General features: G+C 32.1%; 2 protein-coding genes across 2 annotated transcripts; both read left to right on the top strand.

Annotated features, from left to right (window-relative positions):
* The first annotated feature begins 23,966 nt into the window (after positions 1 to 23,966).
* Positions 23,967 to 26,428, top strand: LOC139888204 (uncharacterized). Its single transcript, XM_071871230.1, has 6 exons — positions 23,967 to 24,260; positions 24,436 to 24,648; positions 24,849 to 24,972; positions 25,084 to 25,157; positions 25,335 to 25,678; positions 25,714 to 26,428. Exons 1-6 carry the CDS (start codon positions 23,967 to 23,969, stop codon positions 26,426 to 26,428), a joined length of 1,764 nt encoding a protein of 587 aa, XP_071727331.1.
* A 1,143-nt stretch (positions 26,429 to 27,571) lies between these two features.
* LOC139888195 (secreted RxLR effector protein 161-like) lies at positions 27,572 to 33,589 on the top strand. The gene is made up of 2 exons (XM_071871222.1): positions 27,572 to 28,061; positions 33,495 to 33,589. Exons 1-2 carry the CDS (start codon positions 27,572 to 27,574, stop codon positions 33,587 to 33,589), a joined length of 585 nt encoding a protein of 194 aa, XP_071727323.1.
* Positions 33,590 to 72,089: the final 38,500 nt, after the last annotated feature.

The raw sequence follows: 72,089 nt of genomic DNA, 5'->3' as shown, positions 1-72,089 counted from the left end.
TATAACAATCTTATTTCGAGTGGAAATCTTACTTGAAATTGTTTTCGTTTCATGATTCTGTTTCAAGAACTTTCAAGCCATCCAAAGATCCTTTGAAGCTAGATCTATTTTTCTCATTTCCAGTAGGTTTATCCAAGGAACTTGAGGTAGTAATGATGTTCATAACATCATTCGATTCATACATATAAAGCTATCTTATTCGAAGGTTTAAACTTGTAATCACTAGAACATAGTTTAGTTAATTCTAAACTTGTTCGCAAATAAAAGTTAATCCTTCTAACTTGACTTTTAAAATCAACTAAACACATGTTCTATATCTATATGATATGCTAACTTAATGATTTAAAACCTGGAAACACGAAAAACACCGTAAAACCGGATTTACGCCGTCGTAGTAACACCGCGGGCTGTTTTGGGTTAGTTAATTAAAAACTATTATAAACTTTGATTTAAAAGTTGTTATTCTGGGAAAATGATTTTTATTATGAACATGAAACTATATCCAAAAATTATGGTTAAACTCAAAGTGGAAATATGTTTTCTAAAATAGTCATCTAGACGTCGTTCTTTCGACTGAAATGACTACCTTTACAAAAACGACTTGTAACTTATTTTTCTGACTATAAACCTATACTTTTTCTGTTTAGATTCATAAAATAGAGTTCAATATGAAACCATAGCAATTTGATTCACTCAAAACGGATTTAAAATGAAGAAGTTATTGGTAAAACAAGATTGGATAATTTTTCTCATTTTAGCTACGTGAAAATTGGTAACAAATCTATTCCAACCATAACTTAATCAACTTATATTGTATATTATGTAATCTTGAGATACCATAGACACGTATACAATGTTTCGACCTATCATGTCGACACATCTATATATATTTCGGAACAACCATAGACACTCTATATGTGAATGTTGGAGTTAGCTATACAGGGTTGAGGTTGATTCCAAAATATATATAGTTTGAGTTGTGATCAATACTAAGATACGTATACACTGGGTCGTGGATTGATTCAAGATAATATTTATCGATTTATTTCTGTACATCTAACTGTGGACAACTAGTTGTAGGTTACTAACGAGGACAGCTGACTTAATAAACTTAAAACATCAAAATATATTAAAAGTGTTGTAAATATATTTTGAACATACTTTGATATATATGTATATATTGTTATAGGTTCGTGAATCAACCAGTGGCCAAGTCTTACTTCCCGACGAAGTAAAAATCTGTGAAAGTGAGTTATAGTCCCACTTTTAAAATCTAATATTTTTGGGATGAGAATACATGCAGGTTTTATAAATGATTTACAAAATAGACACAAGTACGTGAAACTACATTCTATGGTTGAATTATCGAAATCGAATATGCCCCTTTTTATTAAGTCTGGTAATCTAAGAATTAGGGAACATACACCCTAATTGATGCGAATCCTAAAGATAGATCTATTGGGCCTAACAAACTCCATCCAAAGTACCGGATGCTTTAGTACTTCGAAATTTATATCATATCCGAAGGGTGTCCCGGAATGATGGGGATATTCTTATATATGCATCTTGTTAATGTCGGTTACCAGGTATTCACCATATGAATGATTTTTATCTCTATGTATGGGATGTGTATTGAAATATGAAATCTTGTGGTCTATTGTTACGATTTGATATATATAGGTTAAACCTATAACTCACCAACATTTTTGTTGACGTTTAAAGCATGTTTATTCTCAGGAGAATACTAAGAGCTTCCGCTGTTGCATACTAAAATAAGGACAAGATTTGGAGTCCATGATTGTATGATATTGTGTAAAAACTACATTCAAGAAACTTATTTCGTTGTAACATATTTGTATTGTAAACCATTATGTAATGGTCGCGTGTAAACAGGATATTTTAGATTATCATTATCTGATAATCTACGTAAAGCTTTTTAAACCTTTATTGATGAAATAAAGGTTATGGTTTGTTTTAAAATAAATGTAGTCTTTGAAAAACGTCTCATATAGAGGTTAAAACCTCGCAACGAAATCAATTAATATGGAACGTTTTTAATCAATAAGAACGGGACATTTCATGACCGACTTTAGACAAGATTTCATCAATCATGTCCCCGGATAGGTCTTCTAAAATTTTTGGTTGTCTATCCTTAACATCCATTTTTTTTGTTTTTATACTGTAAAAATTGACGAGAGTTAGATTCGTAAAAGATAATTATCAAATAATACAAGCAATTTTCACATACAACAAGAAAAATACAAGCACACTTATTTTACATATTTTACACCTCATGATTACAACTCTTTATTCCGACTCACTAGTTTCTTCTTCTTCGGACCTGTTTCGTTTTGCTAATTTTCTAGGGATATATGATGTTCCTCTAATACGAGCCGTTGTCTTCACAAATGGTTTAGAAAAACCTGGTGGCTTAGAGGTTCCCGGGTTATTGTTACAACTTAAGAAATACGGGTGTTGACGATACATATAAAGTTCATCGGGGTTGGAATCAGGTTTCTCTATTTTGATGCCCTTTCCCTTATTATTTTCTTTTGCTTTTTCAAATTGGGTCGAGGTAATTTCTATAACATCATCGGAATCCTCATCGGGATCCGATTCATCGGAAAATTGGTAATCTTCCCAATATTTTTCTTCCTCGGCAAAAACACCATTGACCATTATTAACTTTGGTCCATTGGTTGAGGATTTTCTTTTATTTATCTGTTTTTCTGTGGTTCCTAATATTTCCTCCTCTGGAACCTCTTCTTCTGGTTCCTCTTCTTCCGGTTCCTCCTCTTCCGGTTCCTCTTCTTCCGGTTCCTCTTCGGGAATTTGTGAATCTTCCCAAAATATATTCGACTCTTCATTATTATTAGGTGAGTCGATGGGATTTGTACTAGAGGTAGACATCTATCACACAATATCAAACACGTTAAGAGATTAATATATCACATAATATTTACATGTTAATAATATATAGTTTCCAACAAAAAGTGTTAAGCAATCATTTTTAAAGAAAACACGGTCGAAGTCCAGACTCACTAATGCATCCTAACAAACTAGGTTAGACACACACTAATGCAATTTCTGGTTCTCTAAGACCAACGCTCGGATACCAACTGAAATGTCCCGTTCATATAGATTATAAACGTTCCATATTAATTGATTTCGTCGCGAGGTTTTGACCTCTATATGAGACGTTTTTCAAAGACTGCATTCATTTTTAAAACAACCATAACTTCTATTTTATCGATAAAGGTTTAAAAAAACATTTCGTAGATTATCAAATAATGATAATCTAAAATATACCGTTTACACACGACCATTACATAATGGTTTACAATAAAAATATATTACATCGAAATAAGTTTCTTGAATGCAATTTTTACACAATATCATATAAGCATGGACTCCAAATCCTGTCCTTATTTTAGTATGCAACAGCGGAAGCTCTTAATAATCAACGGAGAATAAACATGCTAAAACGTCAACAAAAATGTTGGTGAGTTATAGTTTTAACCTACATATTATCAAATCATAATAATAGACCACAAGATTTCATTTTTATAACACATCTCATATCAGGCATTTTGCAAACTGCATAGAGATAAAAATCATTCATATGGTGAACATCTGGTAACCGACATTAACAAGATGTATATAGAATATCCCCATCATTCCGGGACACCCATCAGACATGATAAACTCGAAGTACTAAAGCATTCCAAATTCCAGAATGGGGGTTGTTAGTTCCCGTAGATCTACCTTTAGGATTTGCGTCAATTAGGGGCCAGTTCCCTAATTATTAGGCTACCAAGCTAAAAGGGGCATATTCTGTTTAATAATTCAACCATAGAATTTAGTTTCGATTACTTGTGTCTATTTCGTAGAATATTTATAAAACTGCATGTATTCTCATCCCAAAAATATCAGTTTTTAAAAGTGGGACTATAACTCACTTTCACAGATTTTTACTTCATCGTGAAGTAAGACTTGGCCACTGGTCGATTCACGAACCTATAACAAATATGTACATGTATATCAAAGTATGTTCAATATATATTTACAACATTTTTATTACGTTTTAATGATTTGAGTTTGTTAAGTCAGCAGTCCTCGTTAGTAACCTACAACTAGTTGTCCACAGTTAGATGTACAGAAATAAAGCAATATATATTATCTCAAATCAATCCACGACCCAGTGTTTACAAGTCTCAGACTCAATCACAACTCAAAGTATATATATTATTTTGGAATCAACCTCAACCCTGTATAGCTAACTCAAACATTACTGCATATAGAGTGTCTATGGTTGTTCCGAAATATATATATATATATATATATATATATATATATATATATGGGTCGATATGATTTGTAAAAACATTGTATACGTGTCTATGGTAAGGCAAGATTTCATAATATGTATAATACAATATAAATTAGTTAGGATATGTTTAGTCTAGATTTGTTACAAAATGTTCGTAGCTAAAACTAGCAAATTTATCCAATTTTGTTTTACCCGTCATTTCTTCATTTCAAATCCGTTTTGAGTGATTCAAGTTGCTATGGTTTCATATTGAACTTAAGTTTATGAATCTAAATAGAAAAAGTATAAGTTTATAGTCGGAAATACAGGTTACAAGTCATTTTTTAAAGAGGTAGTCATTTCCGTCGAAAGAACGACATCTTGAAGACCATTTTGAAAAACATACATCCACTTTGAGTTTAACCATGATTTTTGGATATAGTTTCATGTTCATAATAAAAATGATTTTCTCAGAAGAGCAACTTTTAAATCAAAGTTTATCATAGTTTTTAATTATCAAACCCAAAACAGCCCGCGGTGTTACTACAACGGCGTATGTTCGGTTTTACGGTATTTTTCATGTTTCCTGGTTTTAAATCATTAAGTTAGCATATCATATAGACATATAACATGTGATTAGTTGACTTTAAAAGTCAAGTTAGAAGGATTAACTTTATTTGCGAACAAGTTTAGAATTAACTAGACTATGTTCTAGTGATTACAAGTTTAAATCTTCGAATAAGATAGTTATATATATATATATATATATATATATATATATATATATATATATATATATATATATATATATATCGAATGATGTTATGAACATCATTACTACCTCAAGTTTAGTAGGTAAACCTACTGGAAGTAACAAAAATTGATCTAGCTTCAAAGGATTCTTGGATGGCTTGAAAGTTCTTGAAGTAGAATCATGACACGAAAACAAGTTCAAGTAAGATTTCCACTCGAAATAAGATAGTTATAGTTATAGAAATTGAATCAAAGTTTGAATATGAGTATTACCTTGTATTAGAAAGATATCTTACTATAAATAAGAAAGATTTCTTTAGCTTAGATAATTACTTGGATTGGATTAGAAAGCTTGGAAGTAATCTTACAAACTTGATAGTATTCTTGATTTTATGAAACTAGAACGTATAGAATTTATGAAGAACACTTAGAACTTGAAGATAGAACTTGAGAGAGATCAATCAGATGAAGAAAATTGAAGAATGAAAGTGTTTGTAGGTGTTTTTGGTCGTTGGTATATGGATTAGATATAAAGGATGTGTAAGTTTGTTTTCATGTAAATAATTCATGAATGATTTATAATATTTTTTGTAATTTTGTGAGATATTTCATGCTAGTTGCCAAATGATGGTTCCCACATGTTTAATGACTCACATGGGCTATTAAGGAGCTGATTATTGAGTGTATATACCAATAGTATATACATCTTAGAAGCTGTGTATTGTACGAGTACGAATACGGGTGCATACGAGTAGAATTGTTGATGAAAATGAACGAGGATGTAATTGTAAGCATTTTTGTTAAGTAGAAGTACTTTGATATATGTCATGAAGTCTTCCAAAAGTGTATTAATACATCTTAATACACTATATGTATATACATTTAACTGAGTCGTTAAGTCATCGTTAGTCGTTATATGTAAGTGTTGTTTCGGAACCTTTAAGTTAACGATCTTGTTAAATGTAATTGATCCATTGTTATTACACTTAAATGAGATGTTAAATTGTTATGTTAACATGTTAACATGGTGTATTAATATATCTTAATATCATATATATGTGTGTAAAATACAATTACAACGATAATCGTTACATATATGTATTGTTTCGAAATCCTTAAGTTAGTAGTCTCATCTTACTCGTGTAGTTCATTGTTAAAATGCTTAATGATATATGTAATTATCATTTCATGATGTTAAACATAGTGTATTAATATCTTAATACGATACATATGTATTTAGTAAGACGTTGTTATAACGATAATCATTATATTTATCGTTTCGAGTTTTCTTAATTCAATAGTCTCAGTTTATGTATATAACTCATTGTTAATATACCTAGTGAGATACTTTCTTATCATAATATCATGTTAACTATATATATATATATATATATATATATATATATATATATATATATATATATATATATATATATATATATATATATATATATATATATATATATCATATAATTTTTACAAGTTTTAACGTTCGTGAATCGCCGGTCAACTTGGGTGGTCAATTGTCTACATGAAACTCATTTCAAATAATCAAGTCTTAACAAGTTTGATTGCTTAACATGTTGGAAACATTTAATCATGCAAATATAGTTTTCATTTAATATATAATCATGGAAAAGTTCGGGTCACTACAATTTGGCTTCACTTTCTTGTCTGTCTGAAGATTGATTGTATGAAACCCTAATTTTTTTCAAAATTAGGGCTACAGTTCTTCCGCTGCATTTCTTCTCTATTGGTCTCCTTTTCTGTGCTTGATAGGGGAGTTCTCTTTCTCTCTCACTTATATTCTATTGTGTTTGTCTAATTTGTGATCTATTTGTTTTCTGGTCTTCTATCTGATTATCTTTATGTTCTGTTTGATTTATTATCTATTATCTTTTGTTTATTAATCTGCTATTGTAGAAGAGAGGATCTCAAGGAAGACCTGGGTTGAATTTCTTGAAAATACAACTATCTGGATCCCTACTTGAGTTTTTCCTTTAGGATTGATAATGCTAAAAACGAACACATATTTCATAGCATTATTCCTAAAGAAAGACAAGCTTTTAGTTGCAATTGTTCTATTTACAAGTGATATTCGTTTAAATAATAAAAGGTGAAGACAAAAGATAGATTCGACGAATTGAAGACGCAAACGACCAAAAAGCTCAAAAGTACAAAAGACAATCAAAGAGGTTCCAATTATTGATAAGAAACGTCTCGAAATTACAAGAGTATAAGATTCAAAACACAAAGTACAAGATATTAAATTGTACGCAAAGACGTTCGAAAATCCGGAACCGGGACCAGAGTCAACTCTCAACGCTCGACGCAACGGACTAAAATTACTAGTCAACTATGCACATAAATATAATATAATATTTAAATAATTCTTATAATTATTTATATATTATATAAATATTTAAAACCGTCGGTAAACAAAGAGCCAAACTCGTGTGAGCTGTAAAAGCAAACTCCGCGACTCGCGGAGTTTGAAGGTAAATGTTGCCGCGAGTCGCGGAGCCCCAATTTCTGAAACTCCCTATAAAAGCAAACGAATTCTGATCGCAAAAAAATCAATCATATATCCATCCATCTATCTAAACGTATATATTTATATTTATATTATAATTTTAATTTTAATTTTAATTCTAATTCTAATAATAAGGGTATGTTAGCGAATGTTGTAAGGGTGTAAGTCGAAATTCTGTCCGTGTAACGCTACGCTATTTTTAATCATTGTAAGTTATGTTCAACCTTTTTAATTTAATGTCTCGTAGCTAAGTTATTATTATGCTTATTTAATCCGAAGTAATCATGATGTTGGGCTAATTACTAAAATTGGGTAATTGGGCTTTGTACCATAATTGGGGTTTGGATAAAAGAACGACACTTGTGAAAATTAGACTATGGGCTATTAATGGGTTTTATATTAACTAAACAATACCTTGTTAATTTAATATACAAACTTATAATTCAACGTATTTATATATAACCACATACGCTTGACTGGGTACGGTGGGCGGGATATCTATAAATACCAATAATTATTCATTTTACCGGACACGGAACTGGATTAATAGTTAATAGACTTGTTGAAACAGGGGTGAATTACATTCAAGGGTAATTGGTGTAATTGTTAACAAAGTAGTAAAACCTTGGTTTACACGCATTCGATAACCTGGTGTATTCATTAAACAAAGTATTAAAACCTTGTTACAATTCGAATACCCAATTAGTTGGAATATTTGACTTCGGGAATAAGAATAATTTGACGAAGGCTTTCGCTCTTTATATTTATGACTGATGGACTATTATGGACAAATCCGTATGGACATATTAAATAATCCAGGACAAAGGACAATTAACCCATGGGCATAAAACTAAAATCAACACGTCAAACATCATGATTACGGAAGTTTAAATAAGCATAATTCTTTTATTTCATATTTAATTTCCTTTATTTTATATTTAATTGCACTTCTAATTATCGCATTTTTATTGTTATTGTATTTAATTGTACTTTTAATTATCGTACTTTTTAATTATCGCAAGTTTATTTTATCGCACTTTTATTATTCGCAATTTCATTATTGTTATTTACTTTACGCTTTAATTTAAGTCTTGTATTTATATTTATTATTTTACATTTGGTTTTAACTGCGACTAAAGTTTTAAAATCGACAAACCGGTCATTAAACGGTAAAAACCCCCCTTTATAATAATAATATTACTTATATATATATTTGTATTTTTATAAAAGTAAACTAATATAGCGTTAAGCTTTGTTTAAAAAGATTCCCTGTGGAACGAACCGGACTTACTAAAAACTACACTACTGTACGATTAGGTACACTGCCTATAAGTGTTGTAACAAGGTTTAAGTATATCCATTCTCTAAATAAATAAATATCTTGTGTAAAAATGTATCGTATTTAATAGTTTTTCCTGCAAAAATATAAGCTATTTTATATACTACTCTGCTAAAACATCAAGTATTTTTGGCGCAGCTGCCGGGGAACTCTTAAAAGGCGGAAGCGCAATGCTAATAAAATAAAAATAAAAATTTAGTTTACTTTTATTAAAATTCGTTTTTATAAAAATACGTTTTAAATATTCGAAAATATAAAAACAAAAACAAAAATTTATATATTTTTAAGAGTTTGATAAATATTTAAGTTTTATTTAGTTTCTTTAGTTTGTAAAAATATAAGTTTTATTTAATTTATTTTATAAATATATTTTATAAATATAAAAAAAACCGAAAAAAAAAGAAAAAAAAACGTCGAATTAAAACTGTACCAGAGTTGAAAACTGGAACCCCGCGACTCGCGGGGTTTGCTGCTTTAAATACCGCAACTCGCGGAGGGGACCTGACACCGACAGAAACCCTAACTGCAATTAATTACGGAGTAATTATTAATTATTATTATTATAAACCCTAATTACTTATTATTATTATAATTAATTTTATTTTAAAGTTTTACTTTTTATTTAATTTATATATTTTAGTTAAATTAGTTTAATTAAATTGTAAAAGTAATAGTTTTAATAAATAAATAATATAAAAATAATATTTTTATAAAAATTGTACTTTTTACAACTTTTTGTATATTTTTATATTTTGTCCCTTTTTAATCGTTTTAGCGTAATATTTAGCTCATATTTAGTTTTAAACTTAGTTTTTGCCATAGTTATTTTTACTTCTAGATTTTTAGGCTTTGCCGTAGAATTCCTTAAGTGCTTTTTCTTTAGACTAAGATTTAGGTGCTTTAGAATTTTGCGACGCCTTTTTAAGTTTTAGTTTCTTTTTAAGTTATTTCGGGATATAGTTTTTCCTGTAAGCTTTAATATTTTTAGACACCTTTTACCTATGTATCAATTATCATTCCAATTAGTAATCTCAATTTGCGATTATAATTTTAAGTTAGTTGTAGTAATAAGGTTAGGTTAGTCAAGTATTTTTAAGTTTTATAAGTTTCTTTTATTTTTCCGTCACCTTTTATTTTTCAACCATTTTTCTTTTTCGACCTTTTTCCGACGAACTCTTTTTCTTTCTTATTTTTCGCTATTCTAGTTTTAGGACATAGATTTTTATTCTACTTCTTATCTAAATTTCTTAAAATTACGAAAATTTATTTTAAGTGGTTAAATTGATAGACATCAAAATTTTCTGGTTCGTAGTAATAGTTGGATTTGTACGTGGACCGGGTTATTGGAGCCAAACAGTCCTCAATTATATTGAGACCAAACGAATCCTGCCCCTCTGCTGCATCTTTTGGCTATTCGAAACGTGGACAAAATCAGAAAAGTCTATTGATTGGATAACTTATTATAATTTTTCTTTCCTTTTAAAAACTAATAGGATATTCAGTGAATGCACCGAGCAAGATGTTCACCACCTTTTGTACGTTCACCACCTGTAACTAGATCAAGACATTTAGCAAATATTACTGCCGTTGATTTCTCTTTAGAATCGTCATCCAGTCGACCAAGTACTTCAGTTCAAATTTCCGATAATCCATTTTTTGAACCCGACCTCACAATTGAGAATCCGGAGAATATTCAGGAACGATTCGTAGATCCTGAACCACTAAACTTTCCTCCGGAACCACCAATCATTCAAACAGAGATTGTTGAGGAACGAACCATTAAATCAGAATCCTCTAGTGATTCCGATTCAACAAGTTCAATTATGGAGAATCTGGAACCTTTAAGTATGGAAGACCGAATGAGAGCTAAACGCACTGGCCAAGGTCACGCAATTACTCATCCAGACATTAATGCGCCAGATTATGAAATCAAAGGACAAATTCTACACATGGTGACTAATCAATGCCAATTTAGTGGTGCGCCGAAGGAAGATCCAAATGAACATCTACGTACCTTTAATAGGATCTGCACACTATTTAAAATTCGAGAAGTGGAGGATGAACAGATATATCTCATGTTATTTCCCTGGACTTTAAAGGGAGAAGCCAAAGATTGGTTGGAATCGTTACCTGAAGGGGCGATCGATACATGGGACGTTTTAGTTGAAAAGTTTCTTAAACAATTCTTTCCTGCATCTAAAGCCGTAAGACTTCAAGCAGAAATTGTTACGTTTACACAGAAGCCAAATGAAACTCTATATGAGGCGTGGACAAGATTTGGAAAGTTATTAAGAGGATGTTCGCAACATGGTTTAGACACCTGTCAAATAGTACAAATATTCTACCAAGGATGCGACATCACTACACGAAAAGACATAGATATAGCAGCTGGTGGTTCTATTATGAAGAAAACCGAAACCGATGCTTACAAAATTATTGATAACACTGCTTCCCACTCACATGAGTGGCACCAAGAAAAAGATATCGTTAGATCATCTAAAGCAGCTAGAGCCGATTCTAGCCATGACTTAGATTCCATTTCTGCAAAGATAGATGATGTCGAGAGACGAATGGAAAAGATGACTAAGGATATTCACTCAATACGAATTAGTTGTGAGCAGTGTGGAGGACCACATTTGACAAAAGATTGTCTCAGTATTGAATTAACAATGGAACAAAGAGAGAATATTTCATACATAAACCAAAGGCCTGGAAATAATTATCAGAATAATTATCAACCGCCAAGACCAATTTACAATCAAAACCAGAATTATAACCGAAATATTCCATACAACAACCAACAAGGTCCTAGCAATCAACAAGTATCCAATAATACTTACAATCAGCAAAGACCTAATTTTCAAAACAAACCACCACAACAAACCAATGATAAAAACCCGAATTTAGAAGATATGATGACGAAGCTAGTTGAAACTAAAACGCAGTTTTTCACATCTCAGAAACAAACTAATGAACAAAATGCTCAAGCATTTAGAAATTAACAAGCTTCTATTCAAAATTTGGAACAAGAAGTAAGTAACCTAGCAAGGTTAATAGGTGAAAGAAAACCGGGAAGTCTACCTAGTGATACAAATGCTAATCCCCGAAATGAAACAGCTAAAGCCATTACCACAAGAAGTGGTACAACGCTTAAACCACCTGAAATACCTGTAACTTCTGATGAAGCTATTCCTACTCCACAAGAACCACAACCTGATCAAGATAAGGAAAAAGAACCGGTAGTTGAAAAGGTTAATGAAGATAACACAGTTAAGGCTAAACCTTATGTTAAACCATACCAACCACCACTTCCTTACCCGAGTAAAATGAAGAAAGAGAAACTTGAAGCCGAGCAATCCAAATTCTTGGATATGTTTAAACAGATAAATGTAAATCTTCCTTTCATTGATGTGATTTCAGGAATGCCTAGATATGCTAAATTCTTGAAAGATCTAATCTCAAATAGAAAGAAAATGGAAGAACTCTCGGCTGTTACCATGAATGCTAATTGTTCAGCAGTGCTGTTGAATAAGATACCAGAAAAATTATCTGATCCAGGAAGTTTCACAATTCCATGTTTTCTGGGTAGTCTTAGTTCAATAGAAGCATTGGCAGACTTAGGTGCTAGTATAAATCTAATGCCGTATTCACTATACGCTAAACTAGACCTTGGAGAATTGAAACCAACCAGAATAAGCATACAACTAGCCGATAGATCAATAAAATATCCTAGAGGGATAATGGAGAACATGCTAGTTAAAGTTAGTACTTTAGTATTTCCAGTAGATTTTGTTGTTTTGGACATGGAAGAAGATTCTCAAGTTCCTCTCATATTAGGAAGACCATTCTTAAACACGGCTAAAGCAATGATAGACGTGTTCGGTAAGAAATTGACCCTAAGTATAGAGGATGAGAGTGTTACCTTTTCAGTTGATAAAGCAATGCAACAACCACAATCTGCAGATGATACATGTTATTATATTCAAACTATAGATGCACATGCAGAATTATTAGAAGAATTTCCAGAATTACAAGGAACAGGAGAATGTTCTTTAGGAGAAGGTAATGAACCAATTGATGAAGCTGAAATGTTAGCTACACTTATAGCTAATGGATATGAACTAACAACAGAAGAAATTCAAATGTTAAAAGAAGAAGACAGATATCGATATAAATCATCGATAGAAGAACCTCCGAAATTAGAGTTAAAGCCACTTCCAAACCATTTGGAATACGCTTATTTACATGGTGAATCTGAATTACCTGTAATAATATCGTCTTCTCTTACTGAAAATGAGAAATCACAACTCATTTCTGTGTTAAAAGCTCATAAACCAGCCATTGCATGGAAGATTCATGATATTAAAGGAATAAGTCCTTCGTATTGCACACATAAAATCCTTATGGAAGAAGGTCATAAAACATATGTGCAACGCCAACGAAGACTAAATCCTAATATGCAAGATATAGTTAAGAAAAAGATTATTAAACTGCTAGATGCAGGTTTAATTTATCCAATCGCTGATAGTCCATGGGTAAGCCCAGTTCAATGCGTGCCTAAGAAGGGTGGCATGACTGTCATTACAAATGAGAAAAATGAGCTTATTCCTACTAGGACTGTAACAGGATGGCGTGTGTGTATTGATTATAGAAAATTAAATGACGCCACCAGAAAAGATCACTTTCCCTTACCTTTCATAGATCAAATGTTGGAAAGATTAGCCGGAAATAGTTACTATTGTTTTCTAGATGGATTTTCCGGATATTTTCAAATTCCAATAGCACCCGAAGATCAAGAGAAAACCACATTCACGTGCCCTTATGGTACTTTTACTTACAAACGCATGCCATTTGGAATTTGCAACGCCCCTGCAACCTTTCAAAGGTGTATGATAGCGATTTTTCACGACATGATAGAAGAATGCATGAAAGTTTTCATGGATGACTTTTCAGTCTTCGGTGATACATTTGAATCATGTCTAGTTAATCTGGAACGTATGCTAATTAGATGCGAAAAATCAAATCTAGTACTTAATTGGGAGAAATGCCATTTCATGGTTAAAGAAGGCATCGTTCTTGGACATAAAATTTCAAAAGAAGGAATTGAAGTGGATAGAGCTAAAGTAGATGTAATTGCTAAACTTCCACATCCCACCAATGTTAGAGGAGTTAGGAGTTTTCTAGGGCATGCCGGTTTTTACCGACGTTTCATAAAAGATTTTTCTAAAATTGCCACTCCTATGAATAAACTCCTAGAAAAGGATGCTCCATTCATCTTTTCAGATGAGTGTATCAAATCTTTTAATATTCTTAAAGAGAAACTCACTAATGTGCCGAACATGATAACACCAAATTGGAATCTACCATTTGAACTAATGTGCGATGCAAGTGATTTTGCAATGGGAGCCGTTTTAGGACAAAGGATTGAAAAACGATTTCAACCTATATATTATGCTAGTAAGACGTTACAAGGAGCACAAACGAACTATACAACTACTGAAAAAGAACTCCTTGCTATTGTCTTTGCTTTTGACAAATTTCGATCATATCTCGTTCTAGCAAAAACGGTGGTCTATACCGACCATTCTGCTCTTAGATACCTATTTTCAAAACAAGATGCTAAAACAAGATTAATCCGTTGGATCTTACTCTTACAAGAGTTTGATATTGAAATCCGAGATAAAAGAGGAGCAGAAAATCTCGCCGCTGATCATCTTTCTCGTCTTGAAAATCCCAAATTAAAAGTTCTAAATGAATCGGCCATACAAGACAACTTTCCTGATGAATATCTATTGAAGATAGATTATAAAGAAATTCCATGGTTTGCAGACTATGCAAACTACTTAGTTTGTGGATTCCTTGAAAAAGGATTATCGTACCAAAAACGAAAGAAATTATTCAGTGATATAAAACACTATTTTGGGGAAGATCCACATTTGTTTAAAAGTTGTCCCGATGGAATAATACGCCGATGTGTATTTGGAGTTGAAGCTAGTAAAATATTAAACCATTGTCACACAGGACCAACAGGAGGGCATTATGGGCCTCAACTAACAGCAAGAAATGTTTATGATGTTGGATTCTATTGGCCTACAATTTACAAAGACGCACACCTTCTTTGCAAATCCTGTGATGCTTGTCAAAGGGCATGAAAAATAAGTCAACGTGATGAAATGCCACAAAATGTCATCCAAGTATGTGAAGTATTTGACATTTGGGGTATTGACTTTATGGGTCCATTTCCAAAATCTCATAATTATCTATATATACTCGTAGCCATTGATTATGTATCTAAATGGGCGGAAGCACAAGCTCTCCCAACTAATGATGCACGAGTTGTAGTCAACTTTTTAAAACGTCTTTTTGCAAGGTTTGGAACACCGAAAGCTTTAATAAGTGATCGGGGTACTCATTTCTGTAATAATCAACTTGAGAAAGTTCTTAAAAGATATGGAGTAACTCATAAAATCTCCACCGCATATCATCCACAAACAAGTGGACAAGTTGAAAATACCAACCGAGCTTTAAAACGTATTCTAGAGAAAACCGTAGGATCAAATCCGAAGGAATGGTCCATTAAATTGGAGGATGCACTCTGGGCTTTTAGAACAGCCTACAAAACTCCAATTGGAACCACACCTTTTAGACTTGTTTATGGAAAAGTATGTCATCTTCCAGTAGAAATTGAACACAAAGCATTTTGGACTTTGAAGACATGTAATCTTGATTTACATGAAGCCGGACGTCTACGATTAAGTCAACTAAACGAATTAGAAGAATTAAGACATGAAGCATACGATAATTCGTTAATCTATAAAGAAAGAACAAAGAAATGGCATGATAAAAGAATCAGAAGTTCAAAAGAATTTAAGGAAGGAGACAGAGTTCTTCTTTTCAATTCACGATTCAAGCTATTTCCTGGAAAATTGAAATCAAGATGGTCTGGACCATTCATAGTCAAAAGAGTTTTCCCATACGGAACGATAGAATTAATAAATTCAAATGGAATTGAATTTAAAGTTAATGGTCACAGAGTTAAACACTACATAGATAGTCCGATGGAAGTCGACAACGAAGTTAATCACAATTTCGACACCACAGCTAACTAAGTGTGGGGAGAATCAAGTCTTTAAAGGATAATATGTATTTCTGTTAGAATTAGATTGTCTGTTTTCGTGTAGTTCTCGAAAATGGAACCCGAATGGTCTTTCCCTAGCAGACCCTAAAGAACTAGTCTTCTCCCCCCATTCTGAATTTTTATTTTTTTAGGTTTTTACAAAATGAAGACTGCCTGTGAACTAAACCATGGTCTAATGCTACACGCTTTGATCACTAAACGTAATAATGACACACTACCGAGTGAAATAGTATCAGTAATCAGAGAAAGAATGGACGGAGTTAGAAAAGAATCCATATGCGAAGATAATAAGTTACAATTTGGTAAAAGAAAATCAAAATCCGCAGCGAAAAGAAGAGCACGACACCTAGAAAGATGTCACAAATGCGGAAAATGGTCACATGGAGGTAAATGTTCAAATAATCAAACCTATTCAAACACCGAATTTGTTACTTTATGCAGAGACGGACCGTTCATATGTTTAGAAGAAAAGACACTGAATGCTCGAGGTTACGCCTATGTAGCCATGGAAAACCAATTAAACCGACTATCTTATGAATGGGATAGATCATATAACTAAGAAATCTATTTCGCAGGTAAGTCTGTACAGTTTTTATTTTATTTATTTTATTTTTAACCTTTTGATAATAAACGCTAATTTGTTCGCTATAAAGTATTAAATTGGTATTGAATAAAATTAGGTTTGGCGACCGAAATTATTGATATCATTCAAAAATTTATTACATCACTGCGAAATTTAACGTTTATTCTTAAGGTATAAATATCTTTAATCAATCAACCCAAAATATTTCAAAAATTCGTCATGAGTTAAAATAGGTCTTGGAACCGAAATTACTTTACCGAAAAGAGGGGCGCATATTTTTGATAATATTTGATTGATTAAAGTGGGATAAAAAGCCAAAAAGATTTTTAATTTTATTTTTACCATGTTTTTAAAATTAATATATAAATCTTAAATTAATATTGTAAACTTTGTAAAAACAATATATTTAAAATTGTAAATATTTGAAAAATTAATATAAGTTTGGTGTGAATTTATAATATGAATTTTTAAATTAAGTTTGGTGTGAATTTTTAATTATTAAAATATGAATTTTTAATTTTATGCATTTTAAATTTTAAGTTTGGTGTGAATTTTTAATATTAATTTTGAATTTTATATTTAAATTGTGTGAATTTAAAAACAAAAATTTACTTTATCTCATTAAGTTAAAAATATGATTTTTAAAATTCGTCGTAAGTTGAAGACTAGGTCTTTGAACCGAAATTGCTTTACCCGAGGGAGGGACGAGAAACTTTATTATCATTATTTTTAATCTTATTGAATTAAAGTATGCCAAAAACATTAAAAAACCCAAAAAATCTTAGCTTTTAAAACAATCGCTACAAAAAGACAAATTTTAAAATTTTGTCGAAGGACGGACTAGGACATCGATCCGAAACGACCTCGTCCTAAATAACAAGGGAAACAAAATTTTAAAATTAATTACTTAATTGTTTTAATTAATATAAGATGTTAAAAAAAAAAAAAAGCAAACTCCGCGACTCGCGGAGTTTGAAGCTTTAAACACCGCGAGTCGCGGGAGAAAAAAAATCAGAAAAAAATAAAACGCATAACTGATCAGTTGCACACCACAAAACTCAAAAACACAGCGAAAATACTGCGAAAAAAGTCGAAAATACACCCCCAAAATCACAATTTTTAACCGTTAATCATCAAATCTTTTACTAAAATCATGTTGAGAAGGATGCTATCAAATAATTACTCAAGAAAAACGGTAAATTTCTACACCTAAACACCATTTAATCCGAAAATTAGTGTTCTTGAGCAATTTTTTCCCCAATTTGATTTTGATGCTTCTTAGTGTAATTATGCTTAAATTGTTTATGTATTATTCTTGTATAACCTAGATTGATGCTATTTAACATGATTAGAAGCCTTAAACTTCAAATTTTGAGTAATCTAGGGTTTGTGTTCTTGAGCAAATTTGGGGCTTTTTGATATAAACAGGTTATGGCCGATTTTTGTCATGAATTGTTGCTAAATTAAGTAGTGTAACATGTTTAGGTAGTTAAATGATCCAAACTTTGAGCCTAAACATGATTTTGAGAATTAAAATGGACTTTTTCAAGTCTAAAAATTCATGAACTTGATTTTTAAGAGATAATGCCATTTGAAACTTGTTTAATTGCTAGTAATGATTATTTTGGCATGTTATTTGAGTTGAATGCTTATGAACTTGGCGAACATTTTCGTATATGCTTATTTGAAAAAGTATAGATTTGATGAAAATATGAAAATGAGCTTAAGTTTGATATAAATTGATCATGTCATAGTAATTATTTTGATTGATGATTTTGCTGACACTAATGCATATTTGGATGCACAAAAATTGTGTTTGATGTGTTTTGCAGACTGAAAGGGGTGAATCTTCATTCCAAGCTCGCAATGCTCCTGCTGAGAATGCGGAACAACAAGAGGTGGATAGCTTCTACAAACAAGATATACCTCATCCAGTCATGACCTTTTCTGATATGCACTTGGAAGATTTGCACCCGAACCTGAGATTTGACAGACTTTGGATAGATTATCCAAAATACCAAAGGGATTTGCATACTCTTCATTCTAAGGTTGTTGAGGTACCTAGGGTCATAGAATGGGGACCATTAGAAGCTGTAGAATTGGCCGGGCCAATTAGGGAATTACTTGTACAGAGGTATGGTAATTCTACTTTTAATGACTGGGTACGTTTATTCACCATGCGTAGACCTGTATATAAAGTATGGTGTGAAGAATTGTTGTGTAGTATAGAATTAAATGATCGGGTAGCTAGTTTAACCGATCGATCTTTTATTAGATTTTTGTTAGGAGGTTCGATGCGCCACATGTCTTTACTAGACATGGCTCAGGCTTTACGTATATATACGCCTGAGGAGTTAGCATCTGCCGATTGTAGAGGATTGATACTAAATGGTAGAAAGATAGATGAAAATTTTGATACACACGGTGTATGGAGTCAAATGACAAGCCATCACCGATTCAAAGGGGGAAATTACTCTTATTTGGATATAGATAGAGCTGAATTAAGAGTGATTCATAGGTTTTTAGCTAATTCGATTACACAAAGAGGTAAGAATAAGGAAAAGGTAAATGAACAGGATTTGTTTTACCATATGTGTATTCGAGACCCACAAAGCGCTGTAAGTATACCTTATTGTGTGGGTTATTATTTATCAGCTATGGTTAGGGGGATGAGACCGCATAGCATAATAGGAGGTGGTATTTTTATTACTTTGATTGCTGAATATCTCGGTGTGGATATAAGTCGGGGGGGATTATTAGTCGAAGAACCAGAACCCCGCGATACTATAGGTTTAAATGTATACCATGGTGCGAAAGTTTTAAAGAGGCGAAATAACGCCGCAGTACAATACCATGGTAGACATCCACAGGTTGAGAGAAACCAACAGCAAGGTAATGTAGGAGGGGGGAATGAAATGCAAGAAATGCAAAGGTTTATAGCTTCACATGAGTATGAAAATGCTAGACAGGGAGCATTTGAAGATTGGAAAGTTCATCAAAACCAAATCATAGCTCATTGCCAACATATAGGTAGAAACTATATTCCTACACCAAAACCCATATTCCCTCCCTGGTCTATAGAGATGCAACCACCGTATCCTACGTATGACCCTGCCGAAGCATTTTATAGCACCTATGGTTATGCTTGGAACCCCTATTGGTATCAATATCATCCCTAGTCTACTTAGTTTTATTTATTTTGTAATTTGTAATATTGATACGTTTAATACTTATGTTAATATTGTAATAGTTTTTATAATTTTCTAACTTTTATTCTTAGATTTTAATAATTTTTGAATGTGGGGTAATATACCAAACTTCAAAAATATGTATATATGTTTGCAGTTTATCTTATGTACACAACAGGGTAAAACAACGCATTTTCAAAGACTGGCATTAAGTTCAGCAAAAGCAACTAATTTTGATGACAAGATGCAAAATATATGTGAAATAACAACAAGACGGAATGAACAAATGATGTGCACCATTTATCATTCAGTAAACAAACGCCAATATGTTTGGAAACTTTGGTAAAATTTAATCATTTTCACACAAATCACCCTCAATAATTTAAATTGTTACTGATTTCTTGCAAATGAGAGCATTGCAAGATCTTAAGTGTGGGAAGGGGTTAAATTCTTTCGGATTTTAAAATTTTTATCTTAAACACTGGGTTACCATTAAAAATACTAGTAAAGCAGTAGTTGTATTAGAATCTAGTGCTCTCTGATAATAAAGAACAACCCTAGTCTTATATACTGACTACCCAATTCTAGTAAAAAAATTTTAAAATTTTCAATTAAATGAACTCAAAATCATGTTTATACATATTTATGAACGATAAAACTAGGTTTTAACACCGAAATGTAACCAAAATGTAACCTCGGAAAGGACATAAATTGAGAAACAAACCAAAATGTTAAAATTCATTTAAAATGGAATAGAGGACAATAAAAAGGAAAATAAAAGCCAAGTGTGGGAAAATTCTCCAAGTTATTCAAAACATATGTCACATATATCTGTAACAAATAACTGAAAATACTTTTGCTTTGGACTAAACTAAACTGTTTTACCCGATGAAAGAAAAGAAAAGATGGATCTACACGATGAATCAATTCCATCATTAAAAGGAAGTAAAGTCTTCCGAAAAAGACACGCGCTTCTTGATTTAGGTCAAGAAGTTGTCGTCCAGACCAGCTGTAGGTTGACGAAAAATCTAGAAAAGTCATCACTAAAATCAGCAGGAAATCCACGGACCTCAGCATTAAATAGGGTCGCCAAGTGGTCAGATTTATCCTAACCATGAGAAGGATTTATCTCGTAAAATGGGGGGGCACCATGCAAATTAGCTGGATAAAACTAATGAATCAGATCCCCAGAAAGGATAATCTCCTTAAAGATTAAAAATCAGCTTTTAAGACTGATATTACTCAATCCTTGAGATTGACCTTAAAGATTGAGAATTCAAACTCATGGAATTCAATGATATCTAAACTCGAGCTTGAACGAGAAAATATTTTGATCAAAATTACAAACCGATTTGTTTTCTGAAAACCCTATTTTCAATGCGTTCATTACCATTGAACGTGAAATCCTAGGAATTTACCTGGAATTCATTAGGTCACCTGAACTAAATCGGGTGTCAACCGTAAGAACGGTGGTTGCATAGCATGGTCAAAGACAGGACCTTGTGCCAGACCAAAAAATCATAAGGATGAGCTTTACTATTGCTCCTACAAAGGATAGTAATTACGTTCGACACGTTATAGACCATAATTAAAAGCATGTCATTGGACATTGCCTTAACAGTTGCTTGTTCAACGCTTTCCTTTACAACCGGACGGTAGTTTACCGAAAGGTAATATACGGGACAAGTAAACTGGACGTGTTGCTTTCCAAATACAAGGTTAGCAAGTGGGTGACACAAAACCATAAGTTTTGAGCTTAAATTTTCAAATCTGAAACCCACCAAACCCACAAAAATATTTTGCAAACACCGATAAAGGGTTATTCCGGAAAACTTATCTAGGGTAAAAACTAGATTTAATTTTCAAAAGATCAAATGTTTTCATAAAGATCCAATTTCCTTAATGGATCTAAATTTTTATAGTCATGTGGGACTGTAAACCATATCGTTATTACCATTGTTTATACCGCCGTATAGAAATCACTGATGTACAAAGTGTGAAGAATAAAGAAGTGATTCTAGTATTTCAAGACGATATTGCTTGAGGACAAGCAACGCTCAAGTGTGGGAATATTTGATAATGCTAAAAACGAACATATATTTCATAGCATTATTCCTCAAGAAAGACAAGATTTTAGTTGCAATTGTTCTATTTACAAGTGATATTCGTTTAAATAATAAAAGGTGAAGACAAAAGACAGATTCGACGAATTGAAGACGCAAACGACCAAAAAGCTCAAAAGTACAAAAGACAATCAAAGAGGTTCCAATTATTGATAAGAAACGTCTCGAAATTACAAGAGTATAAGATTCAAAACACAAAGTACAAGATATTAAATTGTACGCAAGGACGTTCGAAAATCCGGAACCGGGACCAGAGTCAACTCTCAACGCTCGACGCAACGGACTAAAAATTACAAGTCAACTATGCACATAAATATAATATAATATTTAAATAATTCTTATAATTATTTATATATTATATAAATATTTAAAACCGTCGGTAAACAAAGAGCCAAACTCGTGTGAGCTGTAAAAGCAAACTCCGCGACTCGCGGAGTTTGAAGGAAAATGTTGCCGCGAGTCGCGGAGCCCCAATTTCTGAAACTCCCTATAAAAGCAAACGAATTCTGATCGCAAAAAAATCACTCATATATCCATCCATCTATCTAAACGTATATATTTATACTTATATTATAATTTTAATTTTAATTTTAATTTTAATTCTAATAATAAGGGTATGTTAGCGAATGTTGTAAGGGTGTAAGTCGAAATTCTGTCCGTGTAACGCTACGCTATTTTTAATCATTGTAAGTTATGTTCAACCTTTTTAATTTAATGTCTCGTAGCTAAGTTATTATTATGCTTATTTAATCCGAAGTAATCATGATGTTGGGCTAATTACTAAAATTGGGTAATTGGGCTTTGTACCATAATTGGGGTTTGGATAAAAGAACGACACTTGTGGAAATTAGACTATGGGCTATTAATGGGTTTTATATTAACTAAACAATACCTTGTTAATTTAATATACAAACTTATAATTCAACGTATTTATATATAACCACATACGCTTGACTGGGTACGGTGGGCGGGATATCTATAAATACCAATAATTATTCATTTTACCGGACACGGAACTGGATTAATAGTTAATAGACTTGTTGAAACAGGGGTGAATTACATTCAAGGGTAATTGGTGTAATTGTTAACAAAGTAGTAAAACCTTGGTTTACACGCAGTCGATAACCTGGTGTATTCATTAAACAAAGTATTAAACCCTTGTTACAATTCGAATCCCCAATTAGTTGGAATATTTAACTTCGGGAATAAGAATAATTTGACGAAGGCTTTCGCTCTTTATATTTATGACTGATGGACTATTATGGACAAATCTGTATGGACATATTAAATAATCCAGGACAAAGGACAATTAACTCATGGGCATAAAACTAAAATCAACACGTCAAACATCATGATTACGGAAGTTTAAATAAGCATAATTCTTTTATTTCATATTTAATTTCCTTTATTTTATATTTAATTGCACTTCTAATTATCGCATTTTTATTGTTATTGTATTTAATTGTACTTTTAATTATCGTACTTTTTAATTATCGCAAGTTTATTTTATCGCACTTTTATTATTCGCAATTTCATTATTGTTATTTACTTTACGCTTTAATTTAAGTCTTGTATTTATATTTATTATTTTACATTTGGTTTTAACTGCGACTAAAGTTTTAAAATCGACAAACCGGTCATTAAACGGTAAAAACCCCCCTTTATAATAATAATATTACTTATATATATATTTGTATTTTTATAAAAGTAAACTAATATAGCGTTAAGCTTTGTTTAAAAAGATTCCCTGTGGAACGAACCGGACTTACTAAAAACTACACTACTGTACGATTAGGTACACTGCCTATAAGTGTTGTAGCAAGGTTTAAGTATATCCATTCTCTAAATAAATAAATATCTTGTGTAAAAATGTATCGTATTTAATAGTTTTTCCTGTAAAAATATAAGCTATTTTATATACTACTCTGCTAAAACATCAAGGATTATCTGTATATTTTATTGTCTTTTTCTGTGATTTGTTTGTTTATCTGATTGTTACTATGGTTAATCAAGATTCTGGTAGAGGTCCCAAGATTACTCAAGTGAGTGATCTTGATTTTGGTGATCCTTTGTATCTTCATTCAAGTGATACTAGTATCACTGGGCTCATCTCTTTAAAGTTAAAGGGAACTGAGAATTATAATGTCTGGAGTAGGGCTATGTTGTTGGCTTTACAAACAAAAAATAAAATTGGATTTATTGATGGTACTGTTATAAAGAGTACTACTGATGATGTTCTTGGGTTACAATGGGATAGATATAACTCTGTTGTGCTATTTTGGATTTTAAATTCTGTGAGTGAAGAATTATCTTGGATTTTAAATTCTGTTGTGCTATCTTGGATTTTAACATATGACAAGATAGATGGATCAATTACCTTTAATTTACATAAAAAAAATTAACACTATTTCTCAAAATGGTGATTCACTTTCAGATTATTATCATAAACTTAACTCTTTATGGAAGCAGTTTGATGCTCTTGTCAAACTTCCTTCATGTGATTGTGCAAATCCTGAGTTTAAAAAACACAATGATATGATAAAATTGATGCAATTCTTAATGGGTTTGGATGACTGCTATCAGTCTGTTAGAAGTAATATTTTAACAATGGAAACTTTACCAAGTGTTCAAACTGCTTTCTCAATTGTGTCCAGAGAAGAGTCTCACAAAAACTCTTCAAATGTTATTGAAAAAATACTCAATCTGCTTTTCTTGTGTCTAAAAGTTTTGATAATAATAAAAGATTTGGTAAAGGACCAAATCCCAATCTTAAGTGTTCAAAATGTAACAGACTTGGTCATACCATAGATAGATGTTATGAAATCTTGGGCTATCCTCCTGGTTGGGTAAAAAGAACAAATTTCACTTCTAAAAATGTCCAGAATAATAATTCTATGTCTAGTCATAGTGATCTTCCTTTTACCACTGATCAAATTAATAAAATTATGAGTCTGATTGGAAATTCCTATTCTGGAGGGAATGGAAATGTACAAGCAAATATTGCAGGTACTTTTCACAATTTGAATGTTTTGTTTAATTCTAAATTTGAAACTTTTTTCAAGGCTAATGAGGCAAATATTAGACTTAATAATTGTAATGGATGGATAATTGATTCAGGAGCATCTCAACACATGACTGGTTCTATTAAAAAAATGGAAAATCTTTTTGATGTCACTAAATTAGGTATGACTGTAGGTCATCCTAATGGAAAAATTACTAAAATTGGTGATTTAAAATTAAATAGTCATATCATTCTAAGAAATGTGCTGGTGGTTCCTGGATATTGTGTCAATCTATTATCTGTTCATCAATTATCTAATGAAAAAAACTTTTTTGTTGGTTTTAATGATTCAAAGTGTTACATTTAGGATTTGTTGGAAAAGAAGATTGTGGGGACTGGTAGTATTAATCATGGTCTTTATATGTTTGATGATAGTCAAGGTGATACTACTACTTGTATTACAAGTTGTCATGCTTCTTTTAATTTGTGGCATCATAGGCTTGGTCATCCTGTTAAACCTGTGTTAGACCTATTAAAAAATACTCTTAACTGGAAAGATAAAGATGAACAATTTGTTTGTGATACTTGCCATAAGGCAAAGCAAACTAGAGATTCTTTTTCTACTAGTGATCACAAATCAAATGTATTAGGTGACCTAATACACTTAGATTTGTGGGGGCCTTATAGAGTCACTAGTAGAGATGGTTTTAGGTATTTTTTTTTACTATTGTTGATGACTTTACTAGGGCTGTTTGGGTTTATCTTATTAAAACTAAAGATGAAGTGTTTAACTGTTTTGAGAGTTTTGCTAATCTGATTCAAACTCAATTCAATAAACCTATTAAGATCATAAGATCTGACAATGGTACTGAGTTTATTAACACTAAGTTTAATGAGTTTTGTAATAAAAAAGGTATTGTTCATCAAACAAGTTGTGCTTATACTCCACAACAAAATGGTGTTGTTGAGAGAAAACACAGACATTTGCTTAATGTTGCTAGGTCTTTACTTTTTCAAAGTGGTTTACCTTTAAATATGTGGACTGAAACTATATTAACTGATGCTTACTTAATTAAAAGGGTCCCATCTTCTGTGCTTAATAATAATGATAAATTTGAAAAAAGATCTGAAAAATGTGTTTTTATTGGTTATTCTAATTTTAAAAAGGGTTACAAACTGTATAGTCTTGAGTCAAAAACTGTTTTTTTTTCCTCAAGAGATGTTCATTTCTATGAAACTGTGTTTCCATTTAATCTCAAAAATTCTTCAAAAGTTGTTTTTTATGGTACTAATGATTTAAATCATTTAAATTTCTTTGATTCTTTTTCTGAAAACCCAAAGGTTCAAAGTCCCAATGATGAGGAGAGAACAAATGATGATGAGCATAGTGGCAGTGATCATAGTGATCATGAAGATTTATCTTCAGATCATAGTGATACCACTATGTCACAAGATACATAGATAGATTCTCTTGAGGGCAATATTTTTGAAAATCAAATTAATAATAATGAAAACAACAATGAAGAAGGCATAGAAGATGGCCCTAGAAGGTCTGCTAGACCTAGGGTTTTTCCTTCTAAATTCAAAGATTATGATGTTATTTCTAAAGTCAGATATCCTGTTAGTAATTATGTGTGCTATAATTCTTTGTCTTCTAATGATAAATGTTTTGTGACTAGTCTTGAAAAATCTACTGAACCATTATCTAATTTTGAAGCATCTCAACAACAATGTTGGAGAGATGCTATAAATGATGAAATGGAGGCTTTGAATAGAAAAAATACATGGATTATTTGTGATCTTCCTACTGGAAGAAAACCCATAGGTAGTAAATGGATATATAAAATTAAATACAAATCTAATGGAGAAATTGAAAGGTATAAGGCAAGATTAGTTGCAAAAGGGTATAGCCAAAGGGAAAGAATAGATTATGATGAAACTTTTTCACCTGTTGTGAAAATGGTTACTATTAGATGTGTCCTTACTTTAGCTGTTCAAAATAACTGGAATTTATTTCAATTAGATTTCAATAATGCTTTTTGTATGGTGATTTATCTGAAGAGGTATGTATGTCTTTGCCTGAAGGATATTATTCTGATATAGGATCTAAAGTGTGTAAATTAACTAAGTCTCTTTATGGTCTTAAACAAGCTCCTAGGCAATGGAATGAAAAGTTGTCTTCTTTACTGTGTGATTATGGGTTTATACAAAGCATGAATGATTACTCTTTATATACATATGGTAAAGATGGTATTTTTCTGATTCTTTTAGTTTATGTTGATGATATAATTATTACAGGGAATAATGTTCTTCAAATTACCAAAGTCAAAGATTTTTTAAATTCAAAATTTAAAATTAAAGATCTTGGTGATTTGAAGTATTTTCTTGGAATTGAAGTTGTTAAAACTAAAGAAGGATTGTGTCTAAATCAAAGAAAATATTGTCTTGAATTGCTAAATGAATTTGATATGCTAAACTGTAAACCCATGAATACTCCTTTAGAAACTAATATTGTTTTGAATCCTGATGAAACTGATCATGATAAAAAAAATTGATGATATTACTTTGTATCAGAAGTTGATTGGCAAATTGATTTATCTTACTATGACTAGACCTGATGTCTCTTATCCTGTTCAATGCTTAAGTCAATATATGCATTGTCCTCTTCATTCTCATGTTAAAGCTGCATCTAGAGTTTTAAGATACTTGAAAAGTAGTCCAGGTTCAGGTGTGCAAATAAAAAAATCTCCAGGTTTGTTTTTTCTTGTTGCATATTCTGATGCTGATTGGGGTAAGTGTCTGGAAAGTAGAAAATCTGTATCTGGATACTGTATATATTTATGTGGAAACTTAATTAGTTGGAAGAGTAAGAAACAACCTACAGTTTCTAAGTCTTCCAATGAGTCTGAATATAGAGCCTTATCTTATACTACTTGTGAGTTAATTTGGATTGTAAAGATGCTTAAAGATCTTAAAATTGATAATTTACTTCCAATAAAACTATATTGTGATAATAAATCTGCTCTGCAACTTACTGTTAACCCTGTTTTTCATGAGAGATCCAAACATTTTGAGATTGATGTTGTGACGCCCCGTACAAAATTAACGTGTACGGATCATCAACAACAGGATCATTACAAGGTCAAACACTATATGCTGTTTGAAAACCAGTTTTACATTCATGAAAAGATAATGTTTTACAAAAGATCACGTGCTTCCTATGAATTGAAGTATTAACATAAGTATGTGACCCAAAGGTCGTTACAAAACTATTGTTTGAAAATAACGTAAGTTACGAATGCAAAATAAAAGTTTCATGATTGAGACATCTCTAAGTATGTAGCAGAAGTCTAACACAGCAAGTCTGTAACACCAAGACAGCAAGTCTAACAGCGGAGGCAACAACGTCTAAGCACCTGAGAAATACATGCTCAAAAAGTCAACACGAATGTTAGTGAGCTATAGTTTGTTCATAATCAGTAATGTAATGTAGGCCACGAGATTTCAGTGCTTCAACCAGCAGTTTAAATCAGTAATTCAAATCAGTATGATAAAGTATATGTTTATCCGTGGGCACTTGGTAACTAACTTAACGTAAATAACACCCCCTGAAAGTACACTTGGCTAGTGCGTAAGTTTACGAAGTATTAAACACCCATTAAATGCTAGCGCTACTAGCCCGAGTGGGGATGTCAAACCCTATGGATCCATATCTAAGATTCGCGTTCACCAGTTCAAAGACCAATGACTAAACATTACCGAGCGAAGGGGAAAGTTTATGACGTTGTATAACCCACACATATATAAAGTTTAAGTACTTGTGCCTAGTATGTAAAACGTAAAATGCGCATGTATTCTAAGTTTCCAAAATAGTTAAAGTAAAAAGGGATGCTATAACTCACAGTGAAAAGTAGTAAAGTTGATTCGGGAAAGTAAGCAAGTAGTTTGTCCAAAGGGTCCTCAACCTAAGTCAAAAGTTACTAAGTCAGTAAATCGTCCCAAAGATTTAAAAGTATGTAAATTAGGTCTTAAATATCATTATCATTCATCATAAGTCAAAAAGGGTAAAGTAAGTTTTCAATCAAGAATAGAGATCAAAACAAAGCTGACTTTGATCAGCTGCTATGACCTCTATCTAAATCGAAAAGACACGAAATCAGTGGCTATGGCTCCGTATGTGAGTCCACTAGTTTCTAACCAATTTCCAGAATCAAAATCGTCTTCGTTTGACCGTGGCAACGGTTTAAGTGCGAGTAGGTCAGAAATTTCAGCACAACGTTAAAAGGGTGTAGTGACTTTCGGAAGGCTATAAATCCTAAACCGTAAATTGGATTAAGACGAGTCTTAAATGAAAAGTCATCTAATCGAACCGAAAAATCTGGAAATTAACTTTTCCAGTAGCCCAGGTTACTGATCAGTTCCCAAAAACAGTAAGAAAGGTGTTCTGGTGGGTTCTTGGTGCTTGATGCTCATCACGGTTCTCATCCTTGATGCTTGTAGCTTCAAGTGTACAACTCGTTGATGTGTTTGCATCATCTTAACCAAGGTTTGACCATCATAACACTAGTGTATGTCTAAGATAAGTAGCACAACTCATTTAAGTGTTGTAAGTAGGTTTGATGAACCAAAGTTACATCAAGATCTTAGATCCGACACATACAAGAGTTCTAATAATAATATTAAGCTATAAACTTGAAAGTAAACTAAATAAACAAGATCTTAAGTTGTAGAACTTAGATCTTAGCTAGATCTTAAAGATGCTAGACTAGAAAGTCTAGATCTAGTGTTCTTAAGTTAAACCTCAAGTTATAGAACTTGGATCTTTACTTAAATAAAACCATAGGTTATAAAACTTAGATATCTATCTTGTAAAATGTATATAAGCTTATAAGCTCTTGTTTACAACAAAATTAGAAGACCATAAGCTATAGAAACTTAGATCCAACATAAATGTATGAAGTTATAACTAGAAAGTTATATTTCCATGTTCTTGAACTTACAAAGTTTAACTTTAGTTTCAAGAAGTATGAGATCAAGTTTAACTAGTAATACTTGACCAAGATAACAACATTACAAATTTAAAGTACTTACAAAAGAAAGAAATAACTAAAGTTACAAGTATTATGTTCATGTTTGTTTCATATTTAAGAAGATTCAAATCAAAGTTTGAATCTTAGGAAAGTAAACTTTAAGTCTACAAAACATGAACACAAGTAAGCTCTCAAGGCTTATGAGCTTTAGATCTTTAAAACATTTAAGTGTAGAACCATAAACTAACAAGTTTAGATTCTTGTTCTTGGTTCTTCATCATACAAAAGATGGAAGTAACCAAGATTACATGAAGATACAAGTTAGAAAACTTGATCTTTAACAACAACAAACAACAATCAAGTAACTAAATAAGAAGAATGGTGATGTTTATAATTCGGTTTTCAAAGGAGAAAAAGAAGAAAGAAAAAGATTTAAGACTTACAATTTAGAGAGAAAAAGATGAGAGAAAGAAATGGTGTAAGTATGTGTGTGTAAAAATGAGTAGAATCTAGTACATAAGTAACAAATAAAAATGAAAAAAAAAAAAAAAAAGACTCCCTCCTCCCCTCAAAAGCCAACGGTTTGGAGGTGCTCAAAGGGGTAGTCAACTTGCTCACTTTCAAGTATTGGGTGATGGTGTAAGCTCAAAATAGATAAAAGTTAAAGTGCATGGGAAAGAGGTGTAAGCATGCTTGCAACATTTGTCCCCTCATTAACTTAATTAATCCATGTTATACCTTAAAGTATCATTAACATAAAAGTGGGCTTACTAGTAGTCCATTAAGGAAAGTAGGGTGGGCTTCCAAGTCCATGTCCATTAATAAAGGCCCAAGTCCAAGTATGTAACAATTAAATAAATAAATAAAGCCCAAGTAACTAACTAATTACATTAGTTAATTAAAAATAATTAATAATAATTAATCATGAATGTAAATAATATCTGAAATATTATTCGTGAAAAGCATGTGTCACAAAGACAAGTCGGGCCATGGAAAGTCAATTACGGTGTTAAGTCCATTAAGGTAACTAGTAAGCATTAGTAAACACTAAGCTTAATTAAATAAGCCCTCAAGCCAAGTAATTGTTATAATAAATAACAATCAAATTTACGCAGTCATAATATTCAAATTACGACAAAAGTTTAACGTGTACCAAGTACGTATCTCGTTTAAAACGATAAGTGACACCAACGGTCGTAAAAGCATTCGGGGATCAAGTTAAGTGATTACACACTTAATAGCACGTGGTAAGATATTAACGAGAGTAATTAATCATGATTAAAGATCTCAGAGCATAAGCTAACTCAGTACGCACAAATACTCAGTTTCGTGAAAGCACAAAGCAAAGAAGCAAGTCGAAAAAGCCGGGTCGTTACAGATGTTCATATTGTTAGAGAAAAATGTTTATCTGGTTTTCTTCAAATTGAGTATATTGATACAACAAAACAAATTGCAGATATTTTTACTAAGGCTCTTGGCAAGGCTCAACATATGTATTTTTGTAATAAACATGGTATTCAAAATGTGTACATGAATAAGATTGAGGGAGGGTGTTAAATTTATGATAAAACAATCTTATTCATGTATTATGTTTGTTATCTAACTTAATTTGTTTAACAGCAGTTATATTTAGGACTCTTTGGAAATGAGATTGTTAAGAGAAGGACTAAAGCTAATTATTTCTTTAAGAAGATAAAGTAGAGGGTGTTGGATGTCATTTTATGAAAGTTGAAGATGTGCTTGGCCTGCAAGCTTGATTGTTCGATTATATTCTCATCTGCTAGGGTTTCCAGATACACACATCATTCATCTATACTGCTGCAGTTTTATTCTCTCAATCTCTCAATCTCAGAGTTAAAAAATTTCGTGTTCTTGTTTTCTTCTATATCTACTTGATATAGATTTTGTTTTCTGTTCTTAATTGTTGTGATATTGTTAAGGATTGTACCTTTGGTTGATTTTATTCAATTGTGTATGATTCTGGATTGAAGATTCATCATATTTGTATAATTTTCTGATATTCTCACATTTTGTTTCTATACATGTTAGGAATAGAGTTGATATATGTTTCATGCACGATTTCATGCGAATATGATTTCTTTCCTAGCTTGTAGCTACCTTTGTTATCTAGTTTATAAATATTAGAAGTTATAAGTACGTGTTAAATTCGATCGAACAGGTTTAAATTGATTATAGTGGGTAGAAAATAGATTTTATTAACCTTTTGTTGTAGCTCATGTGATAGTTGCCTACCTCTCTTAGTGAGAGGTCAGAAGTTCGACTTCGTGGAGTGCAACATTGCACACAAGGTTACTCATTTACCATTGAATTCTATTAAAAGGTGTCTTCCGCACATCGCGTTGCGGGGACAGTGAGGGTGGGTTATGCAATTGTGAGAGGGGTTTTTTACCGCCCATGCTCTCGAATTGGGCCTGATTTTTTATGGGCATCAGTTGAGGGTGGGTTATGCAATTGTGGGAGGTGAACGCGTGATTGGTTAAATCTTCTGGGTAATCCCGTACTGTTGTTTAAAAGAAAAAAGAAAATAAATTTTATTGGTAGAGTATATATAACTTTCAAAATTTTGTGTTCACTTAAAATAGGACAGAAGGAACACTACCTTTCGTTTCGTTCTTAAATTCGTTCTTAAACAAGATTAGTAGATACTAGTGAAATGACCCGTGAAACTATATGTTTGTTTAAACGAAACAGTTTAATAATATGTTTTAGGTATTAAGTGAACGTAAATGCTAAAATTATTTAGTTTAATGACCCGTGGAGCACATAGTCCAACTAAGAAACTCGTCAGCTGAACATTTCATCAAACATCTAAAATGCATATTAAACAATCACATCCAACTATAAGAGATAATATTGATTCTCATTTTATTTTAAAAGTGTAAATTAAAATATAAATGTAGAATTGGTTTCCTTCTGCCTAACTTTTATACCTTCTCGTATTCAATTCAAAATAATTAAATAAAATAATTTAAAATTATTTAATTTTAATAATTAAAATAATTATAAATAAGATTTAATAATAATAATCAATTAATAATATTTAATTTTAATTCAAAATTATTTACATTAATGACATCACCCACCATGTTTAGATTTTTTTCTTTTTCTTTTTAATTTTTTCTTAATAAAGGAATTAGTGTAATAATAAAATCATCGTTTTAGCAATATAATAGAAACTATAGATATACATAAAGTAACCAGTTGATAGGTATACAAAAAATAATACTCCTTATTATAATCCACGTATTCTATTCAACTAAAATGTTTTACGGAGTAAAACGGCACGATAATTAACGAGAACATGTTGCAGGAGAGTTTGAGATTTTGTTGACCAAGACCTTGTTTGACCTGCCAATAGGGTTGCACACTTGCACAGTTGAGCTAGCCTCATTTTGACCATGTTTATATATTTGAGAAATAATCAAAATTTCCAAACTATTTATGACAGAGTATTTGTTATGTCAACTTCAGTGCAGATTATTCAGGTGTGCAAGCCAGGGGCGGAGCTTTATTAGGGCGGGAGGTGGTCATCGCCCTTTCAAAAGTTTCAGTAAGTAATGGTGTTTGGTAGCTCTTTGAGTTACGGACGTTTGGGCTTTAAAACAACTAAATCGGTGTCCGTATGAAGAAGATATGATGAAAATGGTGAAGGTGAGCAAATTTTATTTTTATTAATAATCTACTTCATTCTTTTATATTTCTTGTGCATTTTTACCTTGAAATCAAGTTTAAACTAAAATTTAAGAAGTTAATTTATATGATGTACAATTATGATCGATATTGTCACTTAAAATGTGTATAAAATATGCAATTTTGTTCATCAAAATTAGTGTTTTTTCTTGATACAAGACATATCGCACATTAGACAAAATTTGACTCCTCCAACCGCAACGTTCAAGCTCTGCCACTAGTGCAAGGCGTGCGACCGCACATGACACAATATTTATAGAGGCTCAAAAAATTAGCCTAATATTATATACATAGATTCTTTATTATACAACTTAGTTATGACTTTATTAATATTATTGAACTTATTATTATTTATGAAAAAATTTATTATATAAATGGCCCATTTTTAATTATTAAACATGCCCCTAAATTTAATTTGACAGCCCTGATGCTAATTACAAAAAAAAAAAAAAAAAAAAAAAAAAAACCCTCAAGATAAAAATTTGAGTCTCACATGCACCAATTTTTGAGGTAAGTACAAATCAAAAACTCCTTAGCGAGGTAGATTGCCGATTGACTGTTTACACTCCGGAGAGCATTCGTGCCGACTCGGATCACGGTATGGAAAACGTGGGATTGTTTAATCAATCGTACGGCACCAAACTGTGAGTTAGTCCGTCTAACGTTGTTAGCTAAGTCCTCAAGAGAAAATACTTTGTAAGAGAGAAAGTATATTTTATGCCACAACTCCAAGTGTTTGAAAAGTGATACCCCATGTGCTCAATTTATAGGCGTCTGATGTCTCCCGATTGTTCAGAGGTACACATGTCGTGTGTTAGTGGTTGCTTTATGCGAAAAATGTGTAACCAACTTTTTCACTTTATGCTGATGTGGCATGTGTGCTACTCACGTGATTTGCACTTAGATATTTAGGGCTTATGTATTTGAAGCGTCAGCAGGGCTTACGCAAAACTAGAGGCGGCCTGTGTTGTTATTAGTTTGAAATTTCTTGACGGAAAACGTTGAACGTATTATCGTAAAAAATGTCTTTACCCCTTCTTTTCATGGCTTTTGTGCATCTTTTTCATTCTCTAAGAACTATTTTATGTGTGCAAATTATAGGACGTACCATTAGTGTCGTAAGACATGTGCAGTTATTTGGTGGTAAACTTGTAATGATGATAAAAGATTAGTTAATAACACTTGTTACAACATAACTTAGTTGAGTATTCATTATTACTCTATATATCTAAAAGAGAAAAAGAGAAAGCTAAGTGAATAGTTAACTTTTAAAACTTTACAAATTTACACTAAGTTTTCATTTTCTTACAAATCACCCACAACCTTTAAAATACTAACCTTTCTAGTTTTCTAAACTTACCACAAACTTTTCACATTTTATAATTTAACCATAAAACTTCTTATTCATTTAAATCCACCACACACTTTTTACTATCTAATAACTATTCATTATTATTATTATCATCATTAAATCAATTACATAATTTGTCACTTTACTATTGTCTAACTTTCTCCCTTATTACAAATTAATCACGTAACTCATTTTTTAATAACTGTTCTATTGTTATTATATATATATATATATATATATATATATATATATATATATATATATATATATATATATATATATATATATATATAAATAGTTTTTCCTACTTTATTAATAGTTTGTACCAGTGGCGGAAGCATAATTTTTTTCACCAGGGGTGATTTTTTTTTTAAAACGTAGCATTTTTTTGGCCAAAAAATGGAGGTTTTTGAGTAATATATGGAGCTTTTTCGACAAAATTTAAAGTTTTTGGGCAAAATTTGAATGTTTTTTGACAATATTTGAACGTTTTATGTAAGTTTTGGGGCCAAAAAAAATTCACTGGGGGCAAAGTCAAAAAATTTGTAATTTTTACACTGAAAATTGCAAATCTACTGGGGGCGGGCACCCCCTTGCCGCTACATATAACCGCCCATGGTTTGTACCAATCGTTGATGTACGTATTGATTGAGCATTTGGGTCTTTTCTCTCGACAAGACGAAAATTAAAACAAAATATGATGACTAATTACTTTCACGTTTATTACAAATCAATCACATAACTATTTTGGGTCCTTCCTCGACAAAACGAAAAATAAAACAAAAAAATGATAAACAATTACTTTATCGATAATTAGCTATGTAATTAATGTTAATTAAGGGTGAAGAACCGGCGCAAAGTCAGGTCGCCCGACTAGTTAGGTCAATTTATCGTTACTAAAAATGATAATTACACAGATTCTCATTTCAACTTGAAAGAAGCTGCTATAGGCACGGTAGCTCCTTGAAGTTCTGTTTTGGACCTCTCATTATACGTAAGACAGAGTGAATACGTTTTGTGTGTATCTGTAGTTATAATGCGAGTTGTCCTGCTAATCACGATAGGTAACTTTCAGTGTCGAGTCATAGTTAGGGCTGTAAATTAGCCGAGCTACTCGTGAGCTACCCGAGCTCGGCTCGTTAAAAACTCGGTTCGAGCCGATCCTAAACGAGCTCGAGCTCGAGTTCGAGCCTAAGTCAGGGATCGTTTAATAAACGGGCTCAAGCTCGAGCTTCATATGTCAAGCTCGTATAAGCTCGCGAGCCTAACGAGCTTTTATAATATATATATATATATATATATATATATATATATATATATATATATATATATATATATATATATATATATATATATATATATATATATTGGTAGGATCAAGAGGGAAGTAACCAATCGGGGGGAAGCAAAAACTTTTTTTTTCTTCGTTTTTTGAAAAAACTTTGTTCATGAACATTATAGATGGGATGAAAATATGAACATTTAGTAGAGACACTTTTTGATAAATGTTTTTATTTTGACGGGAAAACGCTCGAAAAAGTAATATATAACAATTATCGTGTTTTTCGAGCGTATGTTGAGGTTTTAGCTATTGTGGTTTAGATATTAGGGTTTAGATATTAGGGTTTAGATATTAGGGTTTAGAAATTTAGGATTTAGGGTTTAGATTTAGGGTTTAGATTTAGGATTTAGATTGAGTTTTTAACACGAACGGTTTAGAGTTTAGGGTTTAGGGTTTAGGGTTTAAGGTTTGGTGTTTTAGGTTTATGGAATAAACCCAAAACACCAAACCCTAAACCCTAAACTCTAAATCGGGCTAAATTTTACTTAACAAAACATGGAAAAAAAACGTTCATATTCTTCACGAACAATATTATCTTGAATGTTATTTTGGTCGATCGTTTTTCTGGCTAAATAATAACATTCATCACGAAGTGTCTCTTCTAAATGTTCATATTTTCGTGTGATCTAGATGCCGGGAAAAAAATTCCAAAAAAAACGGAAAAAAAAAAATTTTGCTTCCCCCCGCTTCCCCCGATTAGTTACTTCCCCATTGATCATGCCCCTATATATATATATATATATATATATATATATATATATATATATATATATATATATATATATATATATATACACGCGTAATTTAAAAAATAAAAATTATGACAGAGTGTATGGAGTAACTTATTTCACGAATACCGAGCTAAATAGGCTTTGAGCCTCTCGCATATGCTCCTTTTCCCAACTCTGTGACTATTCGATTTTCATCTAACTTTTTCAAGACAAAAATTAGAAAAATCGTCCCTGTGTTCTTTTTCTTTAGTAGTTTTCGTTCCTCTTGTTTTCATCCTAATAAGCATTAATACGTCCCAAATTGATCCTTACCACTAACGTCTGTTTAACGTCCGCTAAGTTTACCACATGTGCTGATCACGTGCATATCTTCTATCAAAATAAACGATTCATATTCCCTTCCTATAATGTATGTGTAATCATAACCAACTTTACACCTTCAAAACATTACGAACTGCTACTAGAGAAAAGGTAATCGTTTACTAATGGATGGCGATAATCAATGGACAAAGATGCCAGAACCGTGTGACTACTATCTTCCAGATCTTTACTGTAAGTTAATAATTATTGTTGTTATGTGTGATGACCTGTCCAAATCCACTTGGACGAATACATCATTCATTGATTTCATAGTGAGGTTTTTACCTCTATATGATACGTTTTGTAAACATTGCATTCTTTTGAAAAGGCACACCATAAATGAATATATAAATCCAAGGTTTTCGACGTCTGATGATTTCTACGTATAGACAATCACCGTATATAATAGTTTTTAACAATACATCCGTTGACAATACAGTCAAATAAGATACATGGTGATGATTTTGTGAATGCAAAGTTTTCTTGAATAAAACATGTATGACTCCAGGCACATATCTTGTATAACGTATAAGCAAACAGCGGAAGACTTCTAGGAACCTGAGAATAAACATGCTTAAAAGTGTCAACACAAAGGTTGGTGAGTTCATAGTTTTAGTGTTGCACATAATCTGTATATAAAGGTGGATCACAAGATTTCAGTTGTTTCATCCAGAAACGTTTATCAAAATATTCTACAAGATTGAGCACCCTGGTAACTAAACTTTAACGTCTATATAATAAGTACCCATGGTTTAACATACATGCAACCAACATGTACAATACACGCAAACTAACATGTACTAACCTCAAATAGCATACGTCTGTTTTATAGTTCAGGCTAGGGTTTCTATACCTGGAACAGACGGGGATGTCAAGCCCTATGGATCCATATACAACTACTCGCGCCTACCAGTTCTTATAACTGGCAGTTACTAGTTACCAAAGCTAAGGGATTTTCGGTTCAAACTCGGTGTAGAATTTAGTATGTACTTGTGTCCATTGCGTTTAAATAAAGTGCATGTATTCTCAGCCCAAAAACATAGATTTCAAAAGCAATTAAAAAGGGAGCAAATGAATCTCACCTTAGCAGCACATAAATTCATTCACCGAAATGTGACTGAAACTCGGAATGCAAAGTAATCGTAGATCTTAACCTAGAGAACATATGTTGGTCAATAAATGTCTAACAAGCTAGGTCGGGTTATAGTGTATCACAATCCTAATGCTCGAGACCGACATGCAAAAGTTAACAAAAGTCATCTCAAAAGTTAACCTGACCCAATATAATCTTTAAATCTATACATGTTTATTATATTAACATAGTATAAGTCTTGATAATTGAACGAATTTATAGTTTATCAAACTCAAAATATTATTTATTTCAGGAGTTATATTATATTTGAATTATCATGGCAATCAAAAATGTTTTATTATTTCACATAGTTTTCCAATACTTGTAAAATCAGGTTATAGTGTTTATAAAGCTTTAGAACATGATAAGATAGTCAACTTTGACAATTGTTCAACAAAACGAGACGTGCCTTATATAGAAATTCATTTACTCGATTAGTAATATCTAAAAATCCAATTTATCAATCTCATAGACAAGTTGTTTAAATATTAATTTGCAGTTTCAAACACAATTTCAATTAACGTCAAACATAATTCAGTTGACCATAACTTTTAATTCGTTCATCGAAATCACGCGATTTCTAAATGAAAAGTTATTAATTTTTCTCCAGCTTTCCAACAACATCATATCATATACTTTATATCAGTAGCATATGTATCAAATTTGTGATTCATCATAAACTATCTACCGACAAAATTAAAGCATACAAGCATGCATAAACATATATACACGAGCACTAGTCAGGGATACACTATTAATATATAAAAGTTGAGATATGAATGCTCACGTATCAATATTGAGATTAAATATTGCAGGAAAGTACGTAGACGCAATGGAGATGATAAACACTAGTTTGACTCACGAGCAATACCTCCGAACCATACCCATAACTTCCATAACTATAACTCATAATTTCCTTAGCTCTATCCCGCTCGAAAAACTCGTTTGAAATAACTCGCTCATGACTTCGTCGTAGTATTTTATGTATAATACTAATAATAATAATAATAATAATAATGATAATAATAATAATAATAATAATAATAATAATAATAATAATAATAATATTAATAATAATAATAAAAATAATAATAATAAAAATAATAATAATTTAAATAAATATTACGGAGTATAATATATATCAGAGAGATAGAGTGTGAAAAACTGTGCGAGAATTCGATCATTTATAGACCTGGCCTCACCAACCCTTCCATGCGATCGCATGGTTTCGAAGGGCATTGGCCATGCGATCGCATGGCCCTAGTGTCCAGCTCATAATGATTTTGTCTCTTTGTTCGTCGACATATTATTTAAATATGATATATAATTAATTAATATAAATTATATATTATATATATTATATATATATATATATATATATATATTATATATATATATATATATATATATATATATATATATATATATATATATATATATATATATATATATATATATATATATATATATATATATATATATAATTTATATTAATTAATTATATATCATATTATATTCTCGTGCATAGTTGATTTGTAATTTTTGTTCCAATGACTCGTACGTTGTCACTCGACTTATGTTCCGGTTCCGATTTCTCGAACGCATTTTCGTACGCTTAGAAAACTAGTATTTTATGTTTCGTGTATTGTACCTTTATCAATAACAAGACTCAAATCAATGAAAAACTATCTCACTCGTAATGTAACTTGTATGTTTGAGTGTTATGGTCATTTGCGTTTATAAATTAACATCTTAATATATAATAATATTATTTTTAAATCAAAACGTTTTATATCTAAGTTAATATTATATTTTATAACATTTGTAAAATATACATACATTTTCATTTTGAAATAGTATTTTACTGCAGCAAAATGATTTTTACTGTAGCAAATAGTGATTTTCGAAAACACTGTAGCTTTTCGGGTACTGTAGCAATTCGAAAATACGTAGCAAATTAGTGTTTTACTTGTTCATCTTAAACGTTTTAGTTAACTTATCTAAATATCAATCGAATCAATAATCGAATGTTACTATCGTTTACTAAATAACTTGAAATTATATATATGTATATATCTTTATTTAATATACATAAATCAGTTTTTAAATACACATTGCAAGTTATTTATAATTAATTTTAATAATTAATATTTCAACTTATATATATTTACAAATAGATGTTCGTGAATCGTCGGTCAATAGTCAAAGGTTAACTGAATATATAACATTAGTTCAAAATTTTTGAGACTTCAACATTACAGACTTTGCTTATCGTGTCGAAATCATATAAAGATTAAGTTTAAATTTGGTCAGAAATTTCCGGGTCGTCACATTATGTTACTGCTTTAGGGTTTATGTTTATAAGGCTATACATCTACAATTAATGTTACATGTTTTTTTGTTCATATTTCCATTACAGCGGTTTACAAGGAGTTGTTTACTATCAATGTTAATCATGCCGGTCATTTCATATCAAAACCAATAAAACAGTATGTTGGTGGAGTTTGTAATCCGATTGATTTTTTTGCATCGTGACTCATTCAGTTTGAGAGATCTTAACGCTATCTTAACGTTATGACTCCACCATCATAACCTAAACCCTTTAAAATAGCGTTAAGATGTCTCAAAAAGAATGAGTCACGATGCAAAAAAATCAATCGGATTACAAACTCCACCAACATACTGTTTTATTGGTTTTGATATGAAATGACCGGCATGATTAACATTGATAGTAAACAACTCCTTGTAAACCGGTGTAATGGAAATATGAACAAAAAAACATGTAACATTAATTGTAGACGTATAGCCTTATAAACATAAACCCTAAAGCAGTAACATAACAACAATAATTATTAACTTACAGTAAAGATCTGGAAGAAGATAGTAGTCACACGGTTCTGGCCTCTTTTTCCGTTGATTATCGCCATCCATTAGTAAACGATTACCTTTTCTCTAGTAGCAGTTCGTAATGTTTTGAAGGTGTAAAGTTGGTTACGATTACACAGACATTATAGGAAGGGAATATGAATCGTTTATTTTGATAGAAGATACGCACGTGATCAGCACATGTGGTAAACTTAGCGATCGTTAAACAGACGTTAGTGGTAAGGATCAATTTGGGACGTTTTAATGCTTATTAGCAGTGTTGTAAAAAACCCGATTACTCGCCGATTAATCCCCGATTAATCATTTTTAGGAGCAATCCGTTCCGATTTTCAATAATCCGTTTAATTAAACGGTCAACATCAATTAATGGATTAAAATCGAATTTGGTAATCAAAGTCAGTCAAAGTAAAATATGGTTAATATTTTAACATGACTTTAAACTAGAATTTTATAGTTTTGAAGCAAAATGAACAATTTTAAACAATTATGTTAAAAATTATCTTTATTTCTATAGTTTTTTTCTATAGTTACACATATAATTTTTAAAATTTAATACTTAAATGTATACAGTACAATCCGATTAATCCTCGAATTACCGATTAATCCTTCCAAAGTCCTGACCGATTAATCCCCGAATAGCGAATTTTGCAACCTTACTTATTAGGATGAAAACTGCAACTCTAATAATAGAGGGACGAAAACTACTAAAGAAAAAGAACACATGGACGATTTTTCTAATTTTGTCTAAAATTAATTTAGATAATTAACGAGCTTATAACATGTTAATAAGTTAATAACTAACAAGCTCGGTATAAAATGCAGGCTGGATATTGGGGCGTGCAAAGTGTGCAGCCGCACAAGGCCCAGTATATTTAGGGGCCCAAAAACTTTAGCCCAATATTAAATATCTAGGTTAATTTGTTAATTAAAGGAGTAAAAATTTAAAAAATATAGAAAACATATTCAATGTGGAATACAAAAGGCCTACGGGAGTATAAAACATTTCGTATATAAAGGATCTAATTTTGTTTATCTAACACGGCCCATAAAATTGACAGAATGGCCTGATAAAATGTCAAGCAAATGAGTGATGCTATATCATAACATTAACTTTAGTTTCTCATCAAAATTTGGTCTTGGTAAGTAATTATGATGTAAAAGCTAAGAAGTTCAATTTTGGTCGTTGTTTTCTTCACCGGGTACGAATGAACCGAATGAATTGTAGTCAAATTGTTCGACTACGATTGAAAAATGATAGTTGACGATATCTATATTTAGAAAACTAATCCATTGAATGTAATAATATTATCTTTGAAAAACTTGGCCAACAATTTGCAGATCTCAGCCCACAAAATATTCGCACTCCATTTACAGCCCATAGAATAAAACACTCCAGAGTGTCGAGTACTCTTGAGTAATAATTGCACATTATCATACTTTAAATTGAAACCTTTTTTTAATTTTAATTTTAATTTTAATTTTAATTTTAATTTTATTTACTTGAAAAAACACTTAAATAAATAACGGATTCAAAGATTAACAAAGTACAAAGCCGAATCATCAATAATCAGATATATGGCCCAAAACAAATCGCAAAAAACATACTTAACAAAATTAAACCAAACAAACAACTACCACCAACATGGTGGATAAACTGTTAACAAAACAAGCTAGAAAAAACAAGGCTAGAATCTAAAACCCTAAACTGGGGAGCACTTAAACCATTCCCGACAAATAACTAAGGCCGCCGGAGCGCCAAAATAAAAGAACATAAAAGAACTCTAACCGCCAGGAGACTTCACATGCCACAACGAAAGATACCCCATCAGCAAAAAAAACCCATCTCACCCCCAGTGTTGAACATGTCTTCACTATTGAAACGTGTACTATACACTATCCAAACCCGTTGGTGAATATTACTAGATTATTCATGTAAATAACACTAAAACCCCCCCCCCCCCCCCAATATAACTCGAACAACCAGACTAACTAATGCATAAATGACAATATTTTAGAAATTGAACTTTCACTTGGTATGTTATTTACAAGCATTCGGAAATCAGAGTGTTCTAAGAATTGAAGCCTTCTGCCCATATGAATACGGTAAAATAATATGCACATCAATTTCTTACATTTCTTTAACAGAAACTTGACACTATTATAAGCCATGTGCCCCAATCTTCTAATGAACATATCAACAGCTAAGTCCAATGTTTTCTTAAAGCGACATAACTTCATGCTCACATACGTAATTCTTATACATCTTCCACCTGCATATGCAATTTTTCAAAAAAAAAAAAAAAAAAAAAAAAAGAAGAAGAATATTAAGAAATAAGATCTTAACCTAACTCACTTTTGATATATATATATATATATATATATATATATATATATATATATATATATATATATATATATATATATATATATATATATATATATATATCCAAACACACTTTTGATAATGCACCATCATTTCATGTTATCTTCCAGAAATCCCCTCAAATAATTCCAACATAAAATTCGTTTAAGACACCATTTAAGGGTATCTTAGGAATTTTGAGTGAATCTATGAAAATATTGCTGGAAATATCAATTCCCGATATAGATACCTTGAGATCATAATATACATGTTTTCCAATCTTCAAAATGTAAGCTTTACACATTGCATTCGGCTTCAAACGATGTATTAGAAGATATTTGGGTATATCACTCTGAAAGATTTAATCGGACACTTACGCCATTTCAATAGCCGACTTGTGCACTAAGTCATTGCTTCGTCAAGTGATGTGGCAATATTTTGCGATCTAACAAATCCACTTAAATCACTCCATTCGTGATAAACTCACGATCCATACTATGCCTCCTGACATTTCATTGTACATTTGACTATATGCCTTAGCCATGGTACAAGCACTGTCACCATGTATGGTGATAGGAGATATCGGCTATGACCATTAAAATTCTTGTAAATCAAATTCCTCAACCACTCAACTTCTTTATCAGTAGCAGCCAAATCATAAGATTCAGAGTCCATGGTCGAATTTGTAATGCATGTTTGCTTCTTCGAATCCCACGATATAACACCTCCTCCAAGTAGGTATATTCAACCAGTCGTAGATGAATGATCTTCAATGTTGGTAATTCAGCTTGCATAAGAATATCCTTCTTAAATCGAAGGAAACCTAAAATAAGTGATAACATAATTCATTATACACTTCATGTGTTTGAACACTCTATTTATACCATGCCAATGATGAATACTAGGATTACTAGTAAACCTATTCAACTTTCTCATGAAGTAAGCAATGTCAGGACGAGTACTAGTTATAGTATGCATTAAACAACTAATAGCATGAGAGTATCAAGTTATGATAAAGTTTCACCTGAATTGGGCATAAGCTTAAACTCATATCAATTGGAGTACTTATCGGAGAACAGTTCTCACATTTGAATTTCTTTGATATATTTTCAATGTAGTGCGGATGTGTAATCGTGAACTTCTTCAAACAGAGGCGTTGCCCCTTGAACCCCACAAGGGGGCGGAACCCCCTTGACCCCTCCTCTATTTTCAAGACAGTATCTAGCAAACTCGTAAAGGCCTACACTTCATAGTCTTCACACCCATTGTTGAGTTTTACTAAATAACTTTTGTTTTCAATTAAATCTCAATTATCTAAAATGACTTTTAGATGACACTAAAATCACTAAGATATTTTTGAATCCTTGTATTTAATTTTTATTTTTTAAAAAGGAAAAAAATGTCATATAGAATCATATAAGTAAATTATAAGAACATGCCAAAGAGAACAGATCGAGAAAGTATTACCAATGATAGAAACATATAGGCTTAAAATCCTAGCAAACCAATCAAGTTCAAGGTTAGAGCTGCAAAAATTAATGCATTCAGATGGATAACAAAAAAAAAGATCTAGTGAATATTATATTTCATGATCTTAAACTATTATTAAAATGACTATTAAGGAAGGTAATTAAGTCTCAGAAGTAGGGGTGGGCAAAACCGGATATCCGAAATTTCGGATATCCGAAAATTCGGATAGTGAATTCGGCCATCCGAAATCCGAATCCGAAATTTCGGATATCCAAAATTCGGATATCCGAAATTTCGGATTCGGATACCGGATTATCCGAATATCCGAACTGTATCTAATAAATACAAAAAATACAAATGACAAAACTCATATTACATAACAAGTAACATACATGTAAGTTCAACATTTTTAATTTCGTGTTACAAAAGTTCAAAACACGATTAACACATCATCGTAACAAATATAACAAAGTTCAAAATACGATTAACACATCATCGTAACACAAACATAACAATTATCTAGTTAGCTATTTATATAGAGATATTCACTAATTATATGCTTAACCTATACTGTTATATTTCTTATAACTTTAGATGTACTGTGATATATTACTTATATCGTGATTTATTCTATATCATATAATAACCTTATGTTTTTTACATTAATGTAAATATAATATAGTTCTAGAAGGTGAATCAAGTTATAATTAGTATGTCATAATCGTTACAATATCCATCTTTTGAGGATGAACCAAACAAAAAGCATATCCAAATATGAATGCAAGTCAGTTTCAACAAAAGAAAAGCGTATTCAAATATGAATGCAAGTCAGTTTCAGCAAAAAAAAAGTATTAATAAATCACAGTACTCTACTTCAGAAGAATGAATAGACCTTTTAGTTTTTAAGTGTATGTGTTGCTATCGAAAAAGTTTCAATTATCATCGATCGATCCATGTTTTATGTTAGCATTTTGCACCAATGGTCCAAACACACTTTTTGTTTTGTCCTACGGTAATTTTTTTTTTTTAGACATCAGTTTGGGAACACTCAAGGGGGACTAAACCATCCACGCGTTCATCTTCCGTAGTTGCATAACTCGCCTCCAACTACTGTCATGGAGGAAACCCGGACCAATCCGAGGGCATGGACGTTAAACCCCCCCCCCCCCCCCCCGGCTGTCCCCGCACTAAGCGAAAGACGACCTGGGTGGATACTTCTGGTGAGGGCCGGATAATATTGAGTGCATTGTTGAAGCCCAGTAGAGTCAAACTCCTGACCTCTCGCTAAGAGAGGTAGACTATGAGACAATAATAAAATAAATATGTCAATTGTACTTTGTATAGTCCAAATTATTTATCTGTATCGATAGTATAGTACTTGTACCACTTCACAGTCAAATGTAAGTAACTACAAAATAGGATAGTTAGCTTTGTATACTGGTCCCCTTGTATATCGGACTTTTCTATTGTATCTCTGCTGATATAAGTAGTTCAGAATGAATGGAAACTCAAGGATTACATTCCTTTATGGCCACCGCTCGATCCATGCTTCTTTTAGAAGAATCCCAAAATCAACAACTAGCATCACAGGCCGCATCTTCTTTGGCCACCGCTCTGGTTTCGACTGCTACACCCAATCCGCCGCCTTCTACAACACCGGTGAACCGTCAATTTTCCAATCGGGGCAGAGGTTCTTCTCGGGGTGGGAACAATCGGGGCAGAAACACAAGGGGTCGTGGGCGAGGTTATCTGGAAAATAATTCGGGTAACTTTTATCCGGGTCAGAACTCTCATTCGGGTACAGGCCAATACCCTGGACTTATGGGCCTTGGGCTTGGCCAAATTCCCAATGGACTACACCTCCTTGTCCATTTCCAGCTACTCCTTGGACTCGACCACCTACCCATCAGCCTGGTTTATTGGGCCCTCGGCCCACTGCAAATTACGCAAGCTCAGTTACTTCTCAGCCCACTGATTTGGAAGCGGCATTACACAATATGACATTAAATCCGCCTGATGATAATTGGTATTTGGATACAAGTGCCACTTCTCACATGACCAACAACCAAGGTAATTTTCTATATTACTATCCTTCAACGACGGCTAAACGTATTATTGTAGGTAATGGTCACGGTTTACCAATCCATGGGTATGGTGACACTTGCTTAAACCTATCACCATCGACCAATTTACATCTTAAAAATGTCCTACACTCTTCTCCTTTAATCAAAAATTTAATTTCAGTTCGTCAACTTGCTATTGATAATCGTATATCTATTGAATTTGATCCTTTTGGTTTTACTTTGAAGGAATTTCCGAAGGAGACCCCAATCGCTCGGTGTAATAGCACCGGAGATCTATATCCATTCCATCCATCATTGCTGCGTTCACTTTCAAATAATTTTGCTCTTTCCGCTGGTTCTTCAGATTTATGACATAACCGGCTCGGTCATCCGGGAATGCATGTTTTTAATTGTATTAGAAATAAAAATTACATTTCTTGTAATTCTAGAAATAAAACTAATATTTGTCAATCTTGCATTTTTGGCAAACATGTACACTTACCTTTTCATGTATCTACCAACTTTACTTACGCACCATTTGACATAATCCATAGTGACTTATGGACTTCTCCCGTTTTAAGCAATGATGACCATCGTTATTATTTGTTGCTACTAGATGATAAAAAAAATTTTTTATGGACGTTTCCAATTACAAATAAGTCACAAGTCTTTCCACTTTTCGTAAACTTTCATAAACTCGTTCAAACCCAATTCGGTATTAATATAAAATCCTTACAATGTGATTACGGAACCGAATACAACAATGCTAAATTTCATCAATTTTGCGCCAACAATGGCCTCTCTTTCTGATTCTCGTGCCCTTATACATCATCCCAAAACGGAAAAGCCGAGCGAAAGATCCGAGCCATAAATAATATAATTCGAACCCTCCTCTCCCACTCTTGCGTACCTCCAAAATTTTGGCCACATGCTCTCTCACACGCCACCTACTTACTTAACATCTTACCCACCAAAACACTTCAAAATTTCTCTCCTACCCAACTCTTATATTCCCGCACCCCAACTTATAACCATTTACAAGTGTTCAGATGCCTTTGTTACCCGCTCATCCCATCCACAAAAATAAATAAACTTCAATCCCGCTCGACTCCATGCGTCTTTCTCAGATTTCCCGCCAACCATCGTGGCTACAAATGCTACGATCTTTTCACTCACAAAATAATAATTTCCCGACATGTAGTTTTCAACGAGACAGCATTTCCTTTCAAAACACCTCACGTTGAAAAACAAACACCTTATAATTTCCTCACAGATCCCATCCATCCTTCTTTCTACATGGACTCCTCATTCCCTAGGCCCAATCTCACGCCCAACTTCTCTGATCCAGTCCACTCCTCTAATCCAATACAGGCCAGTACCTTACCAATCCATTCTCCTCAACACAATAGTACACTTCCAGCTTCTCCACTTCAATCAAACTTAAATACTCCCTCACCAAATACTTCTGATCTGAATGCATCCCATTCGTCATCTTCTATAAGCCCCCTATCCTCTTCCTCTTCGTCACCTCCAACCACACCAGACCCTCCTGCTCGGACCATAACCACTAGAAGCATGGATGATATTTTTAAGCCTCGCATCCCTTTTAATTTATCAGTCTCGACCTCCATTTCTCCTATACCTTCCAATCCCAAGTAAGCTCTGACCGACCCTAATTGGTACCGTGCTATGACCGACGAATACAAAGCTCTTGTTGATAACAACACATGGATACTAGTACTTCGAATGAATAATATGAATGTAATCAGATCCATGTGGATTTTTCGGCACAAAATGAAATCAGATGGCACATTCGAACGGTATAAGGAACGCTTAGTAGGTGATGGTCGTTCTCAACAAGTAGGCATCGATTGTTATGACACCTTTAGTCCGGTTGTGAAACCTGCAACCATACGCACGGTGCTAAGTATTGCGGTCTCAAATTCATGGTCTATACATCAACTTGACGTGAAAAACGCCTTTTTACACGGGTCAATAAATGAAACGGTATACATGCACCAACCCATGGGTTTTCGTAACAAGCAACATCCCGATTATGTATGTCTTTTAAAACGCTCTCTCTATGGCCTAAAACAAGCACCACGTGCTTGGTACCAACATTTTGCCGACTTTGTGGCCACTATCGGTTTCATCCATAGCAAGTGTGATCACTCTATTTTCATTTATAAAAATGGAAATGACATTGCTTATCTTCTACTTTATGTAGATGACATAATATTGACAGCTTCCTCCACGCATTTACGTGATCAGTTTATTCGCCTTCTTGCAAAGGAATTTGCTATGAAAGATTTAGGTCCGTTAAGCTCGTTTCTTGGTATATCGGTAACACGTAATAAGGCGGGTCTGTTTTTGGAACAACATGCCTATGCACGTGCCATAATCGAACGGGCTGATCTAACTAATTGCAACCCGGTTAGCACCCCAGTCGATACTTTAGGGAAATAGAGTTCAGCCATCGACAAACCATACTCCAAACCTACTCTATATCGTAGTCTAGCCGGGGCTTTACAATACTTGACCTTCACTCACCCCGACATTTCCTATGCGGTTCAACAAGTTTGCTTGCATATGCACTCACCACATGAAGCACATATGCACGCTTTGAAACGCATCATACGATACAAAAAAGGTACCATGACACTTGGTCTTCATCTTTCAAGAAGTTCTACCTCATCTCTTGTCTCATACACCGATGCCGATTGGGCGGGATGCCCCGACACTCGCCGTTCCACCTCCGGGTATTGTGTTTATTTAGGAGACAACTTGATTTCATGGTCATCAAAAATACAACCAATTGTATCACGTTCGAGTGCCGAAGCCGAGTATAGCGGTGTCGCAAATGTAGTAGCCGAAACATGTTGGTTACGTAATCTACTTCTCGAATTACACAAACCACTCGCAAAAGCCACACTCGTTTTTTGTGATAATGTAAGTGCTATTTATTTATCCGGAAACCCGGTTCAACACCAACGCACTAAACACATTGAGCTGGACATCCATTTCGTGCGTGAGAAGGTGGCACGTGGTGACATCCGAGTATTGCATGTACCTACCCGGTTTCAAATTGCCGACATTTTCACCAAGGGACTACCATGTGTTCTATTTGAAGAATTCAGACACAGTCTTTGCCTTCGAGACTCGAACGCTTCGACTGAGGGGGGATATAAGACAATAATAAAATAAATATGTCAATTGTACTTTGTATAGTCCAAATTATTTACCTTTATTGATAGTATAGTACTTGTACCACTTCACAGTCAAATGTAAGTAACTACAAAATAGGATAGTTAGCTTTGTATACTGGTCCCCTTGTATATCGGACTTTTCTGTTGTATCTCTGCTGATATAAGCAGTTCAGAATGAATGGAAACTCAAGGATTACATTCCTTTATAGACCACTACCTCATACTTCCTTAAATACCTATCATCCATCAACTCAACGCTACTTATGTATAAATATGATTCTTAATGAGAGTTTGAGAAATTGTCACTAGAAAAATTCCTATAACAAAACTATTCTATACAATGATATGTTACAAATCAGGGCATCTCAACAATTTAAAGATCCTAGATGAATATAAAAATGAGACCATATATACGTTAAAAATTTTTTACTTCACATAAAAAAATAATACTCCAATTTATCTATTTATTTACTTACATTGTATTTAACTATTAAAAACAATGTATTTCAACTTTAATAGACAATTTTTTATTTGATTTAATCAAATATATTGAGAAGAATATTTACATATTAAAAATTTTGGATCCTTCTAAATATTTGAGCCCTAGGCGCTTGGATATCTTGTCTATGCTCGAAGACACTCCTGCTACAAACATGTGGTTTTTTCTAGCTCTAAGATGAATACTTAAATCCTCAAACTAGAATTAGAGCAACACATACTGGTCATCGCTACAACCTCGTTTTGATCTTTCTATTACGGAGTAGAATATTAGGACCGACACAAAGTAATTGTATAGACAGACTCGTTTTATTAGAGTTTAGCTAGGATTTTGTACTCTATCAATAGTTGTTAATAATAACATAATGATGCTTAAGATTTCTATCGCTCTTTGCCACCGCCATCACCAAAACAGTTGGTCGTTGCCTTTCTTACCATCCTCCTCATCGCGTTCCCCGAATCAGTTATCTTTAATGTCTTTTCTCACTATTCTAAAAAAATATGTCGTAGTATGTTGATGACTAGCAAAATCAGGAAACCATCAACCTTTTTTCTTCCCTTTTATATGTTATCTTTTCCTATCGGTCAGAAGCCACCTCTTGCGATTCTTCCAGTCTGTCGATTTACATTTCTTTTTCTTTTCGAACTTGTAGTTTCTTATTCCTCCTAAAATACCATTGCCTTTCCACTTTACAAAAATGAAAAAAAATAAAGAAATAAAAAATAAATAAAGAAGTTCGTTTTAGATTTCTACAAAACAAACGGTCTCTCTTTTTCGTTCTATTTAGATTAGAAGTTCATATCTTTCTCAAATCTACTCCCTTTTACTATTTGACTTTTTCCCATTGGGAGTGATATGTACCCAACTTATTTTTGTTATGTACACAACCATCATGCTTTATAGTATTGTACTGTACAATACTGTAAAGCATGATGGTTGTGTACATAACAAAAATAGGTTGTGTACATATCATCACCCTTCTTCAAATCACCTCTTTTGGCAATCTTCTAATTTTGTACATATCCTTTATATTGATTCTCAAATTCTTTTCCTTAATTAAGCTTCCCCATCTTATTCCTTGTTCTTGTCCTTTTATTCACTTTCCAAAAATAAAAAATAAAAAAAATCAACAAATCTTTAATATTTACATATATGTTTCATATATTTACATCTTTTATTTTGTTCCCTTTAAAAAAAAAACAACGTATACTTTCTTTTCTATCTTTTTCCTTGTTTCAATTTTATCCACGTTCTAATTTTATTTTTCGCTAAAGAAAAACTGAAGAATGTGTAAGAAGTCGAGAAGTTACAAAGCCAAGATTTGTCTAGATCAATCATGAAGGCTTTGATCGAAGGCTTTGACTATTTTATTTAGTTTTATTACTGTTTGTATCATTAGAATATGTATATTTATATTTATGTATTTACGTTCCAGTTCAAGTGTATGTATTTACTCTTCGCTCTAACTGCAGGGAAATATTAGAATAGTAGGATCAGAGTAAACCCACCCTTGGGGTAGTTTGAATAGGGAAAAACATTATCCCTTTATTGTTCGTCAAGGTAAGTTTACAAATTTTAGCAACAAGAAACTATTGACAAAATAGTTATAAATCACAACTAATTGTTTTTAGACTATTCTATGAACGGAAGCGTAATATGTAAATTTGTAATGAAAACTGTTATTGATCGAACGCAAATGACATTCAGATCTGTATGAATTAAGCTAACTAACTAAAACACTCTTAACAAACTCTATAAATATCTAAAACCGCTAATCTGTCGGTTAACTAATAAATTACATATTTGACCCCTGAACTTTACATATGTACAAAATGAGCACAAAACTTTCATAACACTCTATATCCTCCCCTCAAGTTGGAAGGTCTTCAAAACCCAACTTGCTAGCTAGAAAAGAGTGTTGTGGCTGACCCAAAACCTTTGTCATGATGTCAGCTAGTTGTAAATGAGAAGGTATATAAGCAGTTTGTAGAAAACCATCTTGCACTTTGTCTCTTGTAAGATGACAGTCAATATCCAAGTGCTTGGTTCTCTCATGAAAACACGGATTAGCAGCAATTTGTTGAGCTGCTTTGTTATCACAAAATAAGGTAATTGGAACCTGAACATCAATGTGCAAATCCTTGAGCAAATAAGTAAGCCAAATAAGCTCACAAGTGGTGGTGGCCATACTCCTATATTCTGCCTCTGTGGAAGATCTGGACACTGTGACTTGTTTTTTTTTGTTTTCCAAGAGATCAAAGAATGACCCAGGAAAATACAATAGCCTGTGAGTGCTTTTCTTGTCATTAAACAAGATGCCCAATCCGCATCAGAAAAACCTGCAAGTTTGAGAACAGGCTGAACTGGGTAGAATAACCCTTTGGAAATAGTGCCCTTTAGGTATCTAAGAAGATGCACTGTAGCTTGAAAATGTACATTAGTGGGTGCAGAAACAAACTGACTAAGGTGCTGAACAGAATATGAAATATCTGGCCTAGTCATGGACAAATATAACAGTCTACCAATCAATCTTCGATATGATTCTGCTGACTTTAAAGGAGTACCTTTATTCAAGCTCATTTTCAAATTGATAGGCAAAGGAGAAGAAGTTAGTTTGCTAGCAGTTAACCCTGCATCCTTTAACAAATCAAGAATATATTTCCTTTGATGAAGGTATGTACCTTTTGCAGTTGTACATAACTCAATACCCAAAAAATATCTTGCTAGTCCCAAGTCTTTAATGGTGAACTTAGCATCCAAAGCAGCTTTTAACTGCTGAATTTCAATTTTTGAGTTACCAGTTACCAATATATCATCCACATAAACAAGAGCAACAGTGAATTGTCCATCTTTATCCTTGACAAACAAAGAATAATCATGTTTGGACTGTACATAACCCAATGATACTAAGTACTTAGTTAATTCTTGATTCCATTGCCTAGATGCCTTGATTCCATTGCCTAGATGCTTGTTTAAGACCATAGAGGGATTTATTTAACTTACACACTTGACCTGGTAAAGCTTTGGTATACCCTTCTGGAGGTTTTATATAAATCTCTTCATCAAAAAATCCATGCAAAAATGCATTATTGATATCCAATTGATGCAAAGGCCATTCTTTAACTGTAGCAATGGCAATAACCACTCTGACAGTGGCAGCTTTGGCAACAGGATAGAATGTATGCTTGTAATCAACACCTTCTTTTTGATTGAAACCTCTTATTACCAGTCTAGCTTTTAACCTTTCAATGGTTCCATCTGGATTGTATTTTGTCTTGAAAACCCACTTTGAAGTGATAGCTTTGTGAGTAGAAGGCAAGTTAGTTAACTGCCAAGTATCATTATGTTCCAAAGCACTAAGCTCTTTATTCATTGCTTCAACCCATCTTGGATCTAAAGCAGCTTGTTTATAAGAACAAGGATCAATAGATGATAGAACGTGATATAAAGAAGCAACATACTCCTTAGGATACTCTGCAAACTCATCTTGAGAAAATAAAGGGAAAAGAATGGGTTTAGTGACATTATTAACCTGCTTCTGTGGTACAATATAATCTTGTAACCACTTTGATGGCACAGTTGTTCTCCCAGATCTTCTTAAAGGTACAGTGTTAATGGGAATAGGTGATTCAGATTGTATAGCATTTTCAGTAAAAGGTGGTTCATTTTGTGAAATATCTTCATTGATGTGTGAATCTGATTGCACAGGGGTGTTCAAGACTCTATCACTGGAATCATCATCTTCATTCATGAGTGGCATAGATTGTTTCCATTCTTGTGTTGCAGATATCTTGTGTTTAAAAGGAAATACATCTTCCTTAAAAGTAACATCCCTGCTACAAAATACTTCCCCTGTATCTAAAGAGTACAATTTGTAACCTTTTTGACCAGGTGGATAACCCAGCAAAATACATCTAATTCCCTTTGCTTCAAGTTTATCTTTGTGTGACTTATTATTATGAGCATAACAAAGACGCCCTACAGTTCTCAAATGATCATAAGAAGGTGGAACTTTGTGTAACATTTCAAATGGTGTCTTCCAATCCAAAACTTTCATTGGCATCTTGTTGATCAAATAAGTAGCTGCAAGAACACATTCACCCCAGAATGTCTTTGGCAAATTAGCATGTATCTTCAATGATCTTGCAGTCTCAAGCAAGTGTCCGTGTTTTCTTTCCACAACTCCATTCTGTTGTGGAGTATAAGTCATAGATCTTTGATGTACAATTCCCTTTGACTTAAACCAAGCCAAACATGTATTGTTCATAATTTCAGACCCATTATCAGACCTAATGAACTTAATTTTCGTGTCAAAATGAGTAATGACATACTGATAGAAGTCAGACAAAAGAGCACAGATTGTATCTTTAGAATGAACTAGAAAAGTCCATGTACATCTTGTGTAATCATCCACAATGGTGAAAAAATAGTGTGCACCATTTAAAGAAGGAACTTTGTAAGGTCCCCATAGGTCAACATGAATCAAATGAAAAGGAGTAGTTGACTTGGTTTGACTTAATGGAAAAGGTAATCTATGTGATTTAGCAACAAGACAAGTATCACAATAAAACTCAGAAATGTTTGCCTTTGTACAATCAGTTACATGAATCAGTTTAGAAACTGAAGAATGACCAAGCCTAGAATGAAAAGTCTCAACTGATACATCAGGAGTTTTATTCACCACAACACTATTCACAAAACTTGACAAAACGACAAAGGAAGATTTTGAAGGAGCAATAGAAGTAGGTTTGCATATGAACAAGTTGTTGAACCCTTCTCCAGCAGCAATGACTTGCTTAATTGAAGGGTCCTGGAAAACAAACCAAGTTGGAAAGAATATAGCTATTAGAAATTGAGATTTCAATAATTTTTCAACAGATAAAAGGTTAACCTTGAACTCTGGCACAAAAAATACTTCTGAAAGGACAAGATTAGGAGTGATTTGAATTTGACCCACTTTTGTAACCCATTTAGAATTACCATCAGGTAATTTGATTTTTATAGGTCTTTTGAGGTTAGTAATGGTCTGAAACAAATGAATGTTAGGTGACATATGATCTGAAGCTCCAGTATCCACAATCCAATCTTTTTCAAAATTGAAATCATTATGAGCATGTGTCAGTTTCTTGAGTGTAACATTGAAAGATGTACCTGAATACTGCTTTGAGGTGCTTGCAGTATCAGCTTCAATGTGTTTTCCCTTAAACATCTTCATCATCTCTTGACACACTGCATTGACAAGCTTCTGATCTAAATCCACCCTTTCATTACCAATTTCATTTTCACACTCTAGGTCAAAAGGAGTATCCCTCTGCATATAACCTCCATAGTCAGTAGTGACTTGTGCAGCTACTTTTCCACTTTTCTTTCCCTTCTTTCCTTTGTACCAATCAGAATATCCAATCCTTTCAAAGCATTGCTCAAAAACATGACCTTCTTGATGTAGAGACCCGTCCTAATCCATCCGGACAAAGTCCATATCGATTATAAATGATTCACCATAGTTGATTACATCGCTAGGTATTTGACCTCTATATGATACATTTTTATAAACATTGCATTCGTTTTTAAAAGACAAACTTTCTTTTCATCTAAGGTTGATATTATGCATACCATTTCATAATACATCCAACTATATTTGACTTAATAATAATCTTGATGAACTCGACGACTCGAATGCAACGTCTTTTGAAATATGCCATGAATGACTCCAAGTAATATCTCTAATATGAGCAAATGCACAGCGGAAGATTTCTTTCGTACCTGAGAATAAACATGCTTTCAAGTGTCAACCAAAAGGTTGGTGAGTTCATTAGTTTAGCATAAAAAAATATTTCCATCAATTTAATAGACCACAAGATTTTCATTTCTCATAAATATACGTCCCATGCATAGAGACAAAAATATCATTCATATGGATTGAACACCTGGTAACCGACATTCACAATTTGTATATAAGAATATCCCCATCATTCTGGAATCCTCCTTCGGACATGATATAAATTTCGAAGTACTAAAGCATCCGGTACTTTGGATGGGGCTTGTTGGGCCCGATAGATCTATCTTTAGGATTCGCGTCAATTAGGGTGTATGTTCCTTAATTCTTAGATTACCAGACTAAAAAAGGGGCATATTCGGTTTAATAATCCAACCATAGAATGTAGTTTCGATCACTTGTGTCTATTTCGTAAAGCATTTATAAAAGCAGCGCATGTATTCTCAGTCCCAAAAATATATATTGCAAAAGCATTTAAAAAGGGAGCAAATGAAACTCACCTAATGTATTTTGTAGTAAAAATACATATGACGACATTGAACAACTAAACAATGCAAGGTTGGCCTCGGATTCACGAATCTATATCATTTGTATATTCATTAATACATATAATCGTAATCGAACAATTTTATATATTATAACTTTATATATTATTTATTTAATTTGTATATATATTTGAAAATAATTATTATTTATATAGTTATATATATATATATATATATATATATATATATATATATATATATATATATATATATATATATATATATATATATATATATATTACAAATACCTAATTTATTTTATAAGAATATTTATATTAAGATTGTTGATATAATATATTCATACTTATACGTAATATTACTTGTAACAATATTGATTTTACTGATAATGATAGTCACGATACAGATTTTAGTACTTACATAATAGTAATACTAGATATAATACTTATAATTATGATAATAATGGCATTAACAATTATAATACTTGTAAAAATAACAATAACTAATAATAATAATAATAATATTCATAATCATTCGTCATCTAAATCATAATTGTAATTTTAATCATAAATCATAACCATATTTCATCATCATAACCGGTTATCATTATCACGATATCAAATATCATCTCATATCATCTGATTTCATCATTCTCATATATATCATTATCATCATCATTCTAAATCATAAACATAATTATCATAAGATATTAATCATTATTATCACTTAATTTAATTCTATATCATTTTCATCATAATCATACATCATCATATATTATTCATTAACTTAATAACAACAACAATAATAATAAAAATAATAATAATAATACTAATAATAACAATAATAATTTTAATATGAAAACTAATAACAATAATAATTTTAATATGAAACCTACCTCACAAGAAGTCTTAAAAAGAAAACCACCGCGAACGGGACTCGAACCCGCGACCTCTCGTTCCTTAACACAATGCCTAACCAATCCGCCACCCGTTACCTTTCTGCTTTATATTAACTCGAATATTCTTTTAGCTCATTTATATCTATACCCGTTTCATCTTCCTCTTTCTTATTTGAATTAACCAGAGACAATCAAATCATCGAATAACAAGGTGTTTGTTTAGGATTTTCAAACTAACAGAAACGTTTAATTTATGGTGATTGAACTAAAAAAAATTAAAATAAAAGAACAATTGAAGCAACGGCAGTAGACGCAGGAACTTCAACAGACTCAAATCGCGTTTTACAATTCTAGGCTCTTTTAGATTGTACTTACAACATGAAATTGGTAGTAAATCTTTTATAGAAACTGCTGAAATCCTTAATTAAGCTCGAATTATAACAGATAACTCGAATTTTATTGAAGAACATCAGTTGACTTTTTAAATACCAAACTTTGACTCTAAAATTAGAGTTCAATTTGAGGAATTGAAATATGGAATTTTGCAGAAAGATCAAGTAAAAGATTTGTAACAAAACTACATTATTACATTTTTGAATTGGATGCGAATTTGTGATATGGCTAAAAAGTGCAACTTACAGGGGATAGCGGTTTTTGTTTTAATAAATTTCTGTTTTTCATTCAACTAATCACAGATACAATCAAATATACCAATAATAAAGATGTTAAATTCAACATTTGGAGCAGTACATTAATTGTTGGTTAGCGTTGATGGTCGACAAAAAGATCACAGGTAAACAGAAAACAAGTATATTAAGAATCAGATAAAAGAATGCGTATAAATATATACTTGTACTTTTATAATATAGACAGTCTTAATATTTGTATTTTATCTGGTTTTTTTAGGAATTATCTGTATTTATGTATATAATTAGTCTTATTCATTAATAAATATAACAGTAATATTAATATTAATTATGATAATACTATTAATAAAAATAAGATAATTGTGTATGTATCTGGATTTATGTATAACTGTATTTATTTGTATCGCATATCTGTTTATGTATATATATACAATTCATAAACATTATTATTAATAATGTTATTAAAAATAAACTATTAATACTAATACTAATACTAATAATAATAAGAATAATAATAATAATAATAATAAAGTTATTAATAATAATATTGAAATACTAATAATAATACTATACTATTAATAATATCATATAATAAATAAAAACAATAATACATGTATGTTAATATAAGTAGTGAAAAAGAATACATTTAATAATATTCAATAATAATGATAAAAATACAATAATAACAATCCTATTGGTTATGATAATATTAATATTATTAATGATAATAATAATATCAATAATAGTAACATAACAACTTATGCATATTAGATTTTATTTATATATTTTTATATTCCACATTAGAATTCATATTATTGATAATACAAATATTTATTTACAATAATTGTTCGTGAATCGTCGGGATTTGTCAAAGGTCAAATGTATATATGAACACAGTTCAAAGGTTTTGAGACTTCAACATTACAGTCTTTGCTTATCGTGTCGAAACCATATAAGATTCAAGTTTAAATTTGGTCGGAAATTCCCGGGTCATCACAGTACCTACCCGTTAAAGAAATTTCGTCCCGAAATTTGAGTGAGGTCGTCATAGCTAACAATAAATATGTTTTCCTGACGAATATGAGTTGATAAATAAAGTTTTATCATTATTGAATAATACAGATAAAATAATTCAATTATTCGAAGAGCACGAATGAAGTTATCACGAAAGAATGAAATGAAGAAATAGAGTTTCGTCTTAGCTTTTGACATAACCAGGGTTGAATTCCGGAATTCAAGGGATTAAAGAAAATCTTCAAAATCTATAAGATTTGATTCTTTGGCGAATAAAGAAATTAAGATCTCTATAATTAAATATGATGATCTGCCTCGATTACTCTGTCTGATATTGCCATTATAAATTAAGCTCTTTCGTTCCATTATTCTCACCATTCCCATACTCTCTTCCTTAGTTCATACATCCAAAAGATTGTGGAAATGCTTAATTCAGTTCTGATCCTTGTCTTCATCCTTACAATCGCAACAATCATTCTCCTTTTCCAACTTCCACCAGAGGAATCTGCTTTCTTCTACTTCGCACTTAGGGTTATAGTGTTTTTAATCCTCCCGTGTCTTTATGTTGCGATAAACATTGATATACACGGTTTGTAGTTTCTACGTTGTTGTTGGGTTTTATATCTTCCCTTATATTTCGATGTCCCCATTTCTGTTTTCTATAATCATTGTCATCCACAGTTAATACTTCCTCCTATTTGCTGCGATTTATACTCCAATTTCTATTTCAGAGCTTTGTCTCTTCGTTTCTTCTTCTGGAGATTTGGCATCTCTTGTAATGGTCCAGAATTTCGCAGATATAAGTTTCAGAATGAACATTGTTAATGTTCTAAATAAGAAAGAACGTAATAGCACAATTTGATTTGTCAAATTACCAGATTCACTGAGAATAGAACTATCAAGAATATACTTTCTTGATATGTTCATAAGTTAAGCATAATGACAGAGTTATGTAACATGGCACATGATGACGTTATGATCTGTGAATCATCACGTTCCATTATAAACTCAGCATGACTTACTGTAATATAATCACGTTGATCAAGTGTCATTATATTATACTAATTCATGCATCAATTCCCAACATTACTTCAATAACATTCATATTTTAAGCTCAAAAGTGTACAGAATATAGAAAATAACAGTTTCTATATGATGTAATACTGATAGCACGAAGAGATTAATGATTTCAGATAAGAATAGTTATAAAAATATCTCCAGAAATATGGAGGATATTTATAATGAAAGATACGATAATATCTCGGAATTTCTAAGATCAGTGGATGATAGAAACTATTGTCTGCAAGGGTTTAGAGTAAGGAGCAAGATATTCACTAAAGACTTTAGCAGACATTGAATCGTTTGGGTTCTTTGAAGTCAAACTTATTCTTTATGATTTGTCCACGACTTTCTTCATAGTTTCGCATAATCTGCTTTTCAGTACTAAATTTTCTATTAAATGTTTCAAATATAATGATACACAGGAAGCACGAAGAGGTATATAATTTCGGACGAGAATATTTATGAAAATATCCTCAGAAATATTGAAGATATTGATGATGATATTTTTGGAATTTCTAAGTTCGATGGTTCATGAGGAAGATTTTCCGCAAGATTTTAACATGAGTACGGAGCAAGATATTCGTTGAAGGTTTCATCGGATCCAGAATTACCTGGATTCTTTGAATATATGGTATGGTCCTTGTATTTGTCCTTGGTCTCCTTCGTGGTTAGTTCAATCCGTTTTCTAGTTCCAACTTTTCTGAGCTTTTCTAACATACTATTCTTTATCATCAAACTTTCGATGATTAAGGTCGTTTACGATTGTCTATGGTTTCTGCTGCTTCATTCAGCTTTTTCAACATTCAGAGTATTGATTTGTGACTGAGTGCTTTTCAGAATTTCAGAATGAGAGATTATAATTCTAAGAGATAAATGTCATACATATAACTGTTGATGTAGATATGCTGTGAGTTTTCAAAGTACTGATTGCTAATTCCTGGTAATTGTTATGGCAGTTCTCGTTACAAGATGCAGATGAGTATATGATAGGGTTTCAATGAATAAATATAATAATTTATCGGAGAGATTTAAACCAAGAAGCAACGAGGTTGCTGGTACGTCTGTTGGTAATATGGTAGAATATGAAAGGTTCCCTGGTAACAATAAAAGATCACGCGTATATATCAAGGTTATAATAAGGTTGTTTTGAATGAGAAGTCGAAGTTGACTTGCTGGAGCTGTGACAAAATTTGCTACTTTGGAAAGGGATTACAAAGTTATTTTCGATAATAACAATGTCAAAGGAGCTAGCACAAATACATGTTATATGTTTACTCAGGTTCCGAATGTTTTCAGGTGCATAACTATATGCATAAATCTTTCCTTCTGTAGATGAAGTGTCGTTGGTTCATCCTCTCGATTGAGGTGTTTTCAAGAATCATGAAAGGTTTGTACGCAGAATGTGATTATCGAGATACAAATGAAGTTTAAGATGAATTCAAGTGGCAAACTTGAAGAATTGTTTAGTTTCATATTTTATAATCAATATTTTAATTCATTTTAATTGTTCAATGTTGGTCTCCAGTCGATAGTCCACAGTTGACAGTCCAATAATTAATATATAATTTAATATTTAATAATCGAATTAATTATTACGTATTGTGACCCGTATATGTCTCAGACTCGATCACAACTCAAATTATATATATTATTTGAGAATCAACCTCAATCCTGTATAGCTAACTCCCGCATTACTGCATATAGAGTGTCTATGGTTATTCCAAATAATATATATATAGATGCGTCGATATGATATGTCAAAACCTTGTATACGTGTCCCGACATTTAAAGTGCGTAAAATAAATAACAGAAAATAAATGACGATAATTAAAGTGCGTAAAGTAAATAACATAAATTAAATGACGATGAATAAAATTACGAGAATATAAATTGCGATAATTAAATTGCGGAAAATAAAATGTAACCAGTTAGCTAGGAACAGTTAGCGTCATTTCTTAACAATATTTCAATTAGTTAATTCGTTTGTTTCTAACAAATTTTATTTTGTTCAATGTTTTCTTCATTATGTCACTTGTTGGATTCTGAGAAATCAAAATCCAAATATGAAATTGAATAAAAATGGTTATTCTGTGGTGAACGGATTCGTATATCGATGAATGTAAATAGGATAGTAAATGACTGTTGAATCAGCTTCGTCGAATGTACAGTGTAACTTATTAAAGTGAAATCTAAATATTCCTCGAGTATTACCTACCCGTTAAAAATATTTTCACCATTAACAGTTTGTACGAAATAATTTTTAATTTCAATCTTTATGAAAAAAATATATATACATATATATTTTCTTCAGATATAATCATGAATTTAATGAGTTAATGTGATATTAATCTCATTTGATTTACCATTAGAATAAGAATATATAATCTCTAACACATTAGAGATTACATAATCGCCATGTCGAACGAAAATAAAATAGATAGAATGATACGTAGAACGATGATTATACTCGAGGTACAGAATGAGATGTCGAAGCTGGTGATGCAGATGTTGTTGTTGGTGGTACTAATGCTGTTGGTGCTAAGGTTGGTGATGTTACTGGTGTTGGTGATACTGCTGGTGCTTGCAAATTGTGTACCGTGCTCTCTAAAGTTAACACTCGAGCTCGGAGTTCTTTAACTTCTTCTACTAACCCTAGTTGGTTATCAGTGTGAGGTAGAGATCGGATATCTTCTCTAGTTCCGTTAATGGTAGTCTCAAGATGAAAAATTCTGGCAAAAAGGGTATAAACAGTGTTGCGAACGGGTTCGCCGGTGAGCGGGTCAAGTACTCCAAGGTTAGGTGGTAGATTCGATTCATGATATGGAGTACCTTCTTCCCTTCTCCATAGGGTGAGTATGTCGCGAACCCACCCCCATTTTCTCCAGTAATAACGGTAGTTGATTGGTTGGTGTGCTCCTGTCACGCTGTCTTCGGAGTCAGAGGAACTTGGTCGATTCGTAGAGGCCATCTTACGCAATCTCAGGAAAGATCTTTGGTATGAAGAGTTTAGTGAAAGCAATTGATAGTTGGATGGTATTCTCAATGCATAATTTGCATAGATATATATAGTACCAGGATCCCTTAAATTAAGGAGAAATTTACGAGAGATATCAGGCAAGGTCTACAGTAACAGATACGCTAAGATATGAATTGTCAGATACGCTAAGGTATGAATTTTGTCTATACACTATTCATGCAGTCAATGCAGTAAAACGTGTCTAGACTAAGAATAATGAGTAAGTGATTTCCTAAGGATGATAAGCAGATGATTTTCGACAAAAATGATAAGCAAAACTTTTGACATGCAGACACGGTTGAAGTCCAGACTCACTAATGCATCCTAACAACTACCAGTTAGACATACTAATGCAAGACCTGGTTTACTAAGACCACCGCTCTGATACCAACTGTAGAGACCCATCCTAATCCATCCGGACAAAGTCCATATCGATTATAAACGATTCACCATAGTTGATTACATCGCGAGGTATTTGACCTCTATATGATACATTTTACAAACATTACATTCGTTTTTAAAAGACAAACTTTCTTTTCATCTAAGGTTGATATTATGCATACCATTTCATAATACATCCAACTATATTTGACTTAATAATAATCTTGATGAACTCGACGACTCGAATGCAACGTCTTTTGAAATATGCCATGAATGACTCCAAGTAATATCTCTAATATGAGCAAATGCACAGCGGAAGATTTCTTTCGTACCTGAGAATAAACATGCTTTCAAGTGTCAACCAAAAGGTTGGTGAGTTCATTAGTTTAGCATAAAAAAATATTTCCATCAATTTAATAAACCACAAGATTTTCATTTCTCATAAATATACGTCCCATGCATAGAGACAAAAATATCATTCATATGGATTGAACACCTGGTAACCGACATTCACAATTTGTATATAAGAATATCCCCATCATTCCGGGATCCTCCTTTGGATACGATATAAATTTCAAAGTACTAAAGCATCCGGTACTTTGGATGGGGCTTGTTGGGCCCGATAGATCTATCTTTAGGATTCGCGTCAATTAGGGTGTCTGTTCCCTAATTCTTAGATTACCAAACTAAAAAAGGGGCATATTCGGGTTAATAATCCAACCATAGAATGTAGTTTCGATCACTTGTGTCTATTTCGTAAATCATTTATAAAAGCAGCGCATGTATTCTCAGTCCCAAAAATATATATTGCAAAAGCATTTAAAAAGGGAGCAAATGAAACTCACCTAATGTATTTTGTAGTAAAAATACATATGACGACATTGAACAACTAAACAATGCAAGGTTGGCCTCGGATTCACGAACCTATATCATTTGTATATTCATTAATACATATAATCGTAATCGAACAATTTTATATATTATAACTTTATATATTATTTATTTAATTTGTATATATATTTGAAAATAATTATTATTTATATAGTTATATATATATATATATATATATATATATATATATATATATATATATATATATATATATATATATAAAATTTATTTTATATAAATATTTATATTAAGATTGTTGATATAATATATTCATACTTATACGTAATATTACTTGTAACAATATTGATTTTACTGATAATGATAGTCACGATACAGATTTTAGTACTTACATAATAATAATACTAGATATAATACTTATAATTATGATAATAATGGCATTAACAATTATAATACTTGTAAAAATAACAATAACTAATAATAATAATAATAATAATAATAATGATAATAACAATAATAATAATAATAATATTCATAATCATTCGTCATCTAAATCATAATTGTAATTTTAATCATAAATCATAACCATATTTCATCATCATAACCGCTTATCATTATCACGATATCAAATATCATCTCATATCATCTGATTTCATCATTCTCATATATATCATTATCATCATCATTCTAAATCATAAACATAATTATCGTAAGATATTAATCATTATTATCACTTAATTTAATTCTATATCATTTTCATCATAATCATACATCATCATATATTATTCATTAACTTAATAATAACAACAATAATAATAAAAATAATAATAATAATACTAATAATAACAATAATAATTTTAATATGAAAACTAATAACAATAATAATTTTAATATGAAACCTACCTCACAAGAAGTCTTAAAAAGAAAACCGCCGCGAACGGGACTCGAACCCGCGACCTCTCGTTCCTTAGCACAATGCCTAACCAATCCGCAACCCGTTACCTTTCTGCTTTATATTAACTCGAATATTCTTTTAGCTCATTTATATCTATACCCGTTTCATCTTCCTCTTTCTTATTTGAATTAACCAGAGACAATCAAATCATCGAATAACAAGGTGTTTGTTTAGGATTTTCAAACTAACAGAAACGTTTAATTTATGGTGATTGAACTAAAAAAAAAATTTTAAATAAAAGAACAATTGAAGCAGCGGCAGTAGACGCAGGAACTTCAACAGACTCAAATCGCATTTTACAATTCTAGGCTCTTTTAGATTATACTTACAACATGAAATTGGTAGTAAATCTTTTATAGAAACTGCTGAAATCCTTAATTAAGCTCGAATTATAACAGATAACTCGAATTTTATTGAAGAACATCAGTTGACTTTTTAAATACCAAACTTTGACTCTAAAATTAGAGTTCAATTTGAGGAATTGAAATATGGAATTTTGCAGAAAGATCAAGTAAAAGATTTGTAACAAAACTGCATTATTACATTTTTGAATTGGATGCGAATTTGTGATATGGCTAAAAAGTGCAACTTACAGGGGATAGCGGTTTTTGTTTTAATAAATTTCTGTTTTTCATTCAACTAATCACAGATACAATCAAATATACCAATAATAAAGATGTTAAATTCAACATTTGGAGCAGTACATTAATTGTTGGTTAGCGTTGAGGGTCGACAAAAAGATCACAGGTAAACAGAAAACAAGTATATTAAGAATCAGATAAAAGAATGCGTATAAGTATATACTTGTACTTTTATAATATAGACAGTCTTAATATTTGTATTTTATCTTTTTTTATAGGAATTATCTGTATTTATGTATATAATTAATCTTATTCATTAATAAATATAACAGTAATATTAATATTAATTATGATAATACTATTAATAAAAATAAGATAATTGTGTATGTATCTGGATTTATGTATAACTGTATTTATTTGTATCGCATATCTGTTTATGTATATATATACAATTCATAAACATTATTATTAATAATATTATTAAAAATAAACTATTAATACTAATACTAATACTAATAATAATAAAAATAATAATAATAAAGTTATTAATAATAATATCGAAATACTAATAATAATACTATACTATTAATAATATCATATAATAAATAAAAACAATAATACATGTATGTTAATATAAGTAGTGAAAAAGAATACATTTAATAATATTCAATAATAATGATAAAAATACAATAATAACAATCCTATTGGTTATGATAATATTAATATTATTAATGATAATAATAATATCAATAATAGTAACATAACAACTTATGCATATTAGATTTTATTTATATATTTTTATATTCCACATTAGAATTCATATTATTGATAATACAAATATTTATTTACAACAATTGTTCGTGAATCGTCGGGATTTGTCAAAGGTCAAATGTATATATGAACACAGTTCAAAGGTTTTGAGACTTCAACATTACAGTCTTTGCTTATCGTGTCGAAACCATATAAGATTCAAGTTTAAATTTGGTCGGAAATTCCCGGGTCATCACAATTGATGACAGAAGGTACACTTCTTATCATCTTTACTTTCTCTAACAAACCTTTTGTAGCCAACAGTGGAACTATTCTTATTATGATGATTAGCAAAGAAAGCAGTTGGATCACAATCATGATGAGTGACTTGTTTCTGCCTTTCAACTTGTTAAACAATGTAATATGCTTTGTTGATATTAGGTAGTGGATCCATAGAAAGAATCTGACTCCTAACTGGTTCAAACTTGATGTACGAAAAGTGGTATATGAATTGTCGTATAAAATAATAAGGAAAAATACCGATTAAAGATTGCTACACACTAACGGGCAGTGTACCCGATCGTGTAGTAGTATAGTAACTGGTTTAGTTCCGTGTATCGTTCCAAGGACAGTTGCATTAGTCAAACTAGAATTATAAACTATATTATGATTAACTAAGTAAATGAAATTTAAAGGTACAAGATTTATGTTTTGTGGCTTATTTAACGATTAGCCAAATCAGAGAAGAGTAAAAGTAAAAACAATATTTTTGGTCTTTAAATTTATAAGTGCAAGGAAAGCAATTAAGATAGTTTTGATATCAAAGAGATGAAATATGCTCATTTAGACTTTTTACCCTCGATGTGAATGTTTATTTAGGATTAAGATCGGATCGATTGGTTATACACGAGAACTAATTGATCGGTTTACCAAGAGTAGTCTTGAATAAACACTCAAACGGGATTACACGACGCAAGTGATGTTCTTGTCATCTAAGACCTCCTATTTGTAATCAACTAATTCAACTAGTCTAAAGACTTGAAGAATGATCAAGTCAATGGTGTGTTGATCATGATCCACTCCTATGTCAACTAATGGTTTAGCTTAGTTCATTCCCTTGGTTTGGTTAAATGTTCAATTCACCCAACCCAAGTAATCAATTAAGTGTGGTAATAAGATCCCTATAAACGTCACTAGATAAGGCAAATTACTAACACCTATTAGTTATATGGAATTGAGTAGTGAAAATATGCATGACAGATTCTAGGGAATTGATCGTTCACCTAGACAACTACACATATCAATTAAGCTATCTGAGAGTATCTACAAGAGTCGTTCTTACATTCCTATATAGACTAACCGTTTGAACGCAACTTACCCCTTTTGGTAAAAGACGGGCACACACTTGTCACTAGGTGTAAATCAATATACTAAATCACCAAGATGGTGTTTCTTAGTTGAACAAGTATACTAACTAGTTGAATCGAAAAGATTAAACTTAACAAGAATAGTTCTTGTATTCAAACATCAAACTATCGTGCATGGTAACTATCAATCAAAAGTAAACATTCAACATCTCGGTTATTTATCTAGATGAACATAAAAGGAACTAGCCAACAATCATGCTAGAAAACTTAAACATAACAGTAACAAAGATAGAATTCATTGTAAATACAAGATTGACCTTTTTAGAGTAATCTTGGATGAAGCCCTTGAATGATCCTTGAATCTTCAATGATTTTAGTGTTTTTGATGCACTTTGATAAGCTCAAGAACTGTTTTAAATGATATGTTTTCGTCTCTGAACAGAAAGAAAACTGGCACACTTGGAACGAAGCTGGAAAGAGGTTTAAAAAGGCTGAAAAGTAGCTGGAAAGCACTGTGCGCGGCGCGCACATAAGGGGTGCGCGGAGCGCACTACTCACCTACCACACTTTTACTTTCCAGTTCACGATCGCACTTCAATTTGGACGTTTCAGGTACTTGTGCGCGGCGAAGTGCGCGGCGCTCTCTGTTTTGCGCGGCGCGCTCTGTTGAACCTGCGCGGGGCGCTCTCTGGTTTCCATTTTAATCAAATGTTCTGATCAAAGTCTTGAGTGCGCGGTGGTGTACGGGGATAGTTCGCGGCGCACACTGTAGCTTTCATTTTTCTGTTTCTTCGTTTCTTGTTCTGGTTTTGATCTTTGAGTTGTTTCATTCATTATCTTCAACATTTCTTCAAGTATTCAATGATTCTATGCTTAATTACAATACAACGGAATAATAATGGAAATATTACAAATTCGTATGAAATAACCGACGATAGGACTTGATATTGTGACTAATGATATGTCTATTTTGAGTAATATCAAAATCCCCCACACTTAACTCTTGCTTGTCCTCAAGCAAGTCTTGTTCTAATCATGCGTATACAAAACACAAATATATATGAATCAAAAACATTGTTTGAAGTACATTATACACAAATCACACGAATCACGCAAAACACACACAAAGACTCACGCTATATGGTACACAATTTTCACACGATTCACACGAAGTACACAAAACACACACATTATTTTGTAACACAACTCACGCTATATGAACACATGTTTACACAATTGGAATACACACTCGTGAGGGTACACACACAATTTATGAAACACACGCACACATTTGGATTGCTTGGGAGAGGTGAACTTCGTTGAAAGTTCTTTAAAAATTTGGATCCTTAGGGAAAATTGGATCTTTGAGAAAACGTTTTAAGATTTTGAAAATGTCATTGCTAGTTTTTTTTTTTTAACTAGACACGTTTTCCGGTTTTAACCTCAAATTCCGGTTGAGGGTAACTGAAAACCCAAGTCTTAGTCGGCGATTAGCAAGCTATTCGCCCCCATGATTGTAGTATCATGGAACTCTTAACCGGGCGCCCCCTGACGCGATATAAATATCGGTCTTTCATGACAATTTTGTACAATTAAGATCAAGGGTTAAAACTGCGAAGACTAAGCTATCGCGCGGGACAGATCCTGCTCTAGCTTATACACCGTAATCGGTCTTGCACTGGATAGCGACTTGGATTTACCCTACCAAGTTTATTTTCGGGTTTGAAAGTTCAAGACTTTTCCTTCCCACTGTACCTTATATCGTGAAATGATATTAGTATGAAATGACATAGTTTAGGAAGTTTGCTATATCAAGTAAGGCGAAAATCGGAAGACTTTACTTCCTTCAAGGATGAACTAGATGCATCCTTTCGTTTAGTGACTTTTATTCCTTTTTCAAGCCAAACGTACTTTAATCGTTTTAATTTTGCAAAATTTGTGATAGTAATTCGAAAAGATTGGTAAAATCCCCCACACTTGGCTTTTTCGTTAAGGCTTTAATAATTATTTCCATTAAGAATGTGGTAAAACATGTTGATTATCCCTTTTATATGATTACTAGTTTTATGACTTTTAACCGAAATAAATTCAATCATTTGGTTGTTTCTAAATTTGTTTCGTGATAATAATTTCGGTTTATACACCTAATTTTAAAATCTACAAATTTTAAACAAAATTTGAATTTATGAAGATAAAATTTCAAAAAAAAATTTCACCATTCCATTAAGAATTCGAAAGTAAGCCAAGATGTACCCGAGAGAATTACCTCCCCCCACACTTAAGATTAAGTAAGGCCCTCATTACTTAAAATCAAAAAAAAAAATTAAAAAAATTCACGAGGGCATTTGTGTGAAAAGAGTTCGAAAAACCTTGATAATAAGCCTGAGATCGTGAAACTTAGGTGAGCGATGGCGCTGAACTTAATGCCAGCATAAGAACATCGTTCATTCCTTGATCTCTATCACAAATTCCAAAATGTTTGTACGTCGATGAACTTAATGCCAGCATCACTAAACCTTAACAATAAGAAATAAACAAGCACACAAAAATTAAATAGATAAAAATGGTGTTTTTAACACAACCACCACAAACATTAGTCTACAATACAAATATTCAAATTATTACAAACCAAAGCTTCTGAAAAATCACCAAATTGTTGCCAATCATCAAATAAGGTACATTTGCCCTCTAATCATCACTAGAGAAATTACCAAAAGGCCATCCGGAGTAGGTTCCCGAACCATCATTTCGAGGTCTCCCGCACGGGTATTGGTCCTCAAAGCGCGTCTGTGCATCATGCATAGCCGCTTGCTCATCGTATAAGGGAGGACTCGGAATTCTGTTCGGTGTGTTATAATAGGTCGGGTTTTGGTAGGAAGTGGCATAATAATCATGTGGGTTTTGTATATACAAACTAACATTATGGCGAAGCCAATCGCCCCTGTAATTCCCCCACCTTTGATCATACCTTGAAGCCCTATTATGCTCCCGTTGTTCTTCCTGAAATTCGTTAAATTGTCGCCTTTGTTCTTCATATTGGTCATCTCTGTGTTGATAACCAACCCGAAAATCATGAAAACCGGAAATTACTTCCTCCAACTCTTCTTCCCGTGTCCTTTGCGTCTGCCTACGCCTTCTCCTTTGAAACTGAGGTAATTCTTCTTCACTTTCAGGTTCCTC

The sequence above is a fragment of the Rutidosis leptorrhynchoides genome, chromosome 1 (genome assembly GCF_046630445.1).
Source record: "Rutidosis leptorrhynchoides isolate AG116_Rl617_1_P2 chromosome 1, CSIRO_AGI_Rlap_v1, whole genome shotgun sequence".
NCBI classification, from domain to species: domain Eukaryota; kingdom Viridiplantae; phylum Streptophyta; class Magnoliopsida; order Asterales; family Asteraceae; genus Rutidosis; species Rutidosis leptorrhynchoides.
This window is presented reverse-complemented; position numbering and strand designations above follow the sequence as displayed.

Excerpts from the sequence above, each read along its gene's own strand:
- LOC139888195 (XM_071871222.1), top strand. The coding sequence starts at position 27,572 with ATGACTAGACCTGATGTCTCTTATCCTGTTCAATGCTTAAGTCAATAT. Across the intron at positions 28,062-33,494 it reads GATTGATGTTGTGACGCCCC|ATTATTCAGGTGTGCAAGCC; the intron begins GTACAAAATTAA and ends ACTTCAGTGCAG.
- LOC139888204 (XM_071871230.1), top strand. The coding sequence starts at position 23,967 with ATGGTTAATCAAGATTCTGGTAGAGGTCCCAAGATTACTCAAGTGAGT. Across the intron at positions 24,261-24,435 it reads TATTTTGGATTTTAAATTCT|TTTGATGCTCTTGTCAAACT; the intron begins GTGAGTGAAGAA and ends TTATGGAAGCAG. Across the intron at positions 25,158-25,334 it reads TCACTAAATTAGGTATGACT|GATTTGTTGGAAAAGAAGAT; the intron begins GTAGGTCATCCT and ends TGTTACATTTAG.